Source organism: Perognathus longimembris, chromosome 4 (assembly GCF_023159225.1).
Source record: "Perognathus longimembris pacificus isolate PPM17 chromosome 4, ASM2315922v1, whole genome shotgun sequence".
Classification (NCBI taxonomy): Eukaryota; Metazoa; Chordata; class Mammalia; order Rodentia; family Heteromyidae; genus Perognathus; species Perognathus longimembris.
The window spans coordinates 87,676,097-87,748,185 of NC_063164.1; the positions used below are offsets into that span (position 1 = coordinate 87,676,097).

General features: G+C 36.3%; 1 non-coding gene and 1 pseudogene across 1 annotated transcript; one reads left to right on the forward strand and one right to left on the reverse strand.

Moving 5' to 3' along the window:
• The first annotated feature begins 16,494 nt into the window (after nt 1-16,494).
• On the forward strand, nt 16,495-42,495 carry LOC125350892 (annotated as a pseudogene).
• A 4,935-nt stretch (nt 42,496-47,430) lies between these two features.
• Nucleotides 47,431-47,537, reverse strand: LOC125350984. Its single transcript, XR_007210883.1, has one exon. It is a non-coding gene; the product is annotated as a U6 spliceosomal RNA (small nuclear RNA).
• Nucleotides 47,538-72,089: the final 24,552 nt, after the last annotated feature.

The following is a 72,089-nucleotide window of genomic DNA, read 5'->3' on the forward strand; positions in this document are numbered from 1 at the left end:
CTTTCTTTCTCCTTCCTTCCTTCCCTCCTTCCTTCCTTCCCTTCTTTCTTCCTTCCTTCCTCCTTCCCTCCCTCTCTCCCTCCCTCCCCCTTTTTCCCTATTTCTCTTTCTTTCTCTCTTCCTTTCTCTCTTTCTTTCTCTCTCTCTCTCCTTTTAGGACTTCCTTTTCAATACAAATTTCACATGATCAATTCTCCCTTAAAGATAGAGAATGCCTCTGTATATGGATCCCAATCAGTGTCACTTTTTTTCACAGTTCTCCTTCATAAATCCCAACCTCACCCATACCCTCAATTTTCCTAGGTCCATTTTCTTATATATTATTGAATATAGAGCATTTGTTCACACTTCTTCCTTTCAGTTCCCAGCTTTCTCAGAGAGACAGTTATACATTTTTCTACTTATATAAATCTCACATCCAATTCAGCAGCTTACAAATATGTTAACCTATCTGACTATAAATGCCTCTAACTCCAAATGTTTGTTATAGTTTAGTAGAGTAAGAACAAAAATAATTTGCCCTTCCGCAATAATCATTGCCATATTGGCTGCTAGTCCTTATAAAGCTTGAAATGCACAAATGGCCTAAACTGTTATATATTTTCCATATTGCTTTTAATTTGGTGCAGGGATAGGAAAAAAAAGTTTAAAGCCTAGTGTAATGCAAAGAACTGATGCCTGAATTCACTAAAGGAAAAATCTTTAGGGCTGGATAGTAGATCAGCAATAGAGCATTTGCTTAGCATTTGCAAGACCTTGGCTTCAACCTCTAAAATATTAAACACTATCTGATATTATTTGGTTCTGAAATTGTAAGCTGCTGAGTGGCTTGTCTGAGATTTATATGAGTAAATAGAAGAGTGGCTATACCTCCTTCTGACAAAGGAAGTATATATCTAGGAAAATTGAGAATGGATGGGGTTGAAAGAAGTGGTTGGGAATGAGGAAAAGGGTGGCATTCATGAAGATGCATTGTACTCACAAAATGATATGTTTAATTAAAACTCCTTTGTAAACTACTTAATGACAGTAATGAAAAAAGAGCCTAAATAGATGCAGGTAAGTCAGCCTCTGCTTTCTTGTTAAGAACTGAAACAAGAGTGGACCTTGCAACAGTTGGTGAAAGGAAGCAAAGAAAATTTGAGAAAAATGAGGAGCATTTGGAATTGTTGAGAATGAGAAAGAATTGCCCAAAAATTATGATAATAGCAAAAATAACCAGTTGTGTGGAGGGAAGAGACACATTGGATATTGAAATAGAACTCTTCTTTACATGAGTTAACTTCAACATAGAAGATAATATGCTTTACTATATAGGTGTAGTCATTGAGACTTTCTGATTTTAGTCAGTCCAGTGTATGGCAACTGAGTTTGGAAAAGGGTTAAGTAAGGTATATATATATATATGTGTGTGTGTGTGTGTGTGTGTGTGTGTGTGTGTGTGTGTGCATACATATGTATATACACACACGTATATATTTTGAATAACCTACAAACATTCCATAAAGAACATTTGTTTTCATTTTTTAGTATAAAGTGTTTAAAATATGTAATTAGCTCATGGCATGTATATATTCTAATGATCTAATCTAAATATTCAGTCAACCAGAAAATTGTATTTCTTGACCAGTCTAGATAAACAAGAATTTGATTTATGTCTCTACCTTGATACATATTTCAGAACTATTTAAATCCAAATCAAAACACAAACTTATTTCCATACATGAATCATTGAAACTCTTGAGATTTATAGTACTTCACGCAAGCCATGGGACAATTAGCAAAAATGAAAAATAATTGAATCCTCTCTGAATTTATTTCATTAATGACCAGAAGCGTTATGCTCTATCTTTCAAATATTTCCTAAATCAAAGTTATTACCTCCATAAAGATGAATTAGACGATACTTTGTAGGTCAAAGATAGGATACTCTTTCACAGTGTTGGCCAGTTGCATATACTGATTCAATTCCATGACATTCTCCCTTCTGTTACAGAAATTAACAATCATTAAATAAACTGGTATGTACCAGGCAGAGAACCTAGTGTGGTGAATTTTTATCTAAGTTAACATCACCTAAGATTATTATTATTCATTCAGTGTTCACACAACACAGCTGCTCCTCATTTATGTAACTGAAGACCACTATCCCTGGGCTTCCCTTTCCACACCTCATTCAACTGTGGCCCAAAAATACTAAACAGAAAATTCCAGAAATAAAAAGTTGTAGATTTTTTTTTAAAAAGACCACTATCCCTAACATAAACAGATGTAATTCTAAATTCCAAGATTTAAATATCCTGAAAATTTATCGTCTTGTCTTCTGCTGTACTCTTTCTTTGTCTCTACTGACACTTGCTTTGTAATTCAGAATAGACCTCAAGCCATACATTCTGGCCATGGTGCTGGAGAATACCGTGGAACACTCGGCCTGCTGCTGTTTCCCACGTACAACAGGCCAGGCCATTGACTTTCTGACTTCATTTTACTGCCTCCCTACTTCCCTGTTAAATTTGGAGCACATCATATTTCCAGCTCATTTAAATAACTTCTTATGAGCCAATTCCACCAATATACAGAAATAATATTCTAGATTTTAAAACAATTTTATACATGATACTTATACTTCACATAAACATATGCATAAGCATCTAAAGAATATTCCTTTGGGCTGGGAATATGGCCTAGTGGCAAGAGTGCTTGCCTCCCATACATGAAGCCCTGGGTTCATTTCCCCAGCACCACATATATAGAAAATGGCCAGAAGTGGCGCTGTGCCTCAAGTGGCAGAGTGCTAGCCTTGAGCAAAAAGAAGCCAGAGACAGTGCTCAGGCCCTCAGTCCAAGCCCCAGGACTGGCAATAAATAAACAAATAAATAAATAAATAATATTCCTTCTTGTGAGAATGTGCTTACTGAAATTAAAAACAGAATGTGTTTATACATTCCTAGTCTATTATATAGTCTTGGATATAAAAGAGCCTTAAGTAGTACTTATTATTGGAGTATTTGCTGAAATTGAGCCCCACAGGATGGAGTCAATCATTTGAATTGGGATACTATGATTTCTTAAAAGACAGAGTCCCTTTATAGGGATAATATCTGAAGACACTATAAGTGAAAGTTCCTGCAAGTTAAATCCTTTCTTCTAAAAGAGTGTGATATTGTTTACAATAAAAACTTGATTTCAAGATTTAGCATGAGATTGCTAGAAACTTGCTGGGCAGGAAGGTTTAGAAAAAGATGGGAAAGGGCAGTACAGATAAGAAGTATGCTACAGCAAAGCCCTGGATTTAAAAGAGAAAACTGACATGGGAGTCCAATACAATCCAAAGATTATCAAAATCCAAGTTCCTGGACATTAAGCACTCACTGAAAATTCTGAAGCGTAGGCACATCCCTCTAGGAAGGTAGTAAGACCCTTTTATAGTACAGATTCTAGTTCCTATGGTTAGCTGTGTTATGGGTAGGTTCCTGAATGTGATTAATTAGAACAAAAGCAATGAAAATAATCTATAACATCTTACTTCCCTAGGCAAGTTTATTCTCTAATAAGGACTAGTCATCTTGTTCATGCTTTTTAAAATTTTTCATCACTGTCAAGACAGTATACAGTAAAAAAAATAACTCTATGAAAAAAATCCAAAGACATGACAATTGAGCCAATCTCTTGAGAGTGAGGCTCTAAAATAGTGGCACTAAAATAGAAGGGTTTGTTTTGTTTTGTGTGTTTGTTTTTGTTTTGTTTTGTCAGTCATAGGGATTGAACTCAGGGTATGGGTGCTGGATCTGAACTCTCACTCAAGGATAGTCCTCTACCTCATTGAGTCATTGCTTCACTTCTGTTTCTTATTTTTAATTTTTTAAATTTAAGTTTTATAGAGACTGGAGGACAGTGAAACCAATGTGGAGGGAGGAGAAGGGAGAAGGAGGGAGAAAAATGAGGGAGGAGGTAACAAGTTGGATAAGAAATGTACTCACTGCCTTACGTATGAAACTGTAATCCTTCTGTACATCATTTTGACAATAAATAAATAAATTTAATAAAAAGAATATTCGATAGATAAATCAATCTATTATGTTTAGAGATTTCTTTACGTAGATTTGAACTCAGAGCTTGGCTTTTGTAATCACACTTGGTACATTACCACTTGAGCCACACTTCCAACCCAGCTTTTTGGTGGTTAATTGGAGGGATTGTCTAGCTGACTTTTCTTCCAAACTGGTTATAAACTCAGTCTTCTAGATCTCAGCCTTCTGAGTAATTGGGATCACAGATATGAGCTGCTGGTGCTCAGCATATTTTGAGGTTTCTGAATTATTTACAATATTCTTCAATGTCACATGAATATTTTAAAGTATTTAGCTCCTTCTTATAGCTCATACTACTTTCAAATGTGATAAAACATTCTTTATGCATGCGGAAGAAATTTTTCCTAAATCAACTCTATTCTAATTCAAATTTATTTAACATTAAAATTTTATTTTAGGGTGAATGTTTTTCTGGACTGTTTCCCCCCCCCCCACCATAAAACCATTATTTTTTCTATTTATAACATTTATGGAAGCTTCATGACATTTATACTCACAGATTCTTTTTTTTTTCAATTTTATCCAACTGTGGATATAGAATTTTATCCAATGTTAGATAAAACAAATTTACTAAGAGAAATATTGGAGTTTTGCTAAAATGTTTCCTACAATGAGAAGAGTAGGAAGAACGCAGATAAATTTTTAGAGTAAGCTATTTCGTATGATGCTACAATGTTAAGAATATATCCATACATATTTATCAAAAAATCATAAAATGCATACCATCAGGAATGAGCTCTAGTGTGAACGATGAGCATTAAGTGGTAACGATGTGCTGAGATAGGTATATGCTTGTGAATGAACACATATACCAGTTTCTTGTGGATCCTGATACTAAGTTAGATTGGGTAAGTGTGCGGATGTGGGAGAAGGCGTGTATGTGCTCTCCTTTCAGGACTCTCAGTTCTGTTTTGAAACTAACAAAATAAAGCATCCATATGCTGATTGCACATGTTGTAATACAAGCTATTTCGGAGACTGAGTTTGGGAGGGTTATTGCTCAAGGCTGGATTCAGTAGAAATGATCATGAGACTCTTTCTCACCTCATAGCTGAATGCAGTGTTCTACATCTTCATTCTCAACTCTGGGATGCTGTGATCAGGGAGTCATGTTCTGTTTGAGTCCTGACTAACACTATCACTACTCCCCCCCACCCCCCAAAAAAACCCAGAATGGAACCCACTAGAATTTGAGCATTGTTGTTTTCTAAACTACTTTGTAGTGTTTGAGTTTTTTGTTTTTGTTTTGTTTTCTTTCTTTCTTTCTTTACTAAAAGGTCATCATTATTAAACAATAGTTATACACTTTTATGCTCAACGGGAATGAGTAGTAAATGAGTAGTAAAACTATATATAAGTACACATATATATTTATAGGAATATATACATACATACATATATATATAGTGCACTGCTGATTAATATGAATATGTATTCTTTATTAACATTTGTACATTTATTTATATATTTATTTTATCATCTGTAAGTAGCTGTACAAGGGGGTTCTAATTCAACATTTTAGTTTGTGAGTACAATGTGTATGTGTGTATGTGTGCACACATGTGCCAGTCCTGGGGCTTGAACTCAGGATCTGTATGACTTTGTTGAGCTTTATGCTCAAGGCTTGTCCTCCACTACTTGAGACACAGCTCCCATTCCAGCTTTTTGGGTAGTCTCAAAGACCTTCTTGCCTGGCTGGCTTCTAATGGTGATTTCAGCCTCCTGAGTAGCTTGGATTACATGTATAAGCCACTGGTACCCAATTACTTCTGCATCTGAACCAACCTTTTTGTACTCAGTCTTTTCCACAATACATAATTTAAAAAATTGCTTTTGTCAGTCCTGGGTCTTGGGACTCAGGGCTTGAGCACTGTCCCTGGCTTCTTTTTGCTCAAAGCTAACATTCTACCACTTGAGCCACAGTGCCACTTCTGGGTTTTTATGTTTATGTGGTGCTGAGGAATTGAACGCAAGGCCTCACACATGCTGGGCAAGCACTCTATCGCTGAGCCATATTCCCAGCCCATCATTTAAAATTTTTATTTCTAATATTTCAGAAAGTAACTAAAATACAACTAGTGATTAAAAAAGATCATGGGCAAATCATCTAATAAATATCAATTAAGAAATGCTTAAAGAATATGGAAAATATATTATAGAAAATGAGGGAGAAGGTAATACTGTTCAAAAAGAAGTATACTCATTGCCTCACTTATGTAAACATAACCCTTATGTACATCACCATTGCAATTAAATAATTAATTTTAAAAAGTGAGTTAATAATCACATTTGTTATACACAGGAGAGAAAATAGACAGTTTTACTTTCTAAGGTCTTAGAATACACTGAAATATTATCTCTCATTATAGCACAATAAATTATGTTTTCAGACTATCTCAATATTTTGAAGCTAAAGAAGACAGTGTCTTCTTTTATTGATGGGAAGAATGGTCTTTTTATAATATATTTATGGAAATGTAACTAAAAACAGAACAGTTAAAAAAATAAAAAAGCCCATAAGAGTACATGAGCTTTCCTCTTTTGACTTGACCAGGGATTTTGTGACACTGATTTCATGGGCTGAGGGGAATTCAGTTGCTAGTGAAACTGCTCAAACTACCCATTATGATTAGGAAGCTCACCCCTCCCTTGTGAAGTTGAGAGTGATTCCTTGTTGGGGATTCTCATTGCCCTTCAACCAGCCCTGGGGCAGTGTGGGACGGAGCCCCTCCCACATTCTGGCCTCAATGGGAAGAGAAGCAAGCCCGGCTTAGCTTCCAGGCTTGGCCACATGTCTAATGGTGGGGGCCTGGCCCGTGGGGGGGCTGTAGTCCCCGCCCACAGAGGAAGGTTCATGACATCACCTGATGGGCATCCCAGCCAGCCAATCAGCTAGTCACTCCAAGTCCTTCCCCTTCCACCTTTGTCATCATAATAAATCCTTCTCCCTGGCCTCTGGGCGGCTGAGACCTGTTCAATCATCAAGGTATCTACCGACGTGTCTCTTCCCGTCACTGCTCCTGACATGTGAGGGGATGGGGGGTGGGGGGGGGGGGCCGGGGGGGAGGTGAGGCTTCGGCAACCTTTCCTCAATTTAGCGTAATCCTTGAGAGTACATACGCTTTTGCCTTCTGCTGGCGTAAGACAAGGCCGAGTGCTCTTTCATAGTTTTGGGGGTTCAGGCATTTTCCCCGGGAGATAGGGGAAAAGGGATCCTTGAGGTCCCAACAATTCCTCAATGGAAACCCTCAAGAAAGCAATTGCATATGTTACACCATGTGCTGACAACAAATGCTCTTTAGTCCCATTTCCTCCTGAAGAAGGCCAGATGCCCCTCCTAGACAGGGACATGGGCTTGCCCAGTGTGCACATCAAAAGAGACTTAGTCACCTGGTGATCAAAATCCATCCTGATGGCAATCTTAAAACTAAGCATTTATTTGATTTATAAGTACAAACCTTAAAATTAAGCATTTATTTGATCATCTACTAAAGAAACATTTGGTGCATTTCATTGTTCTCAGGAAAAATTCTAGAATTTTTATTTTCTATCAATAGCAAAGTCAGTAAGTTAACATATTTAGAAGTCGCCTAAAATATCAGCCTCTCAACCAGTTCACATTCACACAATGAAACACATGTACTCACACATCAAAATCACTGTGCAGTCACTGGGTACCCTAAAAATGCACAAGACAACAGCAAGTTGTAAAAAAAAAAATGTTTAGTAATTCTAAATCATTTGTTTTGTTACTTAAGAAAAGGTATCATTTCTTCTTGGCACTGGAGTTTGAATTTAGAGCCTGGCACTCTCTAGATAGGACTCTGACATTTGAGATTATACATTAGTAATTTTTTAGGTAAAGTTTTGTACTTTTTTTTTCTCAGAGCTGGCCTTAGACCATGATCCTACTACTACGCTCCCAGAATTGCTGGGATTGCAAGCTAAAAACATTGTGCCCAGCTTGTTACTTAAGCTAAGGGAGGTCTCAGTAACTTTATGCCTAGGCTGGCCTCAAACCTTGACTCACTTATCTCTTACTCCAGCATTCTACAGTTATAGGTTTGAGCCATCATACTTTTCCCTATTCATTTTCACATTATTTTATTTGCTCTCTGTGTGTGTATGTTTGTGTGTTTTTATGTATATACAGTAAAGAAACAGTCCATTAATAGTGCTTCAAAATTCCTTTAATGCAACTATTTTTAAAGAAAATATTAGAAAATACTAATAATTTATACACTGCTATTTATAAAACACCAATTAATGGGATGGGATACCAGACATTTAAAATTTTCAGTTTTGCTCCTTCAGATGAACAGATCAGATGTTTTTAAATAATCTAAGATTTATAAGTTTTTTTAAAATGCAAAATGATTAAATGTGATGCTTACCTTATGAGAGTCTAGGTAAATTGTAATGGAAATTCTGTGTAATTTTTTCTCCATCCATCCACCCATCCATCCATCCATCTATCAATCTATCTTGCATTTGTGTGTGTGTTTGTGTGTGTGTGCGTGCACGTTTGTATGTGTATGTATGCCTTACACATATTTGAGCCACAGCTTCACTTCTGGCTTTCTGTTAGTAAATTGGAAATGAAATGGCTCAGAAGCATGATCCTCAGAATTCAGCCTCCTGAGTAGCTAGGATGACATGGCTTTGTATTGCTAATCTTTGAGGAGGAGTTTTCCTAAACTAACACCTCTATGTATTCTTATTTACTAGTATTTATTCTAATAGGGCTTCTGTTCCTAGTGTCCCACTAAATACATTGTCATTAGGATCACCAACGCCATGCTGAGTGTTCATTTTAGTGAATATTCCAGTATCCATTTAGATGTTCTTTCTTATAAAAGCTGCTTTGTCATTGACCTCCTAGTAAAAATGCCCTCCCACCTCTCTTCTTGTCCTTCTGTTACTTCTCTGATTTGTGGCAATGTTACTTGTATTGATATTTCTTACCTGTCAGTTTTAGAGCTATGATACCATTTATTGTATCCAAATGATTTATAATTAGCATCACTGTTGAAAGATCTTTTTTGTGTTTGAAACCAGTCCAAGCAGGAAAAGTCTGTTTTGGGTAAGTCTAGAACACATCTCCACATCATTATTCTATTTGGTTCATTTTACATTATTATTTGGTTCATTTTACAAGCTATTCCGTTATCTTCCCTTTTCTTTCTATTTTTTTTAAGTAAAAATCATCCTGCTCTATGCAGCTTTCCTCCTACTTTTCCCAGGGGAAATTCTAATATTCAAGTATGAGTCATTTGTTTGAGACAATATATGGCTGTACCAGGAAGAAAGAAATGAAAAAAAAATAGCAGCTCCTGCTAGTTGGGTATTTCTGTTTTATATAAAAATGCAGGAAACAGTTGCTTTCATCTTTCCTCAGCTTTTGGGGCTGGAAACACCCTCAGCTTTACTTCCTTTCACTCACAGATGGGAAATTGGGAGCCAAAACTGTAATGAGATTAATCAATGTCATACAATTCAATAGGGAGGGTCAAGAGTAAATATCTTGATTTCCTGATGTTCAGTCCAGAGATGTGTCTTCTGTACCATGCTGTATTTACTTAAAAATAATCTGGTTAATAATACGGCTATAGAAAAGAGACATGTCTCTCCACATGTCCTGTCAAGTAAAAACTCATGACTGTTCATTCACACCAAGCAGAGAGGACTTTGTTGTGGTGATGAATGCTAAATCAAAGAAATTACAGCCTAAACATGACCAAGGGGTCCAGCCCTATGGGTAGCAGGATTTAGACCGTATTTTGAATGGGTAAAAAGAAAGGGGAGGATTTAAGCCCCAAATGGGGCTCCAAGTAAAATAAATCTGTTAGCAAAGCAATTACTCATGTCCTCAGTAAGCTGCCTTCTTCAAGCAGATAAGTCTGAGCCTGGGCATTTGTGTTTTCTTGGCACATCACTAACATTGTATTTACCCAATTATCAGTTAATCCAACTTAAATTGATCAATTGGTAGTTCCCCAGACCTTTCAAAGCACTACTTTGTTTCTGCTTTATTGTGGATTTTTCCTTGATTATTTTTAACTTTTAAAAAATTTTACTCTTTAGGCCTCCAACACCTAAAAATACTTCTGGAGGTCTAGAAAGTACAAATTGAAAATTTATTATTCTTGGAGTTTTTCAGGGTGACCTTTAACCCTGTGTTTCAAGTCTCTGTGTGGTGCCTTGGAAAAGTGATTTCCATTAAAGTAAATAGGAGTCTTTGGGCAAAAGGTTCAGAAGAAATTTTAAGGCTTAACCCTTTTATGCATAATTTTTATGCTTTAGTTGATAGATAGTATATGTTTATGGGGCACAATGTGTAGCTTAATACATGTAGAAAATATGAAATGATAAAGTCAACAAATTTGTCTCTGAAAAAATAACCCCATTCTCAAATGTTTGTGCCCTTTTATTCTTCTTTTGATTTTTCTTTTTACTTTGCATCTTAATAAAAACCTACACAAATGATAGCTCCTCTAAAAACTATTTATCATTCTCATAAGCAGGCCATACCAAACATAGATGAGTTTAAAAAGGAAATTCTACAGATATTTGTGTCTCATTTGTTATCTTTTAGACTAATGGATAAGAAGCACTTGTACTCTAATATGTTCTAGTAGTTCTAGGAGATGTTAACAAATTTAGCAAATAAAAAAGACATACAGTTAAACTTCAGTTTCAGATACATAGTGGATAATTGTTTTAGTACAAATATGTCTTAAATATTTCTTGAGACATACCTTCTCTGAAAGTTTACCCATTGTCCATCTGCAATTCAAATACAATCAGGCTCTGTGTGGATAAGGATATTTTGGCAGGAAATGGGATAATGATAGACCTGTATTTCAGTGAGTAATGGTGCATTGGTTGCTAAACAACAGAGTAAGTCTCCTACTGAGAGGAACATCATCCTGAGCACATTCTGACAGATGTTCCTCGTATTATGTGTCAACACCCTGAAGATTTCAGCAAGGTTCATGATGGAAAACCTCTTTATGCATCAGTAACTCCTTTACCTTTTGCTTCCCCACTGTAATTTCAGCAGCATCTCTTTTTCCTCTCTGTTACCCTCATCCCCTGACTACCTTCTTCTTCTTGTTCCCCAAGTGTGCTCAACTGTTCCCACCTTCTTACATTTTAATCACTCTTTCCTTATCTGGCACACAAATGTCCCATGCCTATTTTATCTAATTATTTTCATCTCAAACACCATTTACTTTCAGTTTTCTTAGTTAAAATTGGGTAAAATTTCTTTTCACGAATGGATCCTCCTCTCCATTGTGAATCAGTAGAAGACAATCTTAGGTAGTCTATTTATTGGAATTTCTGTCTGTCTGTATGTCTGTCTCCATGTGTCTCTCTTTCTCAGCCATAGGCATACATGGGCTATATAACCTTAAGAGACAGAAACAGGAAGACTTGGAAAAAATAATATTGAGTGCAGTGAGCTAGACCTAGAGAAACATAGATTCCATGGTTTTCTTTATTGGTAACAATTGTAAATGTCTTAGGATAGTCCTGGCAGAGGATCACAATATCTCAATAGTTGTGAAATGAACTCCAAGGTATAGAAGCAAGAGGTTTTTCATTGTTGTTGTTATTCTTTTTTTTTTTTTTTTTGGCCAGTCCTGGGGCTTGGACTCAGGGCCTGAGCACTGTCCCTGGCTTCTTCTTGCTCAAGGCTAGCACTCTGCCACTTGAGCCACAGCGCCACTTCTGGACATTTTCTGTATATGTGGTGCTGGGGAATCAAACCTAGGGCCTCATGTATACGAGGCAAGCACTCTAGCCACTAGGCCATATCCCCAGCCCTGTTGTTGTTATTCTTAATGTATGATGTGAAATACTTTTTTTCTTTCACTTCTCTTTTCTATGGTTTATCCCCTGTTGTCACTGTATTTGATTTTGGTACCCTGGGTATTGTATATGCCCTTATGTGAATTGGGGAAGGGAAGAGGAACATCAAAATGGTGAGACAAAAACAAAGGATGAACTGATGCAACAGCTATACTTAAGACAATATGTGGGAAATTAACTGTATAATTGGGAGGATTGAGGGGAGGGAAAGTGGAAGAAAATTGAGGGAGGGAGTAACAAGTTTGACAAGAAATGTACTCACTAACTTATATGTGTAACTGTACATCACCTTGACACAATTAAACAAGAAAGAGATTTCTGATTGTTGTCATTATTTTTAATGTACTATGTGAAATTTGTTCTTTTTTCTTTTATTTTTTCCTATGGTTTATCCCCTGCTGTCATTGTATTTCATTTTGGTACCCTGAGTATTATATATACATTTATTTGAATTATGAAAGGGAAGAGGAATATCAAAATAGTGAAACAAAGGACAGAGGGTGAACCAATTGCAACAGCAATACTCACAAGGCAGTATGCTGGAAATTAACTGTTCCACTTGGCGGGGGGGGGGGGGGGAGAATAATGAGGGAAGGGGTAAAAATTTTGACAAGAACTGTCCTCACTACCTTATGTATATAACTGTAACCATGCTGTACATCACCTTGACAATAAAATTAATACAAAAAAGAGACAGAGTTTTACTGGATTTTCTTTTCTAATGATAGTGCATATGGATAGTATGTCTGATCTGGATTACTACTTTCAATATTTAGCCCATCTCCTATCTTGAAATTGTCAGGAATGTCCTTGAATTAATTCAAAGCATCTGTTCCTTCTCTCATTATTGACTGATTATTATCATGTATGTCATGTCTTCTCAGTTTTCAGATCACTAAAATTTAAGCTGCGTGGAAATACAAATTGCATTCATTATCTTTAACCAATCTCCAGACACTAGACTATGCATGTAGAAGTATAATAACTACCACTAAAAACATATTTTCAAAACTCATTCATTGATTTTTGTGGTACATATATTTTATTTGTAACTAAAAAATTGTGTAGATTTTTCACCACATACTAGTTTTGGACACAAGTATTGAAGCACAATTGTTAAAAGGAAGAGAGTGATAAGAAGTCCAAAATGCTGTAAAGAAGCACAAAAGTAGATATTCCATGCATATTAGGGAGAACAAACACAAAGGAACAAAAGTGTGCAGGAGGTATAGCTCAAGCACTACATACTTGCCTAGTATTGGCAGGAATAGGCTTCTGTCTGAGAATTATAACACTGCATCAAGCTTCTCACATTTGGAAGGTCATGCTTTTGAAAGTAACTCATTACCTCGTGAGATAACTAAGCTAAACTCAAGTTTTAGAGTTTAACATATAACCTGTATTTTTAGACTTGTTTTTTTAATGCTATATAGCTCATCATTCTCTTTTCTATAAATGTTTTATATGAATTTAGCACTACTACAGACACTGATATGATTGATTGAGGGAACATAATAATCACAAGAAATTGCTAGGATCATTCTGAAAATAATGAACTTAAGGTAAATTGAGGTTAAATAAAATCTTTTGATCGAATTACTAGCAGTGTTTGAATTGGCCAGTCTAACCGATCATATTTATAGAGTTAATCATTTTGAGTACTCAGTCACCATCTCTCCCAGTAGTCAGCTGGGAGAGGTACTAGTGGGCTCCAGTTTACCAGCTTCTCTTTACAACTCACCAGCATTTCAGGGAACAGCATGTGTTCTTCACCCAGACCACAGTGATCACATTGATGAGGTGTAATGGTATTTCCCCCAGTCTCTTCTTTCTTAGCCACAACAGCATAACACAGACCTCCTGCACCTGCTCAGAAATGAGAGTACATTCTGAAAGCCAGCAAGAGAAGAGTAGAAATTTAGGGCATGAAACCATTTAATATTCCTCCACCATCAGCTACAGCATTAGAAATATAAAAACTTGGTGCTGGGAATATAGCCTAATTGTAAAATGCTTGACTTGTATACGTGAAGCCCTGGGTTTGATTCCTCAGCACCACATATATAGAAAAGCCTAAAAGTGGCTCTGTGGCTCAAGTGGTAGAGTGCTAGTCTTGAGCAAAAGAAGGCCAGGGACAGTGCACAGGCCCTGAGTTCAAGCCCCAGGACTGGCAAAAAAAGTTATTTGTTGCTTTAAATCCAAGTAATTATTTTTTAAATTGCATTTATTCAGTATTTGTGGCTACCTTGTATATGCTAGGTATTGAAAAATACTAGGGGAAAATGACAAAAGTCCAAAAGCTTGAATTAAAACAGAGTACTGGGAAAATATTTTGTGTTGCATTATTTGAAGAAATAAAATTTACCAACAGTATTAAACACCCTCAATCATTAAGTCATATAAATATAAAACTTCAGATGTGTCCATCCAGCTACTGTTTGTTTGAATTCAGAGATGTAATTTATTTCAATATTGTTGACATCTAATAGACTTTTTTCTTCCCCTTCCATTCCCTTCCAACAGTCCCACAATTACAAACATGTTTTAATATATATGCATGCATTCATTTATAAGTATGTATATCTTTTAAGTCTAGCATTGATATATAAGAGAAAATATGACCTTTGTCCTTTGTTTTCATTCAACTAACATGATGGACTTTTATCTATTGCTAAGAAAACAATATAGTTTCATGTATAAAACATTACCTTGATCTATTTACCAGTTTTATGCATTTCGGTTTTTCCATACTTTGACTTTTGTGAATAGTGCTGCAACAAATAAAAAGAGCTACAATACATATCTCTTTTGCATTCTGAGTTAAATTCCTTTGCAGTATTCCCATGAGTGGTACTGGTAGATTGTATGTATGTACTATTGTTAGTGTTAGAGAACATACAGCAATGTATTCTTTAAAATGTAATAATTTAAGTCCAGTCTATATACCAAAGTTCTTTTGCTTAGAAATTGTTAAGATAAGTGGAAGGTGACTGCTCTTCATAGGGGATGTGCAAGTTCAGCCCCTCTACCTCAGGTAGACTGGGCTCATACAGAATATTTGAAGGCTCCTTTTTGTTATACTTTGCTTATATCCAAATTCCTATGGGAGGAGGGGAGGATTGAAATCAAGGCCGGAGTGCTGTTCCTTAGCTTTGTCATATAAGGATAGTGCTATACTACTGGAGTAACAGCTCCACTTCTGGCTTTTTGCTTGTTAAAAGTCTGAAGTTGATGAAGGTCTGAAGGATTTGCTGCCTGGGCTAGTTTTGACCTAAAATCCTCAACTCTCAGCCTCTTGAGTAGCTAGGATGATAGGTCTGAAACACTAGTTTCTGCCTCCAAAGTCATTCTTGTACTTTGCAGTCGTCAGATGTCTTCCAAGGAAACTTCCTTTGGAGAACTTTCTGCATTTGTATTTCTTCTTTTTTTTTTTTTCTCTAAAGTATTTCTGGCTGGAACCACTTCTTTCACAATGATATTTCATCTTACTTGAGGTTAAGTGTAGGATTTAAGGTCTTCCCACCTTTAGAATAAAATGTGGTTTATTGTGTCATATTGCACTTTCAGGTATTTGTTTTCTTGCATTTACGGTTTTGATTCAAATGGAAATGTACAGTTTAAAATATGAAAAATTTTATCCAAATTTATTTTTCTTCTAAGTGCATACCCATTTGTTGAAATGCCATATGCTATTGATCATTTTGATAAAAAACTAAACATTATTGAAATGACATGTATTGAACACTTGTGGTTTAATAAAATATATTAAGATTGAAATAAAAATGAAAAACTCACCAGCAATTTATTGCATAATCTTTTTCACTTGAGTAGACATATCTTCCGAGAGAGAGAGAGAAAGAGAGAGAAACAGAGGGAGGAAGAGGAGGAAGAGAAGGGAGAGGAGGAGGAGGAGGGAGAGGAGGAGGAGGAGGAAGAGGAGGAGAAGAAGGAAGAGGAGGAGGAGGAGCAGGAGAAGGGGAAGGAGGAGGCGGAGGAAAGTAAAAAAAATAAAATAAAATAAAAGGAAACCTAGATGCCCTGAACACTGAGTTTGTCCTAGATTTTCTTTTCAGTTCTATTAACATTGTAATAATTTCATTGTTTCATCGGGATATTTCTCCACCATTAGTTCTCTTTGAACCAGAGAATCTGCTAATTTAAGTAAGAAAAAAAAACTATTCCCATGTGTTGGGGATCAGCTTGGCATCAGCTTGGCAGGTCCTGAGAGACCACCCCTTTCTCCCTCCCTGGGGCTGCATGGCTGTTATCCACTCCTACCCTCTTCTGGGTTGGAACCGGAAGAGGCCCAAACCAGACTCACCTCTCATCTCGGAGCACGCACGTGTGTGTCAAAATGGCGCTGACCGGTGCCCAGGGGGTGGTCCTGTGGGCTTTGAGCTCCGCCTCTGGGGGAAGTTCTGTGACATCACTTTGATGGACAGCTCATCAGCCTATGGCTAGTATCCAGTTAGTCCCTCTCCTTCCTGCCGCCATTACTGTCATATAAACCCTTCCCCTGAGTAAAAGGATGGGAGTTCCAGAAGCTTACCCCAAGATGCCTGCGTGTCCTGTGTCCTTCATTTCAGGGGAGGAGGGGGGCGTTCTCGCATCTACACACCGCCAAGGTTTGCACATTGGGCCGCACTCTAGCTTTCCACCTAGGACGGGTCGGAACACACGCGAGGGTGAAAGGGTTCCCGACACCCATGTAAATTACTATTCCTAATTTTCCTTTCATTTGAACCACATAATTTTATAGAATTTACTCTTCCTTTTCTATGAGTCACATTTTTAAACAAGACCGCTGGCACTGGTGCAGATTTAAAACCTTTTTACTCTAAACTTCAATATTTGCAGGGTTTTTTTTTGTTGTTGTTGTTGTTTTACCACCAAGAACATTTGAGCAAAATCACTAACTGCTTAATTATCTCCCCAGATTCCCTTTTCGTTGTCTTCACTCTCTCTATACTTATCTTTGCTTTTAACTATTAGGACTGTTATTCTACTTCTCTTTGAAGCATTTAGTGCATCATAACAGCACTGTTTTTCTTTTGAAATGTTCACGATGTGTATCAAAATATAATTTTCATACCATACAACTATCCTATTTTAAGTATACAGTTCCACGGTTTGTGGTGTAGTCATGGATTTTTTAGCTATTGCTACTGTGAGCTTTAGAATATTTTGTTATTTCAGTTATGTTTACATGTTACCAAATATTCACTACCTATACCCTAAACGTCTATTTATCGCTTTTTAAAAAATTTGATCATTCTAGAAGTTGAGCATTAAAGTGTTATCAAATATAAAGTGCTTTTTGACTAGCTTCTTTCAGTGTGATATTTTCGAAGTGTATCCATGTTACAGCATATATAACTATTTGGCCCACTTTTATGACATAGACATACTCAATTGTATGACTATACTACAAATTATTTGTTGCTTTTCCTTTGATGTGTATTTTTACTACTTTTCTTCTTTAACTCCTATGAGTAATGCTGCTAAGATCATTGCTATACAATTTTTGTATGGATATATGTTTTCATTTTTCCTGAGTGTATGGTTCAGGGGATAATTTCTGGATCATAGTATACTTCTGTTTAAAAACACAAGGAATGGACAGACAGTTTTTCACAGTGGCCATACCCCCCTTCCCTTCTTGCCCCATGCAGTGACTCCATTGGGACTTATAATTAATTGCCTATAGATGTCCTCAGTTCATGATGGGTTTGCCTTGTGACAAGTACTGCAAATGGAAGCTATTACAATTTGAATATGTATTTAATATGTCTAACCTGGTGTATGTCAAAGCTTAACAACAAAGCATACTACAGTGCAATGTCTTCTTTTAGTATTTCATGACTAACAGGAGTTTGGCATTTGCTTTCTCTACCAAGTATGGAGAGAGAGAGTATTTTTTATAACATAGTAGTAGCCTGATAAAATAGTACATATAATTTATATTAAATCAATGTTCCTTCCATACCAAAATGAAATTGAAAAAGCATCTAAGTTTAGTATCATAACTTAGGGAATACCTGTATTTCCAATGGTTCCCTACACAAGAAATGATCTCTGTCCTCTAGGTTGTGGAAACCACTTCATGATGGGGAGCAGGAAGGAATGCACACCTCAATTGCACATGGCCCAAACTCAGCCTGAGAAACATTTAGGTGGAGGTAGAAAATGTGGGAATGCTCATCTACAATGATAGCCCTTTGGGAATAAGAAACCAGGAACATTAAAATCTTGACCACTTCATTCTAAAGAATTGAACTTGAACTCAGGTCCTTGAACCCTTGCTTGTTTCCTTTAGTTGTGATTGTCATTCTACCACTTGAGTCACACCTCCAGTCCTGATTTATTTTGCTGGTTAATTAGAGATAGAATCTTGCAGATTTTTCTTTCTGACCTGTCTTTCAACCTTGATCTTCCAGATCTCAGTCTCTTGTGTATTTAGGATTACAGATATGACTTTTTTGTATCCAAAGAAGTGATTTCAATTTCTTAAAACTTTCAATGTAATTTGGGATAGGATGTAGAGAACAGAGAACAGCTACTCTACCTGGAAAAGAAAAGAAACTTTTCTTTTAAAAAATTAAATATTTTTTATTCCATGTTATGTAGATCAGGTTTTTTTTTTTGTGTGTGTATGATGCTGGAAGTTTAAGTCCATTTTTGTTTGCTATAAAGGTTCTCCATTGCTAACTAATACTTCCAGCCCTTTTTTGTCTTAGTTATATTTCCCAGACTACCCTGTGATTTCCATCCTCCTACCTTTGGCTCCCAAGTAGCTGTAGCCACAGAGTACTCCCTGCACTCCTACTTCATTGCAATTTTGTACTTTTTATTTATTTATTTATTTTTGCCTTTCCTGGGTCTTGGACTCAGGACGTGAGCACCATCCCTTGGCTTCCTTTTGCTCAAGGCTAGCACTCTGCCACTTGAGCCACAGCGCCCCTTCTGGTCATTTTCTATATATGTGGTGCTGGGGAATTGAACCCAGGGCTTCATGTATATGAGGCAAGCACTCTTGCCACTAGGCCATATCCCCAGCCTTCATTGCAGTTTTGATCTTTCAAAGTACAAGTCAGCCTTGAACCAAACTCAATCCTCCTATGTCTACTTTCAATGTAGTGGGAATTGTGAAATTGTACCTCTATAAATCAGGTATTTCTAAAATTCCTGAGCTGAGAATTCTCAGATAAGGAAGTGTGGCTACTAAATTCTTCCCTACAATCTTAGAAGTTGTAATACTGATGCTCCAGAACCATGAAAAAGTTAGTTTTGGAACCTGGGAGATTTTTGCCTAGTATTTCTTTAATTCATACAAATTCTTTTGTATTGGTCAAGTACATAATTTTAAAATGTAAGTATGTATGAAATACACATAGCCATAAAACCAAATCCATGTAACAAGGAACTTATAATGAAACAAATCAGCCATTCTCTCTATCCTACCATATTATACTAATGAAAGCAACTTTTTTTTTTTTTTTGTCAATCCTGGGCCTTGAACTTAGGTCCTGGGCACTGCCCTTGAACTTTTCTGTGCTCCAGACCAGTGCTCTACCAGTTGAGCCACTTCTGGCTTTTTCTGATCAGTGTACTGGAGATAAGAGTCCCTCAGGGACTTTTCAGCCCAGGCTGGTTTCAAACTGTGTTCCTCAGACCTCAAGCTCCTGAGTTGAATTAGAGGTGTAAGCCATCTGCACCTGGTGCATTTTATCTCTACTTTTAACAATTACTATTATTTCTCCATACTTGAGATTTTATTTCTTTGTTTACACAGAATCAGAACCCACTAAACAAGTATTGGTGGGAAAATGTTTGGTTTCTATTGAAAACAGATCCTCTGTAATGCTGGCAACCCACGAGTGCACCTGTGAGTGAGGCTCAGCTAATTACTTCCAGCATCTTGGAGTTTTGACTTTCCAGCTAAACATGAAAGGAGTCAGTAGAAAATGAATTCAAAGGCAGTCATCAGCTCTCTCCAGCAGCTGTGTCAGTTAAGCAGCAACAATTTATTCTGAAAAAACATTTTACATGTGGTTCTGACTGTCTAAGATTTCATTGTGTTCTATTAATAGTTTTTCAATTCTTCAGATTCTCCAGAAATTACAGACTACTCAAAGACATCTCTAAAAATTATATTTTTATTAAAGTAGCCTAAGAAAAATCAATCCTTAAGCTAGGTTCTGGTGGCTCATATGTGTAATCCTACTGACTCAGAAGGCTGAGATCTGAAGGATCAGAGGATGTAGCCAGCCTAGAAAACAAGACCATTTTTTTAGAGGACTCCATCTTCAAAAGAATCCAATGAAACCAGTGCTTCATATCTTACTATCCTAGCTACTCATAATGCAGAGATCTAAGAACAATTCAGACCCAGAAAGAAAAATTGTCCCAGACAAATTCTGAGACTATTAAGTCCAATTAAGCAGCCAAAAAAGCAAAAAGTAGAAGCAAATCTCAAGTGTTAGAATGCCAGCCATCAACAAAAAAAGCTGAGAGCTCAAAGCCCTGAGTTCATATCCCAGTACTGGCACACACGTGCACACACACACACACACACACACACACACACACACACACACGCACACTAGCAAAATGCAAGTCTGGAGATGTGGCTTAAGTTATAGAGTTACGGCCAGGCATATGATAGCCTGGCAGGCATGAGGTCCTATGTGCAAACCCAGGTATTGCCAAAAGAAAAAGGCAAAACAGAGATCATTACTCCAGTCTTGCCTGGTGCTCTATATAAGCAACAATACACACAAACATCAGTGTCATAACAACTGATTTCTTTCTTAGTTGACTATTAGTTACTTTACTTTCCTCTGATTTTCTCCCTCTCAAATTTCTCTTACAAGCAGAGCAAGAATTTGGCTATTTCTTCTCCCCCATTACCATTCATTGGGCATAATTATGTTGTAGTTTGTATTTCCCCTTACTTTTTTTCATTTACTTCAACTTCAAAACAGATTTAGTATTTTAAAATATGTATTATTATAAATTTAAAGCCAGAAAATTAAAAAAACTATATAAGCTTGTCCATCTTACCATCTTAAATAGCTTAAAATGTCTTTTTCTTCCTGCTTTCACTCATGATTGAGGCTCTCTCTTGAGCCATTCTTCCAGCCTGGCTTTTCGCTGGTTATTTGGAGATGGGAGGCTCATTGACTTTTCTGACTAGGCTGGTTTCCAGTGTCAATCCTCCATGAACCTCCCCTAGATCTCACCCTCCTGAGCAGCTAGTGTTTCATGTGTTAGCCATCAACATCCAACCCCTTTTGCTATTTTATTGGAAAATCTCTGAATTAGTAAGATGTTATTGGGTAAATTACTTTCAATTGTCTTTATTTATAAGTACATTGTGCTCTTTTTTTAAATTTATTTGTTACAGCTATGGGCATGAACTGAGGGCCTGGGCACTGTCCTTGAGCTTTCTTCACTCAAGGCTAGTGCTCTACCACTTCAAGTCTCAGCACCACTTCCTATTGTAGTGGTTAATTGGCAATAAGAGTCTCATAGACTTTCCTGGCCAGGCCTTGAACCATGATCCTCAGATCCCAGCTTCCTAAGTAACTAGGCTTACAGTCATGAGCCATGAGAGCCCAGCTAATCTCTTCTTCTAGATTAATATATTATGCTTCAGGTCACTGACAATTTAAGTGTCATTTACAAATAGTATGTAGATTTATTCAATTAACTATAAATTCTGTGTGTGGTCCTCGTTCTCTACATAGTAAGAATGGTGGAAAGGAGAAATATTGCTTGTTCGAAATCCTTAGAGTTAGACTTATCTAACAGGGCATTATATCATTTCCTATCAGCATTCAAAAGGCACTGGAAAATTAATATTTTTTAGAAGCAAGTATGTTTGATCTCTTGCTTTAAAGATACTTACAGTACTATTCTAAATAAATAACCTAAATTTACCCTTCTTTACCTATACTGATTCAAGGTTAAATTATGTTATATTAATAAACTCTCTATTGATCAGCTTTCAGTAAGCATCATCTGATTCAGAATTTAACAACTATTATGTGCTTTAATATGCAACCATCTACTTCTAAATTCAAATAACACATTTATTGCCATTCTACCACTGAATGTTAATTTAGCACAGCTCATAAAATCTCAGTAGAAGTGCCAAGAATAGACACTCAGCCACTGACCTTCACAGATTGAATCAAGTCTTAGTAGTTTTCATTTGCTGGGATGACTAAGTCTGGACAGTTAACAACCTTTGTGAGCTGAGTTCCCCCTTTCCTGATATTGGGGCAATGTCACATTTTTGTATCCCTTTAAGTAGGTTTCCTGCAATCTATGCACTGGATTCCCATTAGTAAAATGCCCATGAAAGGAATTATATTGAACTCATTCATTCAAGTGTATATATTGAGTAGTTATGATGTGATAAAGAGAGTGACTGGGAATATATTGTAGAACAAACATTCTTCCTGGATGAGGCTTTAATTCCACTGTAGTAGCAGAACACTGGCTTGAAAATCAGGAGAATATACCATTTATCAGGTCAAGGAAAGTGCTATGACATTAATAAGACTGCATAGTAAGAACAGAGAGAATTGTGAACATGAGGTTAGTCATTTCAACACACACATGTGCACACACACACAAACACATACATGTGTGGTTCTTTATTATCAAAGTGATGTACAGAGGGATTACAGTTTCATGTTAGGCCTTGGGGACATTTTTTGTACTGTTTGTAGGATCTCAAAATAAACAAAAGAGGAGTAGGGCATGGTGGTTCACATCTGTAATCTCAGCTACTTGGGAGTCAAGCTAAGAAAAGCAAAAAAATAGCTGAATGGATGGCTTAAGTGTTAGAGTATTGCTTAGGAAGTTGAAGGTCCTGAGTTCAAATTTCACTGCTAAAAAAATTACTGAAGCACTTTTAGGACAAATTTAATCTACAGAGATTCCATGGGGGATTGGATGTTGATGGCTAACACATGAAACACTAGCTGCTCAGGAGGGTGAGATCTAGAGGAGGTTCATGGAGGATTAAAAGTGAAGTGAGCCAGACCCAAAGAAACATGGACTCTATGGTCTCCCTCATAGGGAATAATTAGCATAGGTTTAGGCAAGTCACAGCAGAGGATCACTAGAACCTTAATAGCTATGTCCCTAGGAATGCATAAGATAATGCTAAGTGAAATGAACTCCATATTATGGAAACAAGTATTATATCACTGTTGTAATTACTTTCAACATACCATGGGAAACCGTAGCTTCTATTGTTGATGATCCTCTTGTATCCCCTTCCTGTGGTTGTACCGGCACTATCACTGTATCTTATCTGAGTACATTGGAAATGTATATACTGGTATTAGAACTAGGAAAGTGAAAGGGAATACCAAAATCGAGAGGCAAAAGATAAAAAGACAAACGACTACAAAAGCAATACTTGCAAAACTGTTTGGTGTAAACCAACTGAATAACTCATGGGGGGAGAGGGAAAGGGGGAGGGGAGAGTGGGGAATGAGGGAGGAGGTAACAAACAATACAAAAAATGTACCCAATACCTTACGTATGAAACTGTAATCTCTCTGTACATCACTATGATAATAAATAAGAAAAAAAATAAAAATAAAACTTAAAAGAAAAAAAAAAGGCTGGAAACAAGCCTAGTCAGAAAAGTCAATGATACTCCCATCTCCAAATAACCAGCAAAAAGCCAGGCTGGAAGAGAGAGTCTCATTCATGAGTGAAAGCAGGAAGAAAAAGACATTTTGAGGTATTGGTTTAAGATGGACAAGCTTATATAGTGATGCATTAAGAGTCAGCCAGTTACTAGTTGCCTAAGGCCATTTCTATTTCATAACTTGATATGGGTGTATTTAGTTTAGGTAAATCTTCTTGGTTTAATTTGGACATACTAATATTTGCTAGAAATTCATCCATTTCTTCCAGATTCTCAAATTTGTTAGTATAAAGTTTTGAGAAATATTCTCTTATATTTTGTCTTATAAAGTTTAATATTTTGCATTTGTTACCACAGCCTTGATTCTCTGTGCTCAATACAAATTTAATGAATGAAGAAATAAAAGGATTCTGGTGAAAAGGAAATGAAAGTTTTATTAGTTTGCTGTCAAATTAAGGTTCTTAGGTGCTTAATAGCCCAAGGACTGAAGAACCCTATCCCGGAAGAGAAATAGTTTTACAAGAGAGCCAAGATTGCTAGAAACTTCTAGGGATCATTTATCTCTCATTGATGTCAATGTCTGTTTAACTTGTTCTGTAACATCTGAGGTTGGACCTTGGTAATTTGCTCATTTCCTGTTGCTATCAAAGTCTATCCATCTCTTGGTGTTAACCTCTGAGGTTGAATATAGCTAATAACAATTGGCTCCAGAGAAATTTTGCTCTAGGTGATGCTCAGTAGGTGACTGTATGAATGCTAATATTAAATTCCCTAAAACAAGGAAATGGAAAGAGGACTAGATTAGTCAAAAGAAATGGAAATTTAAACATATATGTGAGGCTAGATCTTAGCAATTTGGCAGTTCAGGCTGGATAGCTAGTGAAGAAATTTAGTTACTCAAATTTTAACAATAAGCCTACTTGTCTGCTCCTGTCACATTTCCCCACATTTTTTACTTCCATTTCTCTGTAAAGTAGGGCATTGTGTTCTCCCAGTTGCTTCCTGCTGAGGTAGGGTGATGCTAGAGGAATTTCCTGATGGAAGACAGGAGTTATTGCCCCTCAGCAAAAGAATTGTTTAAGTTTCTATTACATATTTCCTGACCATCAAATGAATTAAAATAGGAAACTATAGATAATCAACTGTCATTCTAGAGTCACAGACTGATATAATAATTTACCAAGAGAAGACAACAGGAGAAACAAATGCTTATTAAGACACAGAAAAATGGCTGGCAGCTAGGCAAAGGAGCCAGGGTTGCTGTGCTGCTGAGCTGCTATTACTCCAATATGCTTTTGTAAACAGGCTTTTGGTATGTTGGTCTGTTTTTGCTGATTATCTCACCTCCTTTTTTAGGACCTCATTGGTATTGACTTTTTGGACCGTGGCTTGAATTTCATGCATGTAGAATGCTTTTGAGAGCTAAGGTGTGACATCTGCATTCCACCTGGCCATTTCCACAGGATTGACTCATTTGTATTCCATTTCCTCCTGTATTTCCTTTCTCTAATTGGCTGCACCCTGCATTCCATCCAGACGTTGGTGCTTCTCTGTCCACCATGTTTTTTTCGGTGGCATTATCTACCCATAACAATATGAATGAAATAGAAGAAATGGGATTTTGCCTGGCACTGTGAAACACACCTGTAATTCTAGATACTCAGAGAGTTCAGATCCGAGGATCACATCTGGAAGCTAGTCCCAGCAGGAAAGTCCTTGAAACACACTCGGGTTAACCACCAAAAAGCAAAAAGTGAAATTGTGGCTCAAGTGGTAGAGTGCTAACTTTGTGCAAAAAATAAAGCTCAGAGACAGCACGTAGGCCCTGAGTCCAAGTCCCAGCAACAGCAAACACACACACACACACACACACACACACACACACACACACACACACAGAGCAAAGAAATTGATTTTTTTTTAGTTCTTTTGGCTGAAGGAAGTACTGTTTTGAGATGAATTCTAAATTCAATTCTAGTCTAATTTATTTGCAATATTTCTCATAGAGTAGAGGAAAGTAATAAAGCATGCATATGTTATTGGTATATTATTGGTATATTAGTATATTTTGGTATATTATTAAAACAATTTAGCCTTCTTCAAAGTGAGTCTGACTTCCTGAAACACAACCACAAGAAACATTAGACAAATCTAACTGAAGGAACACTCTACAAAATGACTGGCTCAGGGCTGGGGATATGGCCTAGTGGCAAGAGTGCTTGCCTCGTATACATGAGGCCCTGGGTTTGATTTCTCAGCACCACATATATAGAAAACGGCCAGAAGTGGTGCTGTGGTTCAAGTGGCAGAGTGCTAGCCTTGAGTGGGAAGAAGCCAGGGACAGTGCTCAGGCCCTGAGTCCAAGGCCCAGGACTGGCCAAAAAAAAAAAAAAAAAAAAAAAAAAAAAAAAATGACTGGCTCAGACTTTTCAGTGATGTCCTTTTGATAAAGCATAACAAAGACAGAAAAATAGCTTGATTTAAGGAGGCATAGGAAAGCACACAATGCCTTATCCCACTAGCTTCAAAACTCCATCAGCATGAAGATTTTAACCAGCTTGTTCACTGCTATATTCCTATAAAATAAGTCAGTGGATTTCAACGACTGTCTTTGCACCAAAGATATGTTGCAATACTAATCTTGAACCTACTAACAACAAAATGTGATCAGTGACATGTTCTAATTTTATGTTTATCTTTCTTAATTGAATTACCCATTTCTGTCATCATTATAATCTTTTATTAATGGTTGATTTCTTTTGTGTGCCAATCTTGGGGCTTGACTTCAGGACCTGCTTTTTTGCTCTAAAATAGCAGTTTACCACTTGGGCCACAGCTATAGTTTGGGAGCTTTGTTGGTTAATTGGAGATCAGAATCTCCAAGATTTTCCTGCAGGAATTAGCTTCAAACTGTAGTCCTCAGATCTCAACTTCCTGAGTAAATAGGATTAAAAGCATGAGCCACTCCTGGCTATGGTTGAATCTTATTTATTTATCTATTTATTTTTGGTTAGAGGTTTGAACTGAAGGCCTTGGAGCTGATCTTGAGCTTTTTTGATTAAGGTTAACACTCTACCACTTTGAGCTGCAGCTTCACTTTCAGTTTTCCTATGGTTATTTGGAGGTAAGAATCTCAGGGGCTTTCCTGCCTCAGACTGGCTTCCAACTGTAATTCTCAAATCTCAGCCTTCTGAATTGTTAAGATTACAGATCTGAGCCAATAGTATTTAGCTAAAGCTTGAGATATTTTAAATGTAGTTTTTATTATTGCAAAGGTGATGATGTACAGAGGAGTTACAGTTACCTAAGTCAGGCAATGAGTATACTCCCCCAGTTTTTCCCCTCCAGTCCCACCCACAAGTTATATAGTTCATTTTCAGCATAGTGTCTAGCGAGTATTACTGCTGCAGTTGTTCACCCTTTGTCCCACCATTTCTGTGCTCCCCTTACCCTGCCCAAACAGATAAATGAACAAATAAGACAGAAGGAATAGTAGCCTCAGGTCTGAACCCCAGGACTTCCATATGTCTAGTCTCAAGTGAAGAGACATGGTAAGACTGTGGCAGCATGTCTAGGAAGACAACACTTTAACACTTCCTCAGCCATCTTTTGGGGATAGACATGAGCCCAGTCACAGGTATGTCCTGGTCAACCCTTGTCTTAGTCCTTGTTTCTGTGGCACCCCTGAGAAGTTCTTGTTCCTTCCTTAGCGCTTGGGGGGGGGGGGCTGGAAAAGTATACTCACTGTTGTATGACCAGCACAATTTCCTCTTGGGTGATCTGTCCCTAGCCTTGGCTGTTCTCTTCCTTTAGGGAAGCTTCCTTTTTGCCATGATGACAAGAGAAAGCATTCCATCTGAAGAGCAACTTTCTTTGTGTCTTCAGATATTTATCAATAATTATTCCTGCCATTCCTGGAGCCCATGAGAGAATGACAAGCACAATCCAAGGACAAACTAAGGTAGGCACTTGGTACCTAGCCTTCATCCTGCTCCTAAGTATTTCATGGGCCCAAGTAAGAAATCAATGAATCTCAGGAAAAACAACTTTGAAGCACCATTTTTGCATGTAGAATGGACAAAACAAGTAATTCTAAGGAAATATTTTGTCTCTATAAGCATTAAAAATAAGATGTTAGAGATGTGGAATTAAAGTGAAGAGATTATCACATCTATTAGGATATAACATTAGCAATCTTTCACTTGGAAGGACTTGAGGAAATTGTGAAGAATTATAAGATTAAAAAGAAGGTAAGGGGTTGGGAATATAGCCTAGTGGTAAAGTGCTTGCTTGGTATACATGAAGCCCTGAGTTCGATTCCTTAGCACCACATATATAGAAAAAGCTGGAAGTGGCGTTGTGGCTCAAGTGGTAGATTGCTAGCCTTGAGCAAAAAGAAGCCAGGGACAGTGCTCAGGCTCTGAGTTCAAGGCCCAGGACTGGCAAAAAAAGTAGATAAGCTAGTAGATATAAAAAGTATTTCCTTAGAATTTAAAACCTAAGGGCTGGGATGTAGCTCAGTGGCAAAGTATTTGCCCAGAAAGGGCAAAATCCTGGGTTTGATCCCCACTGTCAAAAAAAAAAAAAAAGACAACAAAAAGAGACAAAGGGTAAAATAAGAGAAACAACAACAAAAGCAATACTTGCAAAACTGTTTGGTGTAAGTGAACTGAACACCTCGGGGGGGAAAGGGGGAGGGGGGAGGGGGGTATGAGGGACAAGGTAACAAACAGTACAAGAAATGTATCCAATGCCTAACATATGAAACTGTAACCTCTCTGAACATCAGTTTTATAATAATAAAATAAATAAATAAATAAAATAGGGAAAAAAACAAACAAAAAGAATTTAAAACCTATAAGAGGAAACAGACATGAAAATAGGCAAGCAGAGAATTTCTACAGTATAACTTATTTGTTTGAGTGCTTTAGAGAGCTATTCATTGAAGACAGTATAAATGTCATAAGACCTGAGAATATGAAAAAAAACACAGGAGAAAAATGCATACCAGTAAACAATGTGAAAATTCAAAAGATGATCTCATAAAGGGTGAATATTTAATTACCATGCAGACCATTTTAGACTATGTTTAGAAATTTAAATTTATTCCATCAGTCATTAGCTAAAAAGAAGTCCTTGGAGTTTGGAAGAAGAAGTCTGGTTTAACTGTAAGAAAGAAGATGTATTGTAGGACTAACCTGAAAGAGACTAGAGAGATACCCATATTGACCATTTCATATTTCTGGCCCGTACAAACAGCTGTGAAAGGAGATAGAAGCATTTGATACCACAGTTAGACTCTCGGAATGGATTTTCAAAGTAAGAATCCAAGGTTTAACTTAGAGAATAAACAGAAGTAGGAAGGGTTTTAGGAGTTGAACAGTTAGTCTCCTTTGTTCATGTTAAGTAATAAAATATAAGTAGCATTCATTAAACACACATAATTTGAAAAAAACAGTGATTTATGTTTACATTTCTGAACTATGGCCTCAAGCAAGATAATGAATAAATATATATCCCTCTCTTTCCCTCAAAGTTCCCTCAAGGCCTTGATTACTAAAATTTCTATTACATTAAAATTCCCCCTTTCCAAGCAAGCACTTGTCTGCTTTTAGGAAGTAAATATTAGTTCCCATTTTCCACAATGTTTATGAATCATACATCCTATATTCAGCATAGTTATTTTCATACTTATTCATGACAAATTCATTTTATCATTTCTGATTTTTTCCATAATCTATTTACCTATTTTTTAAAAAATTTATTTCAGAGGTACTAGAGATTGAAGTTAGGGTCCTACAAAGGCCAAGATGGTGCTTTATCATGTGAGCTATACTACCTGCTCAATTTTGCCTTATTTATTTTTAAGTTAAGGTCTCCCACTATACCCAAAATTGAGATCCTCCTACCTATGCTTCCTTGTGCTGCTGGGAATAACATGTGCTCAGCCACTAATTGAGATGAAGTCTGACTACTTTCATCCCAGGCTGGCTTTAAACTGTAATTTCCTGGCCTTTACCATCCAAGTAGGTAGGATTACAGGCTTGAGTCACTATGCATCAAGGTTACTCAATACCTTCTGTGAGGAGTGGGCCTGGTAGGTGAGTGCTTGACTTGGGTTTTAACTCAGGCCTTTCTGATCACCCAGTTTTCTTGCTTTGCTAGTGCTATATCATGTAAGTCACACCTCCCACCATGTTCTTTGTGGACTATTTTGGAGTTGCAGTCTAGAGAACTTTTCTACATTTGCCTTACATAAAGCACCTCCATCTGGAACTCAGCCTCCTGAGCAGCTAAGTTGATAGATGTGAGCTACTGAACCTAGCACCATTCACTTTTAAATAAAGACATCATTTTGCTTCTAGTTTTAATTATTACAGTAAAGCTGTTGTCAACACACAAATGTATATGTCTTTGAGTACATGTTGTTTTTATTCCCTTTAAAAAAAGAATTATTTTAACATTTCAGTTCTCTATTCTATATAGAAATATAATCAATTGATTTCTTATTGTTCTAGCTGAATTTGCTTTTTAATTCGAGTAGCACTTTTGGGTTGATCTTCTAAACTTTTCATATAGAAAATCGTTTTGCTTTCCAATAAGACAGTTCCATTTCCTTTCTTCTCACTAATCATTTATTTCCCATCCCTGTCTAATGGGTCAAAACTTCTGAGTCAATGTGAGACTAGACTTACTTTCTTAGCTCCAGTTGAAGAACTGAGTGCATTACCATTAAATATGGTGCAAGATGAGAGAGTCTTTCTCTCTCTCTTTCTCTTTCCTTACAGATGTAATTTTATCACAGCCATGAATCTCTCTTGTATTTTACTTCTCTGAGAATTTTTATATGGTGGCAATTATTAATTCTTTCAGATTTTAATATAGTTATCTACAGAATTATATTGTTCTCATTTTTGGATTGTAATAAAGTAATACAATAAAATATAAAATCAAATTTTAATGGTATTTCAGTCTTCCTGGGATTAACACCATTTGAAAATTATATATAGTCATTTCTCATTGAATTTGTATCTGCTCTTATGGATTGTATTGATCTGAGTTTTTTTTCATCTATTGTTTTTGTTTGCTTTTGTAGTCAGGTACTGCCGTTGATAGCTAAACTGTCCAATATCTGGTTAATGATGAATGAGTAAAATCATGAACACTAGCCTTTTTAAATCACTTACATAGTCTATGTTTTTGGAAGATCGTTCACACAAACAACAGATCACCTGCATAATGAAAAACAAACTGTGCTTCATTTTTGTAGCAACTGTTGGTTTATTGCCTCTCAGCTCCACCTCCACCCCTTCATTAATTGCTTGGTATTAATGAACTGAGCCCTTCAGGGATTTTTTGTTTGCAATAAGCATGGTATCCTCCACATGAAGAATATAGAGTTTATCATTCTGCCAGTCACTTTCCTGCAGCCATCTCCAGGGACACTTTGCTCCGAGCCTACTACCGTGATGATACTGAATTAGATTTCCTTTGTGTTCTCTCTACAACATTGCTTTGAGTCCAGAAGTTGTTATTTGTGGCCTTCTCAATATGGACAATGAATATATAGGCATGTATCATGTAGGTTCCCAATATGCCCAGTTCTTTGACATGCTGGTCTCTAAGTCTTGAACTTTGGGCATTCCAGAAGATTTTAAATTGTCTAGTAACAGTGAACTTTTCTTCCACAGAAATCCTATACACATCCCCATTATCATCACATGGAATGGAATTACTTTTCCAATACTCTGGTTTCTAAGCTTGTACAAAATACCTTTTCCATCCTTTTACTTTTCTTCAGCCCTGGAAAATTCTGAGTTTTCTTTAGATTTTGGTAATGTTTCTATATTCTCTGTTCAAACTAAGTCTGAAGTTTCTTGTTCTAAATAGTACAGTTTCTCAAATGTATTTTTTTCTTTGGGTTATGCTAATTGTCATTATTTGGAAAAAATACCTTAGAGAGAAGTAATTTACAATTTTATCAAGAGCTGTAAAAGTTAAAAATGCATTTCCAATGGAAACATTTACCTAGCTTCATAATATCTAAAGTCTAAATTGTTCATATAATTTTACTACAATGATAACAAAAAGAAATATTACTTTTAAGCAAACTAACTCATAAGAGGTAAGAAAAAGAAGTGCTTTTTAAAGACTTTTTAAAAATATTAAATTATTATAAAAATGATGTACAGAAGAGTTACAGTCACCTAAGTCAGGTAAAGAGTAGATTTCTTTATCAAAAATATCACTCCTTCCTCACCAAATCCCTTCCTTCTCTATTTTTCCTTACTGTCCCCACTCACAAGTTATGTGGTTCATTTTTTAACATAGTATCTAGTAAGTACCACTTCTGTAGTTGTTCATCCCTTGTCCCACTATTTTTACACCCCCTTACCCTCCCAAAGACAAAAATAAAACAAAAACAACAAAGGAAAATCATTTTGTTTCCATTTCCTGGACTTCATTTCAATAAATATTATTTTATATGATCAGATGTACATAGGCATTGCACCTTTGCATTCTTCCCCTAAGAATATCCTCTTCTGATCTCACTGTGTTTGAATGCCTAGAGTCTTGTATTATTTATGATAAACCAGTGTGAGAAAGAAGTTTTTTATTCCATACCCAATCAATCTGAACTGTGTTCAATACACAGTTTTGCTGAGGACTTAGGGAAAGAAATTTGACTTTAGTTGCCTTGTTTCACTCATCTAATCTATACTTCTGGGAATATTTAAATTCGTTCAGAATTTTCCTCCAAGAATGCTGCTTCCACATTTTTCCCTCATCAACTTTCTGTCTCTTTAATGCCCAGGGTTCCTCCTGAACTTGAGTTTATACGCAGATTCTGAATATTAAGTTGTTCTTTTTTGTGTATCTTGAGTTCAGACTGCAAGGATCTTGAGATTTCTACTGGAGGAAGAGAATGTTATCATGCTGAGTGAAAATGACTTGACTTTTGGTATTTCTGTTTCTTGATTTGGAGAATGAAATAGTTTATGAATGTTGTGTGTTGAAAAGATTTCTGCACATTTTCCATATTATAAGTAATGGTGAAATAGATCAGGCTCAGAAAGAAAAAGGATGTATGGTGTGTACTGGTATTAGAATTAGGAAATTCAAAGGGAATACCAAAATTGAGAGACAAAGGGTAAAATATGAGAAACAACAACAAAAGCAATACTTGCAAAACTGTTTGGTGTAAGTGAACTGAACACCTCAGGGGGGGACAAGGGGAGGGGGGAGGGGGGTATGAGGGACAAGGTAACAAACAGTACAAGAAATGTATCCAATGCCTAACGTATGAAACTGTAACCTCTCTGTACATCAGTTTTATAATAAAAACTTAAAAAAAAAAGAAAAAAGAAAAAGGACGTATGTTTTCTCTCATATGTGAAAGTTAGATCTAAATTGTAGTTATATATGTATATATATATACAGTCATATGCATATATACACAAACATGGTAATTAATCCTTTGTTTTATTCAGAGAAAGATTTGAATGCTGTAACTCATTTGAGCAACTAACTTACCATTTAGCAAAATGAATGCCAGCAAGCTGGAACACCTGGTATGTGGTAAAGGTATGACAGACAAATGAAGAGAGGAAAGATAGGTAAATACAGTCATAATATTCAATGTGTATATATATGCATATATATGTATATGAAAATGGAACTAGGTAAATTGAGAGTATGTTTGGGGTTGGGGGGATTGGGGAAGAATGATCACAATGGATTGTTTAATTGAATGTTTAATTGAAACCCTTTTTGCAGCTACTGAAGGATAATGAGTAAATAAATAATAGCTCTGATGAATCCTACATTAAAGTATCTTGGCTTGTGACATACATATATATCTTACCATGGCAAACAAGAGTAACAGGTAACATTGCAATCCATACAGCAATGGGTTATGTCTTTGTGCTTCTGTAATACATAGACTGAATCCTTTATTCCCAGTAAGAAGGGATTAGGGAGATGAGAGTATGAAGAGATAATTGGACGTCTATATGCTCCTGATGGTGGAATTTCCTTGTTGGTATTGGTGACCTTATAAGAAGAGAGCAGATAATTCTGTCTCTCTCTGCTAATGGAGATCACTAATGGAGAGCACATGGAAAACATGACCTCCTAAAATCAGAAACAGAGCGTTCATTGGGAACTGAATCAGGCAGCATTTTCTCTGTCTTCAGTACTTACAAAATTAAGTACTGCGAACCTGAATTAAGAGCTGTTATCCATTGCTTAGGTTTCTCAGCCTATAGTAGTAGTTTGTCATAGCAACTGGCACTAAATAAGATATATCCTAACAGACTTAGTTACATTGAGTGGAGATCTGCTTCATCAAATATATTCTATTTTATCTGTTATTTTTTTTCCAATTATCTACATTTTAACAAAGGATCATGGAAACAAAAAGAAATCTAAGACATTAAATGAATGTCAAATTTTAGCACTTTTGACAAAATTATTACTTACCATCATGCAAGCAAAGATTGACTCCTAAGTTTCATTTTTTTTTTTTTTTTTTTTTTTTTTTTTGGCCAGTCCTGGGCCTTGGACTCAGGGCCTGAGCACTGTCCCTGGCTTCCTTTTTGCTCAAGGCTAGCACTCTGCCACTTGAGCCACAGCGCCACTTCTGGCCATTTTCTATATATGTGGTGCTGGGGAATCGAACCCAGGGCCTCATGTATACGAGGCAAGCTCTCTCGCCACTAGGCCATATCCCCAGCCCAACTCCTAAGTTTCATTTTAAAAGCATGTGAGAAGAAGCCATCAACTAAAAAAAGTAAAAGCAGTGATATATCACGAAAATGGTAAGGAATAAGACTGAAATTTATTTTATTGATATTCTTTTGAAAGAAAGTGCTAATAAGCTAAGTGGATGACTCTATTAGTATCTAGGTACCTTCCTGTCCCCTTCCTCAACCAAAATTAAAATATACTTAAATAATTAATCTTAAAATTTAGTGACAATACAAATTACTTAGGAAGAAATTTCAAAGCAGGAGAGAGTGGAGGAAGTATCTTTTAAAATAAATATGTACATTATTGTACTGAGGTAAATTAATATAACCAATTCTGGAAATGATTTGCCAGTGCCTTATAAAGTTCAGGACATACCATAGAATTATGAAAATTCTGAAACACTAGGGAATTTATTCAAATGAAGTAAGATACACTTTGATATTCTCCTGTATATAATAACAGAAAGAAACAAATATCCAAAGTAGACTCTGGGCCTGGAGGTATGGCCTAGTGGCAAGAGTGCTTGTCTCGTATACATGAAGCCATGGGTTCAATTCCCCAGCACCACATATACAGAAAAAGGCCAGAAATGGCACTGTGCCTTAAGTGGCAGAGTGCTAGCCTGAGCAAAAAGAAGCCAGGGACAGTGCTCAGGCCCTGAGTCCAAGCCCCAGGACTGGACAAAAAAAAAAGTACACTCTGATAGCTCAATAGATAGATTGTGGTTTATATGCATAAATTATTCTCCTCAATGATATGGCAGATGATTCTTTAAAATACTGTGCTTACTAATGCAATATATACACAAATATGTAATATATAATCTTTCTTTTAGCGTTTCTAGAAAAGAAAATAAGGATATAATTATAGAAAGGTATGCTTGATGGGCTTCTGTAACTATTGCTTTGGGATGCTGAAGGTAAAAATCTGGTGAGGGAGAAATGATCTTTTCTGTGTATGTATTTGAAGAAAAAAAACCTATGCATTTTGTCATGGCTCATTTGTGTCTGCATATATATAATTTATAGCTAGAGATAGAACCTCCATATGGTTAAAGAAAGATTACATAATTAAATATTATTCTATTGAAGATATCCAGTAAAATATATTTTATTCATATTTGAAAAAATCCAAAGGTTACTATGACTGGAAAGATAGAATAGATGTAATCCAAAAGTATTTCTAAAATTTCTGAAATTATGTCTAAAACAAACCTGTAAGTCTGGTAAAGATAAAACAGACTTTCTAGCAAACTCTGCTAGCTAGACAACAGTTACCATAGGGGCCTTTCTGTTTCTTCCTTTATCAAAAAGTGGGTGTAAAACACATAAGTGTATGACATATAAAGCAAAAAGGTATAGAGTTTTTACCATTTTTTTTTGTTTAGAGAACTTAGTTTGGCTATTTTATTAATGATAATTTGCATTTGATTATATTTATTCACTGGTAATTTCACTGGAGAATTTTAACACACATCTTCTAATGAGGAATGACATCAATTCTACATGATTTCTTAGAGAATGGATGCTGAAAGATGAATCCTCAAATTTTATTAGTACTATAATTTTGAATCGTTTTAAATTATTTTTTCTAAGCAGCATTTTCCCATTTAAGTTACACCCTCAGCCAATTTTGCTTTAACTGACTTTTTTTTATATGATACCACATTTTTTCCTTGGCTGGACATGGATCATGAATCCTCCTGTTTGTGCTTCCTGTAGGAGAGGCTGGTCTACACATGAAGTCAAGCTTGCTAGTTGAGATTAGATCTCACAAACTTCTTGCAGACTGCCTCTAGCCACATTTGCATATATCAGGCCAATGGGAAGGTACCATGCCTAACCCTAGTATATTTCTGTGAGGGGAGGATGGTACTGCGTTTGAACTCAGGCTTGGGCATATTAGCTCTTTCCTCAAGTCTAGCACTTTACCACTAAGGCCACAATTCTACTTACAGAGTTTTGATGGTTTGTTGAAGATAAGAATCTCACAGACTTTTTTTTTTTTCTCATGCAGGCTTTAAACTGTAGTACTCAGATCTTAACCTCCTAAATAGCTAGGATTAAAGGCATAAGCCTGGCCTTAATGAATATTTTTATAGTATTTCGACCTGTTTTGAGATTCATTTGGCTAGAGGAAATTGCATACAGCTTAGTTTACTCAATATTCAATTTCTCTCCGTGTTAATACTAATATTTTTTCAGAACTTCAGTAGACTATCAGAACCATGATATTAACATTAATTATAAACTCACAGCTTTATTACAAGGAAGATCTTTCCTATTAGCTTTTATAGATAATTTTTCTTTCCTGCTTTGATCTTCTTTTCCTAATTTCTGGGAATCATTAATCTCTTCTCCATGTTTGTAATTTTCTTGTTTGCTTTTATGCTTCTCTTTGTATTTATTATAATATGATAGACAATAATTCTATATTCTTTTTTTTTGCCAGTCCTGGGCTTTGGACTCAGGGCCTGAGCCACTGTCCCTGGCTTCTTTTTGCTCAAGGCTAGCACTCTGCCACTTGAGCCACAGCACCACTTCTGGCCATTTTCTGTATATGTGGTGCTGGGGAATTGAACCTAGGACCTCCTGTATACGAGGTGAGCACTCTTGCCACTAGGCCATATCCCCAGCCCAATAATTCTATATTCTTATGTCCTATAAAATTTGATATATATTTTGTATAATTAAACTATACTGTTATCACTTTTGTAAGGAGGATTTTTCAAATCTATTTACTTAGCAGGACTATATTAATATGAACAGAAGCGACCATACTGTATAACAGATCTCCTGAACTCCATCATCCTATCTGAATCTTGGTACTGTTGGATCAACATTTTACCAATCTTCCCTCAGTCAAACCCCTGACAACTACAACTGTATCTCTGTCCTACTAAATTTAACTTTTTTAGATTCTACAAGTGAGAGTGCACAATATTTAATCTTTCACTACAAGCGTTATTTCACATAGTGTAACTATACTCCAGTTTTATATGTGTTGTTGCAAATGAAAATATGCTTAATTTATCATAACCCCCAAAATATGACACATAAGAGAAAAATTTTAAGTGATCTTTACAAAAAAACTAATAAATGTTCTCTGAAGTTACTTGTAATAGGATGAAAATGTAAGCCATAAGGATCAGGAGGTCATATGATGCAAAGTATTTCACAAGGTCTCATGGTGTGATGAACTACCAAAGATAGAGAGGAAATCAACATCTTGAATTAAAATGAAATGAAAGAACATCAAAGCACTGATGGTTCATGCCTACAATCCCAACAAGTGGGAGGCTGAGATGGGAAGACTGCAACATCTAGAAAAATTCACATGATGCCTTCTAAACCTATAGTTGGGTAGAGTGCTACACTACTGTCTTCAGTTTACAGTGGGAAAACTAAAATAGGTGGATTGTGGTCAAGACATCTAATAGGCAGGAAGCAAGAATCACTCTCAAATATTTCCAGCATAAAAAAGACTGAAAGTGTGGTCCAGTGGTAGAGTACCAGCCTAGCAATTGCACGGTCCTGAGTTCAAAAACTCTTAGCACACATGCACACAAATCTAAAGACATTTTATCCAAGAAGATAAACTCATGGGAAATAAGCATATATAGAACATATTCATCACTACTATTAGGATCAAGATGAGCTGTCCCTACACAGAACAGCTGAAAGCAGAATCTGTATTCATGCCAAAGGATGGCAAACATGCACAGAAAGTGGAAGAGTCACACTGTGGGGCAAGAAGGTAAAATGATGCAGGCATACTGAGAAAGGCCTGGGTGAAAGCACACAAAATACACATGTATGTGACTATGGACATTTATCTCAGAGAAATAAAAATGAATGGGCACAGCATCTATCTATCATTTATCATCTGTCTGTCTATATATCCATCTATCCATCTGTCCATCTATCTTGATAATAGTGTAGACCAGAGATGTCCAAAATATCATACTAAATTATTAAATTAAATTGTTACATATATAATTAAATAAACCCATAAAAAGTAATAAATACTAATATAGAACACAACTTGGATGGAGCTCAAGGTCATTGTGGTAAGAGAAAGAGAAAGAAAGAAATCTTAAAAGATAACATAAAGGCCAGAGTGCCTATTGGATAAACTGGTTAGGAGACTCTTTTTGGGAGGTTGGACTAAGGTGGTAGGCAGGAAGTAGAGATAAGTAGGTGCCTTAGAGAGATAAAATGAAGACAGACAGTGATGGGTCAACAAAGGAACAGAGAGATGGGGGTGGTATCTAGGATAACATCTAGGGTTTCTGGAATTGGACAAAGGAATGAGTAGCATTGAAGGAAATTCTGGTTTGGACAGAGAATCAGTTTGGGCTCTTGAAGATAAAGGCTGTGAAGTAGGTGATGAGATATACAGATCTAGAGGTTGAGTCAGGTAGTAGAGTGCTAGCCAATGAGTGAAAGAGTCAAGTGCTGAGTTCCGGTCTTAGTCTCAGACCTAAAAAAATAAAAAGAAAGAAAGAAAGAAAAAAAAAGATAATACATTATAAGCCAGCAGTTGGTGGTCAAGGCTTATATCCTAGCTACTCAGGAGGCTGAGATCTCAGGATCACACTATTCAAAAAGCCAGAAGTGACACTGACACAGGTGGTAAAGTGCTATCCTTGAGCACAAAGGAGAGGGGGAGAGATTAATAAAGACAGGAAGAAAGGGCTTTATATAGTCATTATATTCAATGTATATTATGTAATCATTTGAACCATATACATGTGGGGATGTGTCTGTTTGGAAATGATTGGGAAAATGGTGGAAGTAGCCATGTTGAACACGATGCACTATATCCATAATCTGACTTGTTGAATTGAAAGCAGTTTTTATAGCTACTTAAATTATTTTCTAAGTTATGTAAGCTTCAAGGCATGTAGGAAACTGTGGGACTACACATTGGAACTTCTGTGGTTTCTTTTTGTAACTTCTTGTGCATCTTTCAAAATAAAACATTAAAAAATTCTATCAAGCTGGCCAGTGATGGGTCATAACTATAATCCTAGCTACTCAGGAGGTTGAGATCTGAGGATAGTGATTCAAGACCAACTCATGCAGAAAAGCCTATAGGACTCTTATCCCCAACTAACTACCAGAAACCCAGAAATAGAGCTGTGGCTCAAGTGGTAGAGTGCTAGTCTTAAGCAAAAATGTCCAGGGATAGCATCCAGGCCTTGAGTCAGGTAACAAAGTACCTTTCTTTATGACCAATAAATTCCATGAAAAATATTTGGTTTAAGATTGACTCACTCATAGGAGAAACACTTGGGCTCCTTGCTGCAGGACAGAACTTCCTTAACAAAGACCCAGAAAGGCTACAAATCAAAGAAAGATTGGACAAATGGGACTGCATCAAACTGCAGAGCTTCTGCACGGCAAAGGACATAGCTCATAAGATAAACAGAAAGCCCACAGACTGGGAGAAGATCTTTACCGGCCATTCAATGGACAAAGGCCTCATATCTAAAATATATGCAGAACTAAAAAAAATTACCTTCTTCCAAAACAAAACCGCAAAGAACCAATAGCCCCCTCACCAAGTGGGCTAAAGACTTACAAAGAGACTTCTCTGATGAGGAAATGAGAATGGCCAAGAGACATATGAAAAAATGCTCTACATCACTGGCCATAAAAGAAATGCAAATCAAAATGACATTGAGATTCCATCTCACCCCAGTAAGAATGTCCTATATCAAGAAAACTAACAATAACAATTGTTGGAGGGAATGTAGCCAAAAGGGAACCCTATTTCATTGTTGGTGGGAATGTAAACTGGTTCAGCCACTCTGGCAAAGCAGTATGGAGATTCCTCAGAAGGCTAAATATAGAACTCCCCTATGACCCAGCAGCCCCACTTTTGGGTATCTATCCAAAAGACCACAAACAAAATCACAGTAATGCCACCAGCACAAAAATGTTCATCGCAGCACAATTTGTCATAGCGAGAATCTGGAACCAACCCAGATGCCCCTCAGTAGATGAATGGATCAGGAAAATGTGGTGCATATACACAATGGAATTTTATGCCTCTATCAGAAAGAATGACATTGTCCCATTTGTAAGGAAATGGAAGGACTTGGAAAAAATTATACCTTTAAATGAAGTGAGCCAGACCCAAAGAAACATGGACTCTATGGTCTCCCTTATTGGGAATAATTAGTACAGGTTTAGGCAAGTCATAGCAGAGCATCACAAGGCCCAATAGGTATACCCGTATGAACACATAAGATGATGCTATGTGAAATGAACTCCATGTTACGGAAACAATTGTTATATCACAGTTGTAACTACTTTCAATGTCCCATGTGTATATGTAGCTTCTATTATTGATGATGTTCTTGTATCACCTTCCTGTGGTTGTACCTACACTATCTCTGTAATCTTATCTGAGTATATTGGAAACTGTGTATACTGGTATTGGAAGCAGGAAATTGAAAGGTAATACCAAATTTGAGAGACACAGGGTAAAAAAAGACAACTACAAAAGCAATACTTGCAAAACTGTTTGGTGTAAGTGAACTGAACACCTGGGGGGAGGAGGGAAAGGGGGAGGAGGGAGGGGGTATGCGGGACAAGGTAACAAAAGTACAAGAAATGTATCCAATGCCCAACGTATGGAACTGTAACATCAGTTTGATAATAAAAATTTGAAAAAAATAAAATAAAATAAATCAAAAAAAAGATTGACTCACTCATAAATTGAAGGAAAAAATAAGGAACTATGTTGTAAATATTTGCTGGCTCCTAATTAAAAAATGAAAGAATGTGTAAATTGATAGTGATTTTTGCCAAGTGTAGAAAAGCTGAATTGCATTCAATGTTTCAAATCTGAATTTCCTAATTTTAAGAAAGTAAAACCTAAACCAGAAGAAATCAACACTGACAATGAGATTGAGGACACCTGTGACAACAAGGAGGATGAGTTGGGAGCTGTGGAGGAGCAGCACAGCGTTATTCTTCATCTTCTGTCCCAGCTCAAGCTGGACATGGATTTAACTAGAGTGGTGCTTCCTACATTTATCCTAGAGAAACGATCCTTGCTGGAAATGTATGCTGATTTTGTCTCATCCAGACCTATTCATAGCCATCACTAATGGAGCCACAGCAGAAGACAGAATGATTCGTTTTGTTGAGTACTATCTTACCTCATTTCATGAAGGCTGGAAAGGTGCTATTGCTAAGAAACCATACAATCCTATCATTGGAGAAACATTTCACTGTTCTTGCAGGATGCCAAAAAGTGAGGTAGCATCCAATATTGTTAGCAGCTCTTTCACCTAGGCAGTCACAAATCATGCTCCTCTGTCAGAAGAACCTTTGGGCCAGGTGGAATCAGACTATTACACAGTCAGATTTGTTCTTGAGCAGGTTTTCTTCCCATCATCCTACAGTCTCAGGATTTTATGCAGAATGTACAGAACGGAAGATGTGTGTAAATGCCCATGTCTGGACTAAAAGCAAATTCTTAGGCATGTCAGTAGGTGTGACAATGGTTGGAGAAGGTATCCTCAGTCTTTTGGAGCATGGAGAAGAGTATACATTCTCCCTACCTTGTGCATATGCCCGATCAATTTTGACTGTTCCTTGGGTAGAACTAGGTGGCAAAGTCAGCGTCAACTGTGCAAAGACTGGGTATTCAGCAAGCATCACTTTTTATATTAAGCCATTTTATGTTGGCAAGCTGCACCGGGTGATAGCCGAGGTAAAGCACGACATTACCAACACCGTGGTATGCACGGTAGAAGGGGAATGGAATAGTGTTCTGGAGTTCATTTACAGCAATGGAGAAATAAAGTAAGTGGACCTGACTAAGTTGACAGTGACAAAGAAGCGAGTAAGACCACAGGAGAAACAGGATCCATTTGAATCCAGGCAATTATGGAAAAATGTGAATGACTTGGTGAGGGAATCTGAAATTGATAAGGCCACTGAGCATAAACGTACTCTAGAAGAACGACAGACAACTGAAGAGCAGCATCGTACTGAAACAGGAACACCCTGGAAAACCAAGTATTTCACTAAAGAGGGAGGTGGCTGGGTTTATCACAAGCCTGTTTGGAGAGTCAATCCATGACACAACCAGACGCTCTGTAAGACTGCTAACGCCAAACCTCCCAGACCAGAGTCCTTGCACTGAGTGACCTGTTTCCTGATTGCACAGACTAAAACTAGCTAAGCACGAATGTCCCTGCTAGGGCACCGTAACACTGCAGCAAGACCAAAGTGTTAAAACAACAAAGCATAAACCTGTGCTAATCAGCAGAGGATCACAAGAGCCCAATAGTTATACCCTTATGAACGCATAAGATGATGCTAAGTGAAATGAACTCCATGTTATGGAAACGATTGTTTTATCACAGTTGTAACTACTTTCAATGTGCCATGTGTAACTGTAGCTTCTATTATTGATGATCTTCTTGTATCACCCTCCTGTGGTTGTACCTACACTATCTCTGTATCTTATCTGAGTGTATTGGAAACCGTGTATACTGGTATTAGAACTAGGAAACTGAAAGGGACTACCAAATTTGAGAGACACAGGGTAAAAAAAGACAAACAACTACAAAAGCAATACTTGGAAAACTGTTTGGTATAAATGAACTGAGCAACTCATGGGAGGGAGGGGAATGAGGGACGAGGTAACAAACAGTACAAGAAATGTATCCAATGCCTAATGTATGAAACTGTAAGCTCCCTGTAATTCATTTTGATAATAAATACTTAAAATAAAAAACAACCCAACCAAAAAAAAAAAAAACCTTTGAAAAATGAGGGAGGAGGTAACAAGTCGAACAAGAAATGTATTCACTGCCTTACATATGCATCTGTAACCCCTCTGTACCACACTTTGACAATAAAGAAAAAAGTTTAATAAAAAAAGAAAAAATAATAAAACAACACTGTGGGCCTCCTGACAACCTGTTCATGTGATGTGAGCAATATCATCTTAAAACCTTTCACCTAAATTATTAGGTGATTAATCTTTTATCCAGTTTCTGATCCTAAAGCTGTTTGAATCCCCTATTTTGCACAGGGGCAGCAGCTATGCACAGGTGAGAACTTGACTTTGATTTCTTTGTAGTGAAAAGTGAAGTCTCTCTGAGTTTGTGTTTTGCTTTCTGTTGCTCACTGAAGTACACTACTCTTACAAACCAACCAAGAGTAGGAAGAACATGATCCAGAAGTGGATTCAGTCATTCTGCCTGAAAAAAAAAATAAGTGTTACAAAAATAGATGACCAGGTTGTAGTAATGAGGCATTTTGTTTCTTCAAAGACTATGTGCCTGTGTCTGAGGAGCTCACTGTTACCCACCTCTGTTAGAACTCACTTTTAAAAAGTATATTTATAAATCAATTAGAACTATAACCACGGAGAATTTTTTCTTCTGACCATTTTAATATACTTGAAAACAACATTGAAAAGTTTCAGAACATTTTTCAATACATAGTTTTATTAAATATTACAAGTAAGACAATTTTTAAAGATGTGTTCATGTCAACATGATGAAGTCTTGGTCTTTCTCAACAACAAAGGCATTAAGGAAAATAGCAAATATTTTAAAATCGAACTAGTTTTTTTTTCTTATCCTTTTTTTCATTTGTAGGTTAATAGTCAGTATTATGTGTTATCCATCTGGATAAGTTTGCTGTATCTTACCTCTGTTCACTCAAAAATTAAAACAAATGGGGCTGGGGATATGGCCTAGTGGCAAGAGTGCCTTCCTCGTATACACGAGGCCCTAGGTTCGATTCCCCAGCACCACATATACAGAAAACCGCCAGAAGCGGTGCTGTGGCTCAAGCGGCAGAGTGCTAGCCTTGAGCGAGAAGAAGCCAGGGACAGTGCTCAGGCCCTGAGTCCAAGGCCCAGGACTGGCAAAAAAAAAAAAAAATTAAAACAAATGGCTATTCATATTGTCAGTGATTCAGTTATATGTGACTGAGTATATTTAATCTGTGGTTTTAGTTTCTTTTCAAGGAAATTTAAATTCAGAAGAAAGAGTATAGAAATAAAAAAGAGATCAGGAAGTTGCCTTCAGGTACAAATCTTTTTAAAATCAGTATTTTATTGAAGTTGAAGAGTTGTTGACAAAAGAATAGCGTGAATTATGGTTTTCATCATTCATTCTAGTATTTATTAAGCACCTATTTACAGTGCTCAACACCTGTTACTGCAAGCTACCTCAATTTCCCAAGAGTGGTGCCTTACTCTCTTTCTTCTGATGTGGTCTTCCAATAAGTGTGTGTAACTTGGACCTGCTAATAATCATCAGCCCTTCTAGAAGGCTGTGTCTCTAGCACCATCATAAGAACTGTAAGCTGTCTGCTCTGAATTGTTTTGTTAGAGGGGCTAGTAGAACAAAAACAGCAAAACAATTTTTCAACAAATTGTAAATTATAAGAAAAAGAATTGGTTTGTGTATGACCATTTGAATGATTTAAAATTCATTTTTGCCATAAAATGCACTGAAAAAAATCTCAAAATGAGCTATAGTTCATGTGTTGGGAAAATCGAAAATTAATAAAGTAGAGAACGTTGATGAAAAAAAAAGAAACTAAAACCTATTGTCATTCCTTCCTTTGGGTTCCCTCAGTTCTCCTGTTCAGTCCTTTCCCACAACTGCATAGTTCATTTTCCACATAGTATCTAGTGAGAATTGATTCAGGACATATGGAATAAAAGTTACATTTATTGAATTCTGTTGCAGCAAATTACTTACAATCAAATAAAGGATAATTTTTATATAAACAGACTTTTATGTCTGTAAGTATGCAAGCTACTTACTCAGTGAATGATATTATCTTTCAATTCTCTTATAATTAACCCATGGCAGAACAGAAAATGTACTATTCAATCTCTGTAGTTCTATAACCTAGTTCAAAGTTTGAAGTACAATGTCTCAAAAAAATAGTGTTGGTTTGAATCACCACTTTGCACTAAAATTGTTTTGTGATCCAATATACAGGAGTTTGCCATATTGTTTATCTAAAAAGAAATGTGCCTTTCTAATCTTGTCTTTGTTCTTGCTTATGAGTAATGAAATAACCTATTCAACAATGTCTATAACATCATCTTCTTCCTTGTTTAGTTGTGAATTTCATGTGTCTGGCTGATTGCAATTAGTAAAGTGGAGATGAAAAGAGGGAGTGGGGGAGGTTTAGGAGAGGTACTTCTCAGTTTAATTTGACAGTGGAGAGCAATCTTTGGATTATTTACTGATTTTTGAATAAACTGTTTGCAGTTGTATTTACTACTAAATTGGATTTTAAAAGTTGAGTAAATACACATCAATTTTATTTAAGCTGAATAGCACTTATTCAGATCTAAATTTCTTAATTTTAAGAAAATAAAAGATTTTGGGCTGGGGATATGGCCTAGTGGCAAGAGTGCTTGCCCCGTATACATGAGGCCCTGGGTTCAATTCCCCAGCAACATATATATAGAAAATGGCCAGAAGTGGCGCTGTGACTCAAGTGGCAGAGTGCTAGCCTTGAGCAAAAAGAAGCCAGGGACAGTGCTCAGGCCCTGAGTCCAAGTCCCAGGACTGGCTAAAAAAAAATAATAGTAATAAAATAAAATAAAATAAAAGATTTTGTAAACATTCATTTTGATCGTTTAATCTTTTGATGGACCATTCTTTTGTGTGTATGGAAAATATTCTTTCCATGGAAGGTAATGTATAAGGCCTTTTTCAGTAGCTGGGAAACTGCGGGACTACACATGGAGTTCTTTTTTTTTTTTTTTTCAAGCAAAAAGATGGCTTTATTGGGGAAGCATAAAGCTAACTGACTGGCCAGGGACACAGTGCACACTTGGGCGCTGACACTGTGACAACTATCAGTCCTTGAGCTGGGTTTATAAAGGTAAAAGCATAGTATAGATGTAGAGCATTGATGCAGGGGGTAGAACAAGCAACAAACAAGTTAAGCAAGCATGGCACAAATGTAGGAAGTTGATGCAGGGGGTACAGAAAGCAACAAACAAGTTAAGCTAGCCATTTACAGAAGCAGAATTTTGGGGTCAGGTTGGCCTAATCTACTGCCCCCAATAGCTCCTACCATGTTTCCCTAATCAAGATGGCATCAGCTGTACTCTTACAACATTCCCTGAAGCATTGAAGTGCCAGACTTTGAAGTCAGGTCCCACTTTGCCACGTGAACCCCACTTTACCACATGAACCTGAGACTAAGCAGGCCCTGTGAGCAGACCCAGGACAAGCCCATTAGGGCCCAGTCAGTCTAGTAACTCTAACCACTGGGAATGCTTAACTCTGACCACCCCTAGAATGCCTCAAACCCTGAGCCAATCAGATTTGTACCTGTGTCCTAATCTTGCTTGCTTGAACACCTGATTGTTGTAACTTTGTTCTTTGCCTTTATAAGCCCTGTGTAATCACAGCTCGGGGCTCCCTCCCAACCTCTGCTGTGTCGGTGGGTAGGACGAGGCCTGAGTTGCAGCTCGCTTAAATAAAGCCTTGCCTTGCTTTTGCATTTCTTTTTTTTTTTTTTTTTTCAAATTTTTATTATCAAACTGATGTACAGAGAGGTTACAGTTTCATACGTTAGGCATTGGATACATTTCTTGTACTGTTTGTTACCTTGTCCCTCATGCCCCCTCCCTCCCCCCCCCCGAGGTGTTCAGTTCACTTACACCAAACAGTTTTGCAAGTATTGCTTTTGTAGTTATTTCTCTTTTTTTTAACCCTGTGTCTCTCAAATTTGGTATTCCCTTTGAATTTCCTACTTCCAATACCAGTAAACACGGTTTCCAATATACTCAGATAAGATTACAGAGATAGTGTAGGTACAACCATAGGAAGGTGATACAAGAACATCCTCAATAATAGAAACTACACATACACATAGGACGTTGAAAGTAGTTACAACTGTGATATAACAATTGTTTCCATAACATGGAGTTCATTTCACTTAGCATCATCTTATGTGTTCATAAGGGTATAGCTATTGGGCCTTGTGATGCTCTGCTATGGCTTGCCTAAACCTGTACAAAAATATGGAATGCTTCACGAATTTGCGTGTCATCCTTGCGCAGAGGCCATGCTAATCTTCTCTGTATCGTTCCAATTTTAGTATATGTGCTGCCGAAGCGAGCATTGGAGTTCTTGAATAAGAAGAAGTGACATAGAAAAGGAGAGCAATTACATTTTTCTTCTCAGTGAATGCTTCTTTAACAAAAAAACAAAACCAATCACCTTCATGTTGCTACATGATTTTATCTCAAGGAAGCAAATTGGGAAGTAGTTTTGAGTGAAAGAGAATCAGATTCAAGTTGTGATCTACAAATTCAGTTGTAACTATACTGAGCCTTAAACTGGGCAGATTTAAGTAGAAATAATAATGTGCATGTCATGGAAATTAGACAAAATGAATCTTTAACAGATTATGTGGAGTAAGTAAGTGTTCTACTCATAAACGGTACCCCTAAGGAGATGAAAACATGTCCAAAGTACAGGATCCTAGTAGAAAATACTTTCAAAAAATGGACAAATCAAATTTTCAATTCATTGAAATCTTACAAATAGATATACTTAGCTTTACTAAAATGTTAATGATTTATTTGGTTATAATTATTATGGAATTGTTAAGAGATTTATATTAATGTAGTGTTAAAAGAAACAACTCACAGAAGAGATAAAAACCTATATATATATATATATATATTTAATTTTTATTATAAAACTGATGTACAGAGAGGTTACAGTTTCATACGTTAGGCATTGGATACATTTCTTGTACTGTTTGTTACCTTGTCCCTCATACCCCCCTCCCCCCTCCCCTTCCCCCCCCCCTGAGGTGTTCAGTTCACTTACACCAAACAGTTTTGCAAGTATTGCATTTGTTGTTGTTTCTCGTATTTTACCCTTTGTCTCTCAATTTTGGTATTCCCTTTGAATTTCCTAATTCTAATACCAGTACACACTGTTTCCCATACACTCAAATAAGATTACAGAGATAGTGTAGATACAATCACAAGAAAGTGATACAAGAACATCATCAATAGTAGAAACAACAGATACACATGGGATGTTGAAAGTAGTTACAACTGTGATATAACAATCATTTTCCTAAAATGGAGTTCATTTCACTTAGCATCATCTTATGTGATCATAAGGGTATAGCTATTGGGCTCTTGTGATCCTCTGTTGTGACTTGCCTAAACTTGTGCTAATTATTCCCAATAAGGGAGACCATAGAGTCCATGTTTCTTTGGGTCTGGCTCACTTCACTTAGTATAATTTTTTCCAAGTCCTTCCATTTCCTTACAAATGGGGCAATGTCATTCTTTCTGATAGAGGCATCAAATTCCATTGTGTATATGTACCACATTTTCCTGATCCATTCGTCTACAGAGGGGCATCTGGGTTGGTTCCAGATTCTCGCTATGACAAATTGTGCTGCAATGAACATTGTTGTGCTGGTGGCTTTTCTGTGATTTTGTTTGTAGTTTTTTGGATAAATACCCAAAAGTGGGGTTGCTGGGTCATAGGGGAGTTCTACATTTAGCCTTCTGAGGAATCTCCATACTGCTTGCCAGAGTGGCTGAACCAGTTTACATTCCCACCAACAATGAAGTAGGGTTCCCTTTTGGCCACATCCCCTCCAACAACTGTTATTGTTAGTTTTCTTGATATATGACATTCTTATTGGGGTGAGATGGAATTTCAATGTTGTTTTGATTTGCATTTCCTTTATGGCCAGTGATGTAGAGCACTTTTTCATATGTCTCTTGGCCATTCTCATTTCCTCATCAGAGAAGTCTCTTTGTAGGTCTTTAGCCTACTTGATGAGTGGGCTATTAGTTCTTTGTGGTTTTGTTTTGGAGGAAAGTAATTTTTTTAGTTCTGTATATATTTTAGATATGAGGCCTTTGTCCGTTGAATGGCCGGTAAAGATCTTCTCCCAGTCTGTGGGCTTTCTGTTTATCTTGTGAGCTATGTCCTTTGCCGTGCAGAAGCTCTGCAGTTTGATGCAGTCCCATTTGTCCAACCTTTCTTTGATTTGTAGCCTTTCTGGGTTCAGGAAGTTCCGTCCTGCGCCAAGGAGCCCAAGTGTTTCTCCTACTTCTTCCTTTAGTGTTTTCAGGGTGTCTGTTTTGATTTCGAGGTCTTTAATCCATTTGGAATTGATTTTGGTGCAGGGTGATATATAAGGATCTAGTTTTAGTTTGTTGCATGTGTTGAGCCAGTTTTTCCAGCACACTTTGTTAAAGAGGCTATCTTTCTTCCAAACTATTGTCTTAGCCCCTTTATCAAAGATTAAGTAGGCATAGTTCTGTGGGTTCATTCCTGGGTCTTCTATTCTGTTCCATTGGTCTTCAGGCCTGTTCCGGTGTCAATACCAAGCTGACAAACCTATATTTTGAAAAGAAGAGTTTCGGGAGTTTATTAACAAAAATCTTTGGTTCATAAACTGAGACTAATGACAAAGAAAATCTTCTTTAAAAGTTGCTCAACCACACAAATCAATGACTATGCATTACATAGAGGTTTCCTAAAATACAAGAGAGCAAAGCTTATTGCTTCAGAGTGATAGTTTACAATTTTGCAAGGGATTAATTTCTATGCCTTTGATGAGTCAAAAAAGGATATGTTTATTTGTTTCTTTGCTTGCTCACAGTAGAGACAATGAGAAAGATAAAACTAACCAGGTAACATATCCACATAGAAATAAATCAATATTTGGCTTTTTGAAGTTTGGAAATTCTGGAACTTCCAGTTTGCTGTATGTAACAGTAGGGAGGTGGTTTAGTAACACAGAAAAAATTCTAGAATTACATATACTTTTACTTTTCAAAATAAAATAGGAATTTATTTCATTAGTGTATCCATCCTTTCAATTTTAAAGGTAATTTCTATCTGAAAAAGAATGAGGGTAGAGATCAGGAAGAATGAGACACAACATAAAAGACTGCTCACAAAGAAAGAAAGAGACATGCCCAGGAAAACCTCAGTGTCATGTTTTCCATATGATTCACTGTCAGTGGAGCTCCTGTATGTGCTGCTGCTGGTGATACTGTGCTTTTATGGAGATATTCCCATTTGGAACATCTTGTCTTGTCACCTGTCTCAGCTGCTTGATAAAAAGAAGTAGCAATTTATTTTGGCACAAATGGTAATAGTGTGGAATCCACAATCAGATCTTCATTCTCCAGACTTTCATCTATCTTATCAACAGCCCAAAACAAGCCTAGCTTGAGACATATCCTTCCTTTTCTTTCTCTTTATCCTTTTCTCAAATTGCATGTTTCTAAATGTGAATGTGTAACCTATTTACCATAAAAAAACAGAACCTAGAAGCAATACAACAAAACATGGAAGGGGGCTGAGTGTGTCCATATATTTTTCAACCTACTTAATCTAAAATTAACTTAAAAAATCTGTATCCACAGTATCACAATGAAAAGTTGAGATACTAAAGGAATTAAAAATTTTCAGTTTTATTTCAAAACTTTTGTGAAAATAAATTCAAATGTTTGGTTAAATTGGAAGCAATCCTTTCACTACTAGATTTTACTGTTATACAAATTATCTAGGTTTTTGTTCTCATAACTTTCAATATTAAAAGACATTCTGGTTAATTATTATTTGATGGAAAATTAAAAACAACCAAATTCATTTTAGTGTGTCACACTCTTGCCCTTATTACTTATACACATTAAAAAATTATCTTTAAGTAGTTGCACAAAAGAGTTTTCATTCAACAAAGCATATGATGTGCCTTGTTCAATGTCACCGCTTTCAGATTTTATTCTCTTTGTAGATGCACATTTTTTTGGATTTTTTGAAAGTTATTTAAATGATTTTCATTGACATACTGTCACAAAAACCATTGTTAGCAAAAATAATATATGTATATTTTACCACAGTTTTGAGATTACACTAGGAGCTGTTAAGATGTATTATATTTCATGCAAAGAAGAGCTTTTCCAGTGAACATAGGTTATAGCTTAATAAAATTCACCAATAGAAATTTATGGAAGCCTAATACATAGCCAGTTTCATACTTCTTTCATATTTTCTTAAATCAGTCAGCTAAGGGGAAATAGTATTTTCTTTTTTTTTCAATTTTTTATTATCAAACTGATGTACAGAGAGGTTACAGTTTCATACGTTAGGCATTGGATACATTACTTGTACTGTTTGTTACATCGTCTCTCATACCCCTCTCCCTCCTCCCCCTTTCCCTTTCCCCCCATGAGGTGTTCAGTTCACTTACACCAAACAGTTTTGCAAGTATTGCTTTTGTAGTTGTTTTTCTTTTCTTTTACCCTGTGTCTCTCAATTTTGGTATTCTCTTTCAATTTCCTAGTTCTAATACCAGTATACATGGTTTCCAATATACTCAGATAAGATTACAGAGATAGTGTAGGTACAACCATGGGAAGGTGATACAAGAACATTATCAATAATAGAAGCTACAGATACACATGGGAGGTTGAAAGTAGTTACAACTGTGTTATAAGAAGTGTTTCCATAACATGGAGTTCATTTCACTTAGCATCATCTTATGTGATCATAAAGGTATAGCTATTGGGCTCATGTGATCCTCTGCTGTGACTTGCCTAAACCTGTGCTAATTATTCCCAATAAGGGAGACCATAGAGTCCATGTTTCTTTGGGTCTGGCTCACTTCACTTAGTATAATTTTTTCCAAGTCCTTCCATTTCCTTACAAATGGGGCAATGTCATTCTTTCTGATAGAGGCATAAAATTCCATTGTGTATATGTACCACATTTTCCTGATCCATTCGTCTACAGAGGGGCATCTGGGTTGGTTCCAGATTCTAGTTATGACGAATTGCGCTGCGATGAACATTGTTGTGCTGGTGGCTTTACTGTGATTTTGTTTGTGTTCTTTTGGATAGATACAAAGGCCTCATATCTAAAATATATGCAGAACTAAAAAAATTCCTTCCTCCAAAACAAAACCACAAAGAACCAATAGCCCCCTCATCAAGTGGGCTAAAGACTTACAAAGAGACTTCTCTGATGAAGAAATGAGAATGGCCAAGAGGCATATGAAAAAGTGCTCTACACCACTGGCCATAAAAGAAATGCAAATCAAAACAACATTGAGATTCCATCTCATCCCAGTAAGAATGTCCTATATCAAGAAAACTAACAATAACAATTGTTGGAGGGGATGTGGCCAAAAGGGAACCCTATTTCATTGTTGGTGGGAATGTAAACTGGTTCAGCCACTCTGGCAAGAAGTATGGAGATTCCCCAGAAGGCTAAATATAGATCTCCCCTATGACCCAGCAGCCGCACTTTTGGAAATAGTAGTTTCTATGGATGTATTAGACAGGAACAGTTGTTGAGAGTTGTTTTACCTCTAACACCTGAAAAAGCTTATTTTTGTGGCAGTGTAATACAATTCTAAATTTACTAATATTGACTTTGAGTGGACATCTTTTTTAATTAATTAATTTATTTATTGTCAAAGTGATGTACAGAGGGGTTACGGTTTCATATATAAGGCAATAAGTACATTTCTTAATCAAATGGGTTAACTACTTCCTCCTTTTTCTCCCAACTTTCCTCCTCCCGATTCCCCCCCAAGTTGTACAGTATGTACAACTATGTACAGTATGTACAGTATGTAAGTGGTTTACAGTATATGGTTTTGTAAGTATTGCTGTTGCCTTGGTTCATCTTTTACTCTTTTTCTCTCCACTTTGATGTGCTCCTTCCCTTTCCTAGTTCTGTTAAATGTATACTCAAGTTACCAAAATCAGTCACAGTGACATCAGGGATAAATTGGGAAGAAAGATGAAAGAAAAAGGCAGAATCTCACATGGTACATTGAAAATAACAACAACAATGATAAACCACTGCTTTCCATAACTTGGAGATCATTTCACTTAGCATCATCTTATGTGTTGATACATACATTGCTATTGAGACATTGTGATCTTCTGTAGGGCTATCCTAGATGTGTACTAATTATTCCAGGGAAACTATAGAATCATATAGGCTCATTTCACCTAATATTATTTTTTCCAAGACTTTCTGTTTCCTTATGAATGGGCAATGCCATTCTTTCTGATAGAAGAATAGAATTCCATTGTCTATATGTACCAAATTTCCTTGATCCATTCATCTACTGAGGGGCAGCTGTGTCAGTCTCATATTTTAGCAATGGTAAATTATGCTGCAATGAACATAGTTGTGCTTGTAGCTTTAGTGTCATCGTGCTCGTAATCCTTTGGATAAATGCTCAAAAGTGGGATCATAGGGGAACTATATATTTAGCTTCTTGGGGAACCTCCACACAGCTTTCCAGAGTGGTTGAACAAGTATGCACTCCTACCAACATTGTAGTATGGTTTCTCTTTTGGCCACATTCCTGACAGCATCTGTTGTTATTAGTTTTTTTGATAATGGCCATTCTTACTGGGGTGAGGTGGAATCTCAATGTTGTTTTCATTTGCATTTTTTTTATGGCCAGGATTTTGAGCACTTCTTCATGTGCCTCTTGGACATTCTCATTTCCTTTGAGTGGAATTTTTTGGCTGAAATCAATGGAGGCTATTAAATAATTTGTATGCTGTGTTGGTTCATTTTTGAAAGAGGGGTGGTTTAATTCCATTTTGGACAGGAAGTGCTAAGCAGGAACAAAAAAAATGAGTGATATTTTCAGGAGAATTAGAGAGAGAGTGCAGTAGAAATACAGGAGAAAGGAGAATGAAAGAATAGACAGGGGCTGGGAATATGTCCTAGTGGCAAGAGTGGTTGCCTCCTATATATGAAGCCGTAGGTTCCATTCCCCAGCACCACATATATAGAAAACAGCCAGAAGTGGCGCTGTAGCTCAAGTGGCAGAGTGCTAGCCTTGAGCAAAAAGAGGCCAGGGACCGTGCTCAAGCCCTGAGTCCAAGGCACAGGACTGGCCAAAAAACAAACAAACAAACAAAAAACAAAGAATAGACAGACAAATGGGGTAAATAAATATTAAAAATGTGGAGTATGTAAGAGGAGAGGAAAGAACTGAAGAACAGCTTAGAAAGAATAGTGGAGAATAAAATTTGAGATAATCAGGAAGAAGAGAAATGAATACACAGATTGCAAATTAAACTGAGTAAAAGCAAGAGGAAGGCTATAAGAGAAGCCAACTCCAATGAACTTAATGGACTTAGTCTGGTTGTGGGTCTTCCGGTAGAAAATTTATCCTTCAATACTCTTCTGAATTATCTCTTTATAATCATGATCAAATTGTTTTTGTCTTTATGATAGTAGATTAAGGAGAAGAAAATCAAGGAACATATTTCCAAGCAATGATGAAAAATTTATTAACCAGTTTCCTTACGATTGTGAATTATTTCTATATTCAACTGTGTAGAGTAGCTTTAATACTGGTTAACAAAATATATTTCTACTTGCCACCTTTTATTTTGCTAGACCTTTTAATATTATGGTTAAGTGAAGTCATTTTACTTACCTGGACTTCAATTTTATGTGCCAATAGACTGCTGATGGAGTGTGGAGTGTCCAGATATTTGAATAATGTTATCCAGTAAAGAGAGCCTTGAAAGGCTAGAGAAACATATGTACATGTACACACACACACACACACACACACACACACACACACACACACACACCACTATGGCTGGTTTTATGTGGTCTGCCTATGGTCAAACATCAAAACATACCCCACTCAACTTTGCCTCAGCTAACTGGTTGTTTGTAATATTATGAACATTAATTTATTGATATGCAGAATATAAGCCACTGACTTTCACTCTTCATGTTGAATTTTCCCATATGAAATACACACAGAACAACAAAATGTAGTTGGGTTATGTGATTTTTCATCAATATTGGAGTACAATATGTATCTCAATGTAAATAAATCAGGTTGAGCTGAAGTACAGTACCGAGATAGGAAGACTTATAGTTAGTTATAGCTCTTGTTTTATTTCTTATATCTTAATCTGGAAATTCACTGCTTAAGAAAGAAAGTTTAAAAACAATTGCATTAAGAGGAAAAATGGGAGGAAACATGCTCTTAAATAGTCTGCATCCAGGCAGTAGGAACCAGGGAATGAAGACAAAGAATCACAAATGAAGATGCAGAGGTGATACATTTATTCAGATGTTACAGAGAGGCTGTCCCACATGAGCAGGAATAACGTCAAGGGCAAACATGTAGGAACACACATACACATAGTAGACACATGAAGAACACAATGATTTTTAACAAGAATAGAAGTTGGGTTTATGCTTCCAGGTAAATATGTGTGGTTTCAAAAACATGCATGAAGCACATGCGTGTGAGCACATACACACAAATGCATATTTCAGAAAATTTAAAGGTCAGACTCTGTCCTCTTTCATAACTCTGGCAAATTATTACATGTGAATATTTTAAAATTTGGGTAAAAGTGGTTCTGAAATTATGCTGAATATATTTTTCCTTAATATTGGAGACATTTTTAACCCACAGGTTATATACAAAAGTAGAAACTCCATTAACCCTATAGAGTTTCAGTCTTTATATTTTGAGTGCAAACATCCATGTACACCACATAAAAACCTCACGTCTATTTTTTCCAATAAATATTTGAAACATTAATGAAAAAATTAAAGAACTTAACATTGGGTATTTAAAGCTAATTTATCTTTTGAAGAGAAGGATAATAGATCCTACATCCAATAGCCAAGACTTCTGAAATGGCCTTTGTAAAGAATGACTTCTATGTACTCTACTATTCTTCTTCCTAGTTAGTACAGGGATTTTCTGAATAATGGGTGAAATTTGCAATGCCTCCGGGATACACTTTTTATTATTGTCTCCAGGATATGCTTTTTATTAGTGTATTCTAGAAGCATCAAATCAAATTGATAGTTCTTCTGGAAATGTACAAGTCCATCAGTAGTTTAAAATTAGTCTTTGCAACTTTGAGATAACAGGAAAAATGTTTTATTAAATGATTCATTTGCAGTTGTTTTTTTATAATTAATTTACTTTATTGTTATTATTTAGGTGATGTATAGAGGAATTACAATTACAGAAGTCAATAATGAGACCCTTTCCTTTTGTACAATGTTCTCTGTTCCTTCACTCTCTCCCAGTGCCCCCTCCGGATCTCACCCACAAATTGTATAATCAGTTTCGAATGAACTCCATTGCTTTCTACATTTTTACAATATGACAGAATTTCAGTCATTTAAAACTGTCATATATTGATATATGTGACATATCTACTATGTTGCTTAGTACAATAAACAATTGTAAGCTATGAGAAAAATGGAATAGAATGTGAAAGACTTCAAAACCAATTCCTCTGTTCATTATATATATATTCATAGCAACAGTTTGTTTTAGAGTTTTGCTTTGAAGGGTTAATTTTTAATGCACTGAACAGATCTAGAGCATCACACACTTTTTCATATTATGTACCCAGGGGATTTTAATCACAAATAGGAAGTTACTTCAAAGGTGGAGGAGGTCAGACCTCTTCTTTCCTCCCTCCCTCGCTCCCTCCCTCCCTCGCTCCCTCCCTCCCTCGCTCCCTCCCTCCCTCCCTCCCTCCCTCCCTCCCTCCCTTCCTTCCTTCCTTCCTTCCTTCCTTCCTTCCTTCCTTCCTTCCTTCCTTCCTTCCTTCTCTTTCTCTCTTTGTTTCTTTCTTTGTTTCTTTGTTTGTTTGTTTGTTTCTTTCTTTCTTTCTTTCTCTCTTTTTTCTCCCTCTTTGTCTCTTTATTTGTCTCTTTCTTTCTTTCTTTCTTTCTCTCTCTCTTTCTTCCTTCTTTCCTTCCCTTCCTTCCTTCCTTTCTTTCTCTCTCTTTCTTTCTCTCTCTCTTTCTCTCTCTTCTTTCTCTCTTTCTTTCTTTCTCTCTCTCTTTCTCTCTTCTCTCTCTCTTCTTTCTTTCTTCTCTTTCTTTCTCTCTTCTTTCTTTCTTCTTTCTCTTCTTTCTCTCTTTCTTTCTTTCTTTCTTTCTTTCTTTCTTTCTTTCTTTCTTTCTTTCTTTCTTTCTTTCTTTCTTTCTTTCTTTCTTTCTTTCTTTCTTTCTTTCTTTCTTTCTTTCTTTCTTTCTTTCGAGATGAGTCTCATGGACTTTTCTCTCTAGGCTGACTTGGAACCATGATTTTCAGATTTGGGGCTCCTAAGGAGCTAGTATTACAGTCATGGCAAACCAGCACACAGCCAGGCACATTCCTTCTTTCTCTGACAGTCATTATTGCAGTTATGAGATCCAATTAAATTTTATTGCTTTATTTATGATGAGTATATTGGGATGAACCCTCTTTGTATACTGTTACTACCATACTACAGAATGTCATTTTCTAAGAAATATTTTCAAAACTTTCTGGATATTTACACAAACAATAAAAATTATCTGAAAAAGAAAAAAAACCACTAATTGTAGTGTATATAATTAGATGTTTTAAAACTCATGAAGGAAATCTTAATAGATCCTTTTCTGCATATAAATAATTTACATAATATAGAAATGTTTTTATTTCAATGACTGGATTCTGTATGTGCTATTATATATACATTGCCATACATTAATTTCAACTAACTATGCTTATATAATAAACATATGATATGTCAGTATGAGACATTTATATTAAATCTAGGCTTTACTTGTATTTAAACCAAAATTGAGGCTATTACCCTTCAAAATGTGGCTTCAGTATTGTTTGGAGTTTGGGGGAGACATCTCTTACAAAGAGATAACATTAAGATCAAATCTTTCCCCCTTTTATGTCTCCAACCAAATCAATGCTCATGAATATTTAAAAAATTGAATAAAGGTGCTTCAGAAATTATACTGCATATTTTTCCTTAATTTTGAGAGAATTATCTATTTACACTTCATACTTAGTATTCTGAGCATTAGCAGAAAGCACTGTACAGACTTTTTTCTTTTTATTTATTTATTGTCAATGATGTACAGAGGGGTTACAGATTCATACCTAAGGGAGTGAATACGTTTCTTATCCAACTTGCTACCGCTTCCCTCATTTTCTCCATCCTTCCCCCTCCCCATGAGTTGTATGGTTGGTTTGTGCATGGCATATAGTTTTGTAAGTATTGGCTGTTGCATTGGTTTGCCTTTTACCCTTTGTCTCTCCATTTTGATGTTCCCCTTCCCTTCCCTAGTTCCAAAAATCGTATGTACAATATCCTGGGTACTGAAATCAGTAACAGTGATATCAGAGGCAAACTCTGGGGAAAACAGACAAAAGAAAGTGGTATAATTTCATATAGTATATTGAAAATAACAACAATGATTAACCACTTGTTTGCATAATGTGGAGTTCATTTTGCTTAGCATCATCTTAGCATTCATATGTACAAAGCTACTGAGGTGTTGTGATCTTCTGCTAGGACTATCCTAGATGTGTACTAATTATTACCAATGAGGAAAACCATAGAGCCTATGATTCTTTGGGTTTGGCTCACTTCACTAAGTATGATTTTTTTTCCAAGTCCTTCCATTTCATTATGAGTGGGACAGTGTCATTCTTTCAGATAGAGGCATAGATTTTTAATATCTTCATAATAGGAGAAAATTCTTCATTCCTTTCAAAGTCAAGATTCTAGCCAATTTGAAAGAGAATCTGGTGGAAAGCAATGATTAGCCTGCTGCCCAAGTGAGCAAAGTAAGAAACAAAGACTTTTGTGTTGTTACTCACAAAAGGAAGAGAAATCAAATGTAATAAAATAAATAGAAAAGGAAATTAATTATCCAAATGCCTATTCATACATAGAAAATATACAAATATAAAATATATAGAGAATAAACATATTTGGATCTGAATGCTTCTTCTTTAGCGTTAGAAGGACTTTAAAGTTATTTTTAGTAATTGTTTCCTGATATGAACAAGTGAAAATGTATTCAGCAAAGACTGCCAACTCCTCTAATTTGATTTTGAGTCCTGCTTCATCCAGTCATTTTGCAAAGCCCTTGTCAAACTTATAGAACAATTTGTTTCAAAATATCCTCTTATCTTCAGAGGATTTAAGCTATCAGTTGTCTAAAGAGGATGCCATCAAGAGTAGGAAAGTAGAATAAAGATTTGGATGTATAAAATTGTAATCAAATTTTGGTCACAGTAGTCACACACACACACACACACACACACACACACACAAACACACATGAAAGAGATCATCTGATCTTTCAGCATTGCTAATGGGATTTAATGATTCACATCCATGAGTGATATTGTTGACGTATTTATGGATCTGTGCATTTAAAAAAGTTTTTGAATCTGTGCTTTCTGTGACTTGCATTTACTAACACAACTGGAATGAAAGTAGGTATGCCAGTTCTATATCTAAATTTCATGAGGCCTTCTACACCTCCCTCTCTCATTTGGACTTATGAATCTACCATAGAGACAAGTTGAAGCTAACCTGCTATAGGTTGAGGAACCATGTAGTACAACACTAGTTCATCTGATTTAAGCTGTCTTAGATCAGTCAACCCACAAATAGCCAGTAAACTGCAGTACTATGGGCAACACTAGTCAAAATCTAACAGTAAGCACTATATAGGAGATTTTAAATATTTTCATAATAGGAGAAAATTCTTCATTTCTATCAAAGTCAAGGTTGTAACCAATTTGAAAGAGAATCTGATGGGAAGTCATATTTTGCCTGACAAAGAACAATGAAAGTGTCAGGTTAAAGTTTAAAACTAAAATTAAAACTTTTATCTATTGAAATGTGATTTTTAAAACATTTTATTAGTATCTAACATTGCATTTACAACTATTAATGGATCTTTCCAAATTGGAGGCAATCCTTACAGTAGGAGAATTAAAGGACAGCAGCTTTGTATAAGTGAACACGCAGTGTATAGCTCTAGGTGAGGTTTGTTGCCTATGTATATTCACTAACTCAGTATTTCTCTGTCAGGTATTAGACATATAGCATTAAAATATTCAGATAAAATACACATTATTCATAGAAAGTCAAAGATAGTACAAAGTAATAAAATTCAAGAAGGAAAATAAAGTTCAGTAGAATGGAAAGATGAAGGGTTTTCAGTTTTGCATAGTGTCATTGAAGAATTCCTCATCGAAAGATGATATTTTAAAACATTCTCACAGGAGATGAGGGAATAAAAAATTCGAGTATTGGAAGGAAAGTATGCCATACTGATCTGAAATATGGGCAAGTTAAAGCCAGTGTGTTGAAAACTGAAGAGAAAGGGCGTAAAGCTGATCAGTATGAATGATGGAGAGGAAACAAAAGAAGATGAGATTAGAGAAATAACTGGTGTCAGATAACATGCAGTCTTTCTAAGACTTTCACTTTTATTCTTTATTTACAGAGAGGATAATAGAGATATTTTAGTAAAGTAATATCAGAAATTGGCTTTCATTTTAATAGTAATTCCCAGCACCTGGCTTGAGAAGGTATGTTAGAGAGCCAACAGCAGGACTTGGAAGCTGACACAGTATCTTCCTTAGTAATTCTGTGGAAAAATGATAAATGTCATGGGCATGGTAACAGAAAGAAAATGGCCAGATAATGATTATTCTTTGCAGATCAAGCTGAAAGATATACAATGGATTTAATATTGAATAAAAGGAAGAGTTTGGGAGTCTGAACAAGAAATGGCTGGAAGATTCTCAAGTGGCATAATCTTACAACATTCTGTAACCAGTGTCAAATTACATGAATAGCTTTAATTTTGTGTCGTAGAGCAGGGATACTATTATGTAATTTGATAGGGTAGGTGGCTTTTAAAATATTAGTGTTTAGATTCAGCTGAAAGGTAAAGAGATTGATAAGGGGATGTAAAGAATCTCCAACTCTCCCTTTTCTCTATGACTGCTCAGTGACTGGAAAGTGTTAATAATTCATTTTAATCATTTGAGATATTTTATATTTGAAGCCTGCATATAATGTACTGATTAAATCACATTATGTGTACCTGGGTGAATATATTATTAAACAAATTACTCCTTTCCGTAACCATGAACTGTTCATCTGTAGCAAATGGCTGAACATTTTAATAAGAAGCAATGTAATTATATTTTGGTCATTACTTTTTTCAAGCTTATTGGCCTCATTTTGAAGGTGAATATCTTAAAATGAAGATCTTTATTGTAAAGGAAGGGTTTTTAAGTTCTAGTGCGTGCTCCTAACTCACTGAAAATACCTACATAGAAAACACTGAGGAGGAACATTTAGAGAAATTATTTAACTAAAGATGGCCTAAAACATCATGCATTATTATTCCCTTTAGGAATCCTTCCTTACTCCCTATCTGGCTGCTTGCCCAAATATTCCTGCATAATTCAGGCACATATGTTAAAAGTGAGATAGTGCAATATAAATAAACAAGACCAAACCAATTTCTCTCTTTTAAATATTAGACCAAAAGAAAATGCTCTAGTAAATGAAGGAGTTGCTGGAATTTCCTGGCTCTTGCCTTTAAACTTTCTTAAAATATTTATTTATTCATTTTTTATTGCCAAAGTGAAGTACAGAGGAGTTACTTTTACATACATGGGTAGTGAATACATTTATTATCCAACTTGATACTCCCTCTCTCACTTTTCTCCCACCTTTCCTATTACCCCCCCCTTTGCACAGTTAGTTTACAACATATTGTCTTGTAAGTATTGCTGTTGCATTAGTTCACCTTTTACCCTTTGTCTCACCATTTTAATGTTTCCCTTCCCTAATTCAGACAGACATTTATAAAATACCCAAGGTACCAGAAATCAAATGAATGGCAACAGGAGCTAAATCATAGAGAAGATGAGCAGAGGAAAAAAGAAGTAATTTCATATAGTACATTAAATATAACAACAACAATGAAAAACCACTTATTTCCATAATTTGGAGTTCATTTCGCTTAGCATTATCTTATGTGATCACATGTGTATAGCTCTTGAGCTATCATGATCATCTTCTAGGACTATCCTAGACATGTACTAAATTATTACCAATAAGGGAGACCATAGAGTTTATGTTTCTTTGGGTCTGGCTGACTTTACTTAGTATGATTTTTTTCTAAGTCTTTCCATTTTCTTATGAATGGTTGCCTTTAATCTTATACAGATTCAGTTTGGATCAAATGGAGAAACCCATCTGATGCTTCAATTTATGAATGCTCCCAAGGGACTCTTTTTTAATAATTGAAAAAATAACTTGGAGCATCCAAGGCTATAATGATATCAATTGTAGGAAGATAAAAGGTATGGAGTTGTTTTTCAAATGCAATATAATAATAAAACCTAAGGAACTACATACATATGCAGAAATTATTTAAAGGTGATTTTTTATTACAGTACCCTGAAAGATACTACTAAAGAGTAGTCTATATCTGACAAAAGGAATAAAGGACATTTTTAAATGAAAAAAATTAGTGAAAACATCAATAATCTTGTAATTAAAATACATTAATAAAAACTAGGATTATTGAATGAGTTTATACAACTCCTGTTCTCTGAGAGTGTGAAACAAAATTTGATACCTCAGTCGGGGAGCAAATGAATAATTCACCAACCAAACAGCCTTTTACATTTAATTTAATTGCTTTCAGATTATAACTAACCATAGAATATAAGTAAAGCCTTCAAGTAGGAATGATTAAAAACACTTTAGATCATCAGCAAGATTCTTCAAAATAGTTCCATATACTTCAATAATTGGATACTACTCAGCCTAACAAGCATATGTTTTGTTTCTTAGAGGTATTCTATATCTCTCTTATGATCATTCATTTGTAGTTTTTTTTAATAGAAACCTCTTTGTAGCTGTGTACTGATGACTCATGCCTGTCATCATAGCTAATCAAGAGCTTGAAATCAGAAGATTCTGATTCAAAAATAGTACAGGCAGGAAAATGTGCTTCTTATCTCCAATTAAACACCACAATGCCAGAAATAGACTTGTGGCTCAAAAGTAAAGCTAATCTTGAGTGCATAGTCAATTTTGAGTGAAAATTCTGAACACCCAGGACCTGAGTTTAAGCTTTGTATTGACATAAATATAAACACAAGTGTACCAAATTTAATTGTTTTATTATCAACTTGAATCTGGTGAGAAATAATTTCTTGGAAATCTATTTATGGGTAAAGCTTCATTTTAGAGTTATCAAGATTTCCTGTTGCATGAGATGTAGAAGGTAAAGGAAAGCTAATATTGTTATGCTTTGAAAGACGTTTGAAAGAGGCCATCAGTTTTGTGTGCAGTTTTTCAGAGGAATCTGCTACTCCCTTTGGATGTACTAGATTTCCTTTCTGAGTGCCACCCCTGTTGACAGATGACCAACAATGACCTAAGACTGAGCCCCAGAAAGTCACCTGGAGCATGCATTGCAAATCTAGCCAGAAACAAAAACCTCCTCCTGGCAACCACAGTAGCAGCTGGATGTGGGATTTCTACATTTCCTTGAAAACTGACTGTGACAAAGCTAGTGCGTTATCTCTTACCCTTCAATTTTTGCTTTGATATTTTGATTTCTATACTTTCAATATCATATTTATTTTAAAAAATCCATTTTTCTCATAGTTGCGATTGTATCCATATTGGCATATGACAAAGCCAAGTAGATTTGAAGGCCAAAATAGGTTAGCTTAAGAAAATTAAAACAAAGACAAGAATATTAAATTTAAGGAGATAAAACAGCATGAACTTAGTCAAATGGATTTCTTCAATGAGATCTTTAGCTAATGTCAATGAGGGTCAGCAAGTAAAACAAAACAAAACAAAAATATATATATATAAAGTTGAACATTAAAATGAGCTTTGAAAATTATTTAAAATGGGGCATACATTTCACTCCATGTGATGCAAAAGCGATTCAAACTTGAAGATGTTTTCTATTATATTTTCAATATATCATCTGACTTGCTGTAAGAGCTCTTTCTGGAAAAGTCTACTCAATAGTTTCTAAAACAGTGTTTATTTCTGAATAAATATCATTAATTTATTAATTGATTTATTGATTGTTTTTGCCAGTCCTGGGACTTGGGCTCATCCTGAGCACTGTTCCTGGCTTCTTTTTGCTTAAGGCTAGCAATCTACTTATAGAACCACAGTGCCACTTCTGGCTTTTTCTGTATATGTGGTGCTGAGGAGCCGAACCCAGGGCTTCATGTATACAAGGCAAGCACTCTACCAGTAGGCCATATTCCCAGCCCAACATTTTATTTATGTACGAAACATATTACTTGTTCCCAAAGAAATGTTTTAATTAAGATATTAAAATAAAATAAGGTAAGTCAGAACAAGAACAGAGTTATAAAGCTTCGTGCATAATATCGTCTTGTTACCCAGTACATTCTTTTCCAAAGTAAATTTAAAACTAACTGAAGGAAAACGTTGATCATTGGGCTTAATAAAGAAATGTCGTCTACAAAAAAATTTGTTGCTAGGAAGAATGCAGGACTTACTCAACATCATTCAAACATGATAGGCCCAAGCCAGAAAAACTGATAATCCTCACAAAGTCCTAGTCTTTTATCTTTATCTTGTTCCTTCTTTCTTCCTCTCATTTTTCCTTTCTTCTTTATGATAGTCATCTGTGAAAGGTGTTTTTAAAAGCACAATCATATATCCACATATTGTACATCCACATTTTAAAAATTAATTTTATATTTATTGAAAAGGTGATGAGCAGGGGGGTAAGTTGTGAGGTTGATATCCAACCTAGTGTTCAGTATCATTGTTGTATTAGTTTGTCCTTTGACCTGTTGTTTCTGCGATTTTCTTTCCCTTACGCTGTTTGAATAATCTTTTATACAAGACACAAGGTACAGAAAATTAAGAGAGATGAAAGAAAAAAATAACTAAACTAAAAATAAAAAATAAGTAAATAAAAAAAATACATACAGGACATAATAAGAACCTCTGTTTTTGGTATCTTAGAGTTCATATCGGTACACTTCATTATATGGTACTATGTATGAAGCAGAAACAATTACATTTATTAAATGTCATAAAAATATAGAGATAAATGTTTTAATATTTTCACTTATTATTGGGGGCTTCAAAAGCATTAGGTTCATTTTGATATTAATATAAGAAAATTTACTTTAGCTATGGCTTAATATCCCAATATTTATTAATTGTTTGTGATATCCACAAGCTTTGTAATCTTTTTATTCTGATATTCTGGGCTCTAGTCAGACTCCATCTTTTGTCAATAAGGCAGGTTGACTCTTGTTGAAATAATAACAGAGGGTAGGGATTTTCCAGGATCATAAAAATAATAGAATGATTATCAGGAGCTAAAAATCAGAAAGGAACATCTATTCCGGAGCTTAGTTATACGAAGACACACAATGATGAGTGACAATTTGCTGTAAAATAGCTAGATGCATCTTCACATATAAATTTTTCATTAAACACAGAATTGAAAAAATATATATAAAAACTAATAACTACTGAGTCTACATATAGCTTTGTTGTTTAAATGAAAGCAAATTCATAGTTTGACTGGAGTTTTAGTCTTTTTCCAGATAACCTCTGTTTATTTTTTTCTTATTTATTGTCAAAGTGATGTACAGAGAGGTTACAGTTTCATATGTTAGGCCTTAGGTACATTTCTTGTACTGTTTGGTACCTCCCCCTTCTCCCTTCCCCTCTCCCCCAAGGAGTCGTTCAGTTGGTTTACACCAAATGGTTTTGCAAGTATTGCTTTTGGAGTCATTTGTCTTTTCGTCCTTTGTTCGATTTTGATATTCCCTTTCACTTCCCTAGTTCTAATACCAGTACATACAGTATTCAGTGTACTCAGATAAGATACAGTGAAGGAGATACAAGAGGATCATCAACAATAGAACCTACGGTTTCACATGGCATGTTGAAAGTGATTATAAAGGTGATATAACAGTCGTTTCCATAACATGGAGTTCATTTCACTTAGCATCAATCATCTTATGCATTCATAAGGGCATAGCTATTAGGCTCTTGTGATCCTCTGCTGTGACTAGCCTAAACCTGTGCTAATTATTCCCTATGAGCAAGACCATAGAGTCCATATTTCTTTGGGTCTGGCTCACTTCACTTAGTATAATTTTTTCCAAGTCCTTCCATTTTCTTATGAATGGGGCAATGTCATTCTTTCTGATATTGGCATAAAATTCCATTGTGTATATATACCATATTTTCCTGATCCATTCATCTACTGAGGGGCATCTGGGTTGGTTCCATATTTTAGCTATGACAAATGGTGCTGGGATAAACATTGTTGTGCTGGTGACTTTAGTGTGTTCTTGTTTGTGGTCTTTTGGGTAGATGCCCAAAAGTGGGGCTGCTGGGTTAGAGGGGATCCCTATGTTTAACCTTCTGAGGAATCTCCATACTGCTTTCCAGAGTGGCTAAACCACTTTACATTCCCCCCAACAATGAAGTAGGGTCCCTTTTGGCCACATCCCCTCTAACATTTATTATTGTTAGTTTTCTTGTTAAAGGACATTCTTACTGGGATGAGGTGGAATCTCCATGTTGTTTCGATTTGCATTTCTTTTATGGCCAGGATGTAGAGCACTTTTTCATATGTCTTTCTGTTTCTATGTAAAGAAATAAACAATAATCTCCAAGACTTATGGTAATCGCAATTTGTTAAAGAATGCTTGCCCTATTGCCTCTTCTACCTTGCTGAATGTAATTAAATAAACTGATATGTGGAGATTATGTGCAGCTACCAAGTCTGTTTACTGATTATGTATTAAAGGTTTTGTAATAAATAATAGTTTAATAACAATTAGCTTCACTAGAAAGCAAGCAAGTGAGTTTTACTGAACACTTAGCCGTGAATACGCTTTTAATTGTTACTGTTTGTGTTGAATGGAGGATAATGTTTTTGGTAGAAATTACACAGTCCACATTAGGGCAGAAGGCAGCTAATGGCTTTCCTGTCAAATCTTTTTCAGTTTTCAGCTGTGTTTTGTGTTAGGTCCTCTCCCTGAGGGCTACATGCAGATGCCCCCACCTCATTAAGTCTCCACCCAGTTACCTGGGTAACCTGCAGACCTGGAGGCAGTTACCTCCCCTTTCCCTGAGGTCACCTCCTAATCCACCTGGCCACACCCCTTGCCCCTGCCCTAAATAAAGCAGGGCTGGGTGGGGGTCGCTCTCTCTCTCCCTCCCTTCTCTCCGGCCATGGATCATCTTGGCCACAGGCCAGCAGTTCGGTAATAAACGTTCTCTCCTGCCTGAATACCGCGTGGTGTTCTCTTTTACCGGCTACCTACTTTAAAAACCTAACATATATGGTGGGGGCATCTGCATGTAGCCCTCAGGGAGAGGACCTAACATTTTGGAATATAACCAGACATAGAAGAAGTGTAATATTTTGCATGGCTTCCATAGATTCTTTGTGTATCATCCTTAAATGGCCTTTTATAGGTTCAAGGTATACAATACAATGTTCTTGCAGTTGAATTTCTCTGAACAATACACTTATTGGCATGTAGGTTTTAATACAGAATATTAGAATTGTCTTATAAAAGAAAATTTGCATCTAGGCATGTTAAAGAAATGTAATTTTTGTTGTTAAGCTACAAGTGTTAAAATATCTGTGTAGCAAGTTCAAGTCCCTAAATAGGAACAGTCACAAAACAAAGAAGGATGAAACGGGGGTGGGGGGGGAGGGGGAGAAAGAAGGAAGGAAGGAAGAAAGAGAGAGAAAGTAGGTTTAGAGGAAGGAAGGAAAGAAAGGAAGAGAAAGGAACAATGAAAGAAGGGAGAAAAGAAGGAAGAAAGTAAGAGAAATCAAACAAAAAAGAAAGGGCTTTACTTGCTGGCTAAGTTTCTTTATGGTATCACTCTTTATTTTTGTGTGTGTGCATAAGTCCCAGGACTTGACCTCAGGGCTTTGGCACTGTCCCTGAACTTATTTTTATTTATTTTTTCCCATTGTGGTACTTCTTTGACATCTAGTAAATTTGGCAGTGAATCTATCTGATCATGTGGTTTTCTTTGCTTGGACACTATTACTGCTTCAGTATTATTACTAATTTTTGGCCAATTTAAATTGTCTTAGGTTAATTTTGGTATGTGCATATACTGAGGAATTCTTGTGATTCTAGGTATTCAAACTTATCAGTAATATATATTTTCAAAATAATAATTAGTATACCTCTGAATATCAATATCTGTTTCATTTCTTTATATTTTTCTGGTACTGGAGCTTGAACTAAGATCAGTCTCTACATTTTATTACTGTCTGTTGTGGGGATTTAACTTAGGGCCTGGGTGCTGGCCCTGAGATCTTTTCCCTCGAGGCTAGCGCTCTGCAACTTTGAACCACCACCTCTTCTGGTTTTCTGGTGATTAACTGGAGGTAACAGTCTCATGGACTTTCCTGCCTGGGCTGGCTTTGAACTGTGATCCTCAGATCTCAGCCTCCTGAGTATCTAGGATTACAGGCATAAGCCACCAATGCCAGCTTCACACTCTACATTTTTATTCATGTTTTTCTCTACCACTTGAACCATATTGTAGCCATTGGTGGTTTACAGGAGATGACTCTTTCAGATTTGTCTGTCTTGGCTAGATCTTGATTAGCTGAAAATATAAGCATGAGCCAGTGGTGCCTGACCAATGGAACCTGTTTTATAATTCATTTTCATATTAATTTGAGTCTCCTCACTCTTTTTGTTACTGTGTCTAACTGGTTCTGATTTTGTTTATATTCCCAGGTTTTAAGTCCTTTAAACAATTAAACAGATTGGTAAACAGTTTAATGAAGTAAACCTTAGGAAAGTAAAACATGTTTTGTGAGAAGGATGTGGGCTTTAAGGTGTGGGGGAAGATGGATTAATGGACTGAGGAAAGGTGAGTGAATATAGGCATCATACTCCATGTACATAGGTGAAAATATAAGCAGGTAACTTGAGTGGATGGGTTGGTTTGGGATAGAGGAGGTAGGGAGAATTATGGAAGGTGTAACACTGATTAAGATGCATTGTACTCATAAATGGACATCTTGAATTGAAACTATTTAAAGATTATAAAACTATTTAAAGGTTGTGTTTCATAAATTTCAATTTTGCACTTTATCATTTCCTTTAAAGTTTTTTATATCATGTCTGAGTTTTTCCTAAGAATTTGAGATGTATCTTTGGATCATTTATTTGAGAAGCCTCTGATTTTTAATGTAGACATTCATGGCTATAAAGTGATGCCTGTTCTACATCCCACCTACCCTGGTAAGTGGTGTTTTCATTTTCATTTTATTCTAGGAATTATTTTAATTTACTTGTAGTTTCTTCAACATTCACTTGTCTTGTAAAAATGTATTGTTCTCTTTCTCTCTCTCTCTCTCCTGTGTACGGGTCTGTGTGTGTGCGTGTGTGTTTTATGGACTTCTTTTGTTATTGATTTTACTTTTATTCTTTTTTATTTTGGCCAGTCCTGGGCCTTGGAATCTAGGCGTAGGCACTGTTCCTAAGCTCTTTTTGCTCAAGGCTCTACCTTTTGGGCTACAGCAACATTTCCAGCTTTTTTTTTCTGTGATTAACTGGAGATCATAATTTCAAGGACTTTCCTGTGAAGTCTGGCTTCAAACAAAGATCCTCAATTCCAGCCTAGGATAGCTAGGATTACAAGTGGGCCACCAGTGCCTGGCTTTATTCTATTTTTTTCTGATAAAATGTGAGAATTATTTCTGTTCATTTTTTGCTTTTGTTAAGACTTGCTTCCATTGGCTGCTGAAAAATTGTCCTTTTCACAGCTTTGGCATGGAATAATCTGTAGATTTCTGCTGGATCTATGGTGAAATTTTACTCTGAAGTTTATTGGTTGATCTTTTCTGAGGAGCTGGAGTAAGGAAATATTTTATTTTACCCTAGGCTTCATGTTTTAAGTCACTTAATGGGAAAGGGATCCTTTCTTCTCCCATAGGAGAAATCAAGTTAAACAAGAAAGGGATGTGTGGAAGAAGGGCCTTTCCTGCTAATAATATACAAATAACATCTTTACTATCACTGAGCTTAATTCATGTCAGTGGTGTCCATCTCAGACACAGCAATGTGCTGAACAGAATATTCATTCTCAAAGTATTCTCACTGAGACTGGAAAAGATCTTGGAACATACAGTTCAATGTTCCCTTGTACCTGAGAAGTGTGTGTGTATGTGTGTGTGTGTGTGTATGTGTGTGTGTGTGTGTGTGTGTGTGTGTGTGTGTGTGTGTGTAGGATTTGGGGAAATGCCCTGACATGGAGAGTAAATCTCCACTAAAATTCTCTGGGTTCTGAGATTTGAAAATGCAATGAAGCAGGTGATCCACGTCAGGTGGAGGGAACAGAAATGAGTGATCCTGCCTGTCCTGACCACACTCTCTCTGACACAGACCCACCCATCCTACTTCCTATCCTTGTAGCTACACACAAAAGAAGTTTAGCAGCTCTTTCTAGAGGTGGGGTCATAATTCCTAAAAGAAAGAGCCGTTAACTTCCCAACACAGAGATCCACGTCTGAAATTGATATCCAAACAACAGCCAATTCTGTGCCCATACTGATCCTCTGAATGCTCACTTGGCTAGTAAGGGACGAGGGATGGACCTTGGACTTGAAGACCTAACAATAAGGCAGCTTGTGTGCATTCTAGCCACCTGGTTTAACTTGTTATGATAGTTTTCTAACAGGGGAGTAGTGATCAAGGCAGTAAGTGCTAGGGTTAAGATTCACTCCTCCAGTGCCTGCTTGCTACTCAGAACACAGATCTGTCTTAAACTGTCTTTTCACAGAAAGTCTAATTCTGGACCTGTGGTGCATATCAAGATTTTTCTTTTCAGTGATTCCTCCCTTCCCTGCTAAGTTGCTTATAATTCATTCCTAGTATATATTTCTTTCACAAATCCGAATTCCAATATTTCTGATTTCATTTGGTCTCTATTTACTATTTACTGATTTACTCTCATGGTTTCTCTTCCTGCTGTTTGGTTACAAAATGATGGAATATATTGAATGGTTCAAATATGTTATCTTTTTTCCACCCAACAATGGTCTTGTTAGTAATGATTTAAAGAAGCCCCAATATCAGTAATTTTCTTACATTTACAGAACAAAAAAGGAGATAAAAATGTGGGTATAAGGTTGTGGTGGAACACTTGTTTATCATATGCAAGATATTAAGTCATATCCCCAGTACTAGAAAGGAAGAGGGAAGGATGGAGGGAGGGAGGAAAAGAAAGAGTGAAAGAGGGAGGGAGGGAGAGAGGAAGAAAAACACAGGCAGGCAAGAAGGAAATTAATTAATCATTCAAACAATGAATGAATGTTTGGCTCAATTTTATATTGTGCAAATGCCATATAAGAATTCTGATACAAGTGGGGTGCTGGTGGCTCACGTCTGTAATCCTAGCTACCCAGGAGGCTGAAATCTGATGATCACCTTCCAAAGCCAGCCCAGGCAGGATCTATGAGACTCTTATCTCCAATTAATCACCATAAAACTAGAAAGAGAACTGTGGCTCAAAGTGGTGGAGTGCTGACCTAGAGCAAAACAGCTCAGAACAGTGCCCAGGCCCTAAGTTCAAGCCCCATGAACAACAACAAATGAACTAAGATATATTTTTCTATAAATCTTAATGTTATACTATCTGCTCATTTACATCTTAATTTATCATTATTTACATCTTAATTTACATCTTATAGTTTAATATTGATTCAAAATGAAACCAGATATAGAAAATAATATGTAAGTGTGAAC